The sequence below is a fragment of the Nicotiana tabacum genome, chromosome 10, assembly GCF_000715075.1.
Source record: "Nicotiana tabacum cultivar K326 chromosome 10, ASM71507v2, whole genome shotgun sequence".
NCBI classification, from domain to species: Eukaryota; Viridiplantae; Streptophyta; class Magnoliopsida; order Solanales; family Solanaceae; genus Nicotiana; species Nicotiana tabacum.
The window spans coordinates 61,214,783-61,286,871 of NC_134089.1; the positions used below are offsets into that span (position 1 = coordinate 61,214,783).

Genomic DNA, 72,089 nt, shown 5'->3' on the forward strand with positions numbered 1-72,089 from the left:
TCAAGCATCGAACCACATACTTCACTATATCTTTCTTCATTTCTCTCTACCATTAAAGTTGCCTGATACCTCTTCGCGGCACTAGGATGAATGGAATACCGTGTACTGTGGGCCTCCTCACGAATCAACTTATATAACCAATCCACACTGGGAACACAAATCTGACCCTACATTCGTAACACCCCATCATCTCCTATAGAAAACTCCTTGGCATCATCGTGTTGTACCGTGTCCTTAAGGTCAAGCAAATGGGGGTTATCATACTAACGCTCTATAATGCACTCATATAAGAAAGACCAAGAAACCACGCAAGCTATAACCCGACTAAACTCCAAAATATCTAATCTCACAAACTGATTGGCCAAGGCTCGAAAATCTGATGCTAGCGGTCTCTTACCAACTAGAATATATTCAAGGCTACCCATACTCACCGTCTTTCTACTCAAGGCATCGGCCACCATATTGGCCTTCCTCGGATGATACAAAATGGTGATATCATAGTCTTTTAACAGCTCTAACCATCTCTGATGTCTCAAATTTAGATCCTTCAGCTTAAATAAGTGGTGTAGAATCCGATGATCTGTAAATACCTCGCAAGATACACCGTAAAGGTAATGCCTACAAATCTTCAATGTATGAAAAATGGTTGCCCACTCTAAATCATGAACGGGGTAGTTTTTCTCATGGGGATTCAATTGGCGTGATGCATAAGCAATCACCCTACCCTCAAGCATAAAGACACATCCAATACCAATCTGAGAAGCATCACAATACATTATATATGAATCCGATAATAAAAATAAAACTAGAACTAGAGTTATGGTCAAGGAAGTCTTGAGCTTCTGAAAGCTCTCCTCACACTCATCAAACCACCTGAATGGGGCACCCTTCTTGGTCAATCTAGTCGAAGGTGCAGCAATGGACGAGAATCGCTCCACGAAACGGTAATAATATCCGGCTAAGATAAGAAAATTCCATATCTCATTAACAGAAGACGGTCTGGGCCAACTCTGAACGGCCTTAATCTTCTTTGGATCTACTTTGATACCCTCAATGGACACCACGTGCCCCAAGAACGCCATATAATCGAGCCAAAACTCACACTTGGAGAATTTAGCATAAAGCTTCTTCTCCCTCAATGTCTGTATTACAATCCTCAAATATTGCGCATGCTCCTCTTGGATACTTGAGTACACTAGTATATCATCAATGAATACTATGACAAAAGAATTAAGATATGGCGGAAATACACTATTCATCAGATGCATAAATGTTGTTGGGGCATTGCTCAGCTCAAAATACATCACAAGGAACTCGTAATAGCTATAGCGGGTCCTGAATGTCATCATAAGAATATCAGAATCCTGAATATTCAACTAGTGATACCTAGACCTCAAATCAATCCTAGAGAACACTCTAGCACCCTAAAGTTAGTCAAATAAGTTATCAATGCACGGCAATGGGTACTTTTCCTTAATTGTAACTTTGTTCAACTACTATAGTCAATGCACATCTGTATAGTAACATCCTTCTTCTTCACAAACATAACCTATGCACCCCAAGGCGACACACTAGGCCTAATGTATCCGTTATCAAGTAGCTCTTGAAGTTGTTCTTTCAATTCCTTCAACTTTGTTAGTACCATACAATTATGAGGAATAAAGATGAGCTGAGTGTCTGGTACCAAATCAATACCGAAATAAATGTCCCTATCGGGTGGCATGCCCGGTAGGTCACAAATACACATCCGGAAAATCTCGCACTACTGTAACTGACTCAATGGTAGGAGAATCAGCACCAACATCCCTCACAAAGGCCAAATTTACCAAACATCCCTTCCCAACTATCCGTTGGGCCTTTAAATATGAGATCACTCTACTAGGAACATAGTCCATAGAATCTCTCCACTCAATCCTAGGCAATCTCGGCATTGCCAATGTCACGGTCTTAGCATGACAATCCAGAATAGCATGACATGGTGACAATCAATCCATGCCTAGAATCATGTCAAAATCAACCATACTTAGCAGTAAAGATCAACTCTCATCTCCAATGCCCTAATAGTCACCACACATGACTGAAATACACGGTCCATAATAATAGAAATCGTCCACCGGTGTAAATACATAAACATGTGTAACTAAGGAATCACGAGGCATATCCAAAAACGAGCAAAGTATGATGATACATATGAATAAGTGGAACCAGGATCAAATAATATGGAAGTATCCATGTGGCACATAGAAACAATACATGTGATAACTACATCTGAAGCAACTGCCTCTGGTCTGGCGTGAAAAGCATAACATCGAGCCTGACCACCACTTGTCTAACCTCCGCCTCTAGGGCGACCTCGACCCGTATGGCCTCCACCCCGAGTTGGCTAAGCGGGTGATCTAGTAACTGGTGCAGGGGTCAGAGACTGGCCTCCCTACTACACTGGACCTAAGTAGTGATAGGGACAATACTTCCTCACATGCCCCAACTCTCCACAATTATAACAACCTCGAGCCGAAAATGGCGGTGGGGCTTGCAGTGGACCCAAGAACTAGAATAACTACTGGAAGAACCCGGTACTGACGGTTCTGAACTGATGGAGCACGTGATGAACCCTAAACTATGATCCATGACTAGCTGATGCACTACGATAAACTGAACAAGCCATCTAAGCGGGCCTATAAGAACGACCTCAACTGTGATGTGACTTACCTTCAGATGATGTACCACTAAAACCACCAAAACTATGGGGCCTCTTGCCCTCCCGCTCCTCGCGCTCAAGCTTGCGAACAAACTCCAAGTGCCTAGAAATCTCGACCACCTGGTCAAACCTGTAATGTAGGCCATAGTTGAGGCCATCAATGAACCTCTTGATCTGCTCTCTTTCAATGGGAACCAACCATATATCATGATGGGCCAAAACTGTGAATCTCATCTCATACTGGTTCACAGTGATATCTCTCTGGCATAGCTTCTCAAAATCTCTAAGCAGTTCCTTTGTATGAGTCTTTGGGACAAACTTCTCTAAGAAGAGAATGGAGAAAGCATGCCATGAAAGTGGCGCTGCACCAACTAGCCTGCTCAAATCATAGGCCTACAACCATCAGTAGGCTGCCCCAGTCAACTGGAAAGCACACTAGTCTCCAATATACTTGTTGTGCGAAGAATCCGCTGACACCAGTCTAAGAAATCCTAAGCATTCTCTGACTCCTCCCCATTGAACTCTGGAATCTTAAGCCTCCCAAACCTCTCTACTATTTTCTTCTTCTCATCACTCATAGGTGGGCCAACCTCGGCCCAAGCATTAGTAACCGGCTGGGCTGGTAGTACCCCTGGTGTCTGGAGTCCCTACAACCCCTTTATAGACCCGTCAATTTCATAATTCCAAACATCAAATACCGTAATTAAAAACACAGAAGTGCTAGAAATTCGGTTTACTAATAATTTCCTACATTTGTTTGCATCAAAAGGTTCAAAAATAGATCTGAAAACTAAAGGTATGTAACAACTGTTTTGAAAACTTATAAACTCCGAAAAATCACAAGGCAAAGGTTATATGACTACTCTGGTACCAACTGTTAGAGCAAAATGCAGCAAAAATAAAGATCAAACATACCTCCAGCCATTGTTACGACGGTGTCATTATCGAAGTCGATTTCCAAATTCCGGTGAGTCTTTTACAGCGAGTCTTCTAAGCACTCAAAATCTCACTCTTAGATGGTTTGAAGATTAAAAAAAAAATCTGCTTAGGGACCTTAACCAGATCTGCTCTATTTATAATGTTATTCCATCAAGAACATCTTCTAGTAGCTAGAAATTGGACAACAATTTTCGGGAAATTGAATAACCATGGCAGTTTCACAATTTTCAACTTTGTACAAATTGAATGGACCACCTTCTGTAACGTTTAATACAGAAGAATGTCACCAATAAGTAATATTCTAATTAGATGAATATAGAACATAAGTGATTCAGTTTGAGAATTCCTCTCCTAAACTAACCATAAGACATACTGATTCTTTTTACATAGTTAAAGAACAAATTTAAGCGTAAATAGAAATTTGATTCTATGTTCAACATATATGCAGATTAAGATTGCTGGTTTCATTATGACGACATAGCCTTTAATTAGTTATTTCTACTGAGTTACGTGTTATAAATGATAGCATACTGTCATATTATGCATAAGTTTAAACTTAGAGCTAGACATAAATTAGCAGATATATGCTGGTATAACATTTTAAAACTGAAGCTTATTGAATCGGAAAGAAGTTGACAAACTCTTTTATGAAGAAGATAAAACTCATTTAAAGCATAATCTCAATTGGTTAGAGACTCGTGCTGATAATATGTTATGAAATAAATGTTATAATTATAAACTAATGTCCACAAGAGAAGAAGACAAGAATAGAGAGAAGACTAGAATTATTTTATTTTTTTATATTTCCGATTGTCTCTTTCACAAAAAAATAACATATTATTTATAGGTTACAAATAGGGGCATATGGAGATTTTTTCAAAGCGGTGTTGGTATTTAAAAAGTAAACATGTGAAAAAATTATTTTACCATCATTATATTTTTTATTTCAAAAAATCATATCATATTAATAAAACATAATCCAAAAGAATTTATATTTTTTTCAAATATATTTTAATAGAGTGATTTGGGTAACTTTTTTTTTTCATGAAATGAATAGAGAGCAATACATGCTGAGTGATTTTGTTCGCACTTCCCTTTAAATAGGTATGGATTTTTAGCAGGGTTACTTTTTAAGAAATAACTGAAGTTCGAAAAAATATTAAATATAGGTCATAGTTGAGACTCAAACTCCCGACCTAAGCTAGGGAGAAAATGAGCTGAACCAATGAGGTAAGACGTTTTATCTATTTACGGGATTCATTTAGTTTTATCTTACAATTTCTTATACTATTTATATGTGTATTTAGTAAAAAGTTCGGCTAAAGTAAATCTGCCCTTGGTTAGAAAGAATCTTTTCACATTGCAATAATTAATGAGTTCATTCATTTGGTACATAAATGCTAAATAAATTATAGAAGAGACATTCATATTCATTAAATTTAGGCAGAATACACTGGCATGCTATTATACTTGTCCTCACTTTCCACTATCATACTTAATCTTAAGTCTATTCCATTTGAACCCTATAACAAGGTTATTACCGTGTCACATAGACACAAAAAACACACGGGCCACCTTGTGTGGGAACCGTAGATGTTTAGCATGCGAAGGCTATAAAAAAATCTGACATGAACTATTCCAACGGTAATAAACCAAACCCCACGTTATTTTCCTTACTTTAACCCCTTTCTCCATTGTTATCTTCTCCTAAGCTCTAATTTCTCTCCATTTAAACTGAGCTAAATTCTTCATCAAGAAATGAAAATTGGAGCTTTTTTTTTCAATTTCAAAGAACTCCATCCTCCTTAGTCGGATTTTTGACGTAATCTTTCCTACTACTTCTCTTAATTTCTGTTCGAATAATGTCCCAAAATACCAAAAGTGTTGACTGGTGTCGATGTGGTCGTCCGTGTGAACTGAAAATTTCATGGAGTGCTGCTAACCCAGAAAGAAGGTACTTTATATGCAAAATTGGCAAAGTAAGTGTATTCCACAAAAAATGCTTTATACGATTTTATTTGCCATTGATTTATATCAATTGATTTTTTTATTTTTTGAAGGACAATGGGGGATGTATATATTTTAGATGGTTTGAAAACGAGTTTCTTGAGCAAGAGAATAGAGTTATATGGGGTTTGTTGAAGAGAGTGAAGGCATTTGATCAAGAAAGAGATCGAGCAAAAAATGGAGGAACATAGTAATGTTTGTTGTTGTACTAGTGACCTTTATCATATGGCTTTGTTGTGGTTCTTGGTCTTGTTGATGGACTCAACCAAGTTTCTGGGAAAATCATTATTAATTTAGGCTAGTTAGTGTTGGGAATCGTTCCTCTACTTTTGTTCATTGTTGTTGTACTTGGGATGGTAAGGACCCTATTTTGTGTAATTGATACTGCCTTATCAATGCAATGTATCTTTGTTTTTGTTAAAAAAAATTGCAATTCTTTAGTGTTCACTGCAATTCTTTAGAATTTAGGCTAGTTAATGTAGTTAGTCTTATGAATGGAATGGAACTTACTTCATTGCAAAAGCTACTAAAAGAAGTGCTGCAAATTACAGAAGTGCATATTACAGTAGTGAAAAGGAATGGAACTTAGGTTCCTCCTTTCTTTTCCCTTCCATTTCTTAGACCGATTAGACTAGGGGTGCTTATCGGGGAATAATTACGCTTAACGGTTCGGCTTATCGGTCATCGGATTATAAATGTAATAATCCGCTAGCTATCCAATAAGACAACGGGCAGATTGGTATCGGGTTGAAAATTATCGAGCGATTTATCGGCTAAACCAAATAGAAATTTTTTGAATAATAAATTATCGGTCACTGCATGAACAATCAATATCGCATAATAATATTGCAGAGTAGTTGCTTGAACGATCAATACCTATTCCCTTTTTTTTTTTCCTTGGACTGCGAAAATTTGACTTGCTAATACTTGAAGCTTAATTATTGTTGTGATATTGGAGACTGTGCATTCTCATTTTCATCTAGAGGCTAAAAAATTTTAATATTTTACATACTCAAATATTTACATATTTACAAGAATTTGCTTTTGGGTCGAAAAGATAAATGAAAAAGGTAAGTTATCTGGTAACACCACTTACAGAATAATACTTTATTTTTGTATATATTATCTAACAAATGCTGATGAAAAACATTTAAATCTTTAGAAGATGCGTCCTACCCAGTACAAATATTTGGAAAATATAGACTTTCTTCTACAAAAGATTAGGGTGGTAGGGCAGGGCTTATCTGATTTGTTGGAGTGTACAAAAGAAATAGTAAAATACTAGAACCACGAACAATGGGTTGGACTTTTTTCATTTCCAACTAGACCTTATGAGGAAAATTTAGTTACTTTCTGTCATGTTAATGAAATAATTGACTGCTATACTCTGCCATATTAGGATTTATGATGTTGCAGAGGTCTTCCAGAAAGAATTATTTACCCTAAAATATAAGCTATTGTTGAATTGAAACCAAAGTGAGCAAGCCCCATTCTAATTACCCTAGTAATAAGTTTACATACACAGGGTAAAAGTATAAATATAAAAATTCTTAACGGGTTAACGATTTACCCAATAAAAAAATAAAAATATGTCCCCAAATCGTTAAGCCGTTAATTATAAAATCTCAATCCGTTCACCATCCATTACCCCAATAATCTGATACCAATAAGCCAATAAGCCATCAGTTCGGTTCGGTTAACGGTTTCGGTTCGGTTTTGAACATTCCTAGGTTAGACCATATGTGCCTTGCACACATTCTTTGTTCTGCCATAGGTAATAACTCCTTAACTGATAACAAAAGCCTCTGCAAAACAGTATATACAACATGAGAAATTAAAATGTCACGACCCCGGTTCGCCCTCAGTGAACCATCGTGACGGCACCTAGTCTCTACGACTAGGTAAGCCTAAAATGCGGAAAATAAACCAAATTTACGGAAGAAAACAATTTAAAACAGGAATAAAGTAATAAAATAGCGTTTAAAAGTGCCGCTCGACATACACAATATTAACTCTTAAAAACAAATACATTTTTCCCAAAACCCGGAAACACGTGAATCACAAGCTACGAATATAATAAAAATGATCTAACTCCGGAATGTCTACATCAACAGAAGGAAATAGAAGGGCTATCACTACAAGATAGAATGGAAAGGGACTCGTGGGTCTGCGAACGCGGCAGATATACCTCAAAGTCTCTGGAGCAGTCGTCTCGCCTCAAGGGTGATAGGATTGAGTCAAAGTACCTGAATCTGCACATGAAAAACATGCGCAGAAAGGGCATGAGTACACCACAATGGTACTCAGTAAGTGCCAAGTCTAACCTCAGTCGGGTAGTGACGAGGAAGGTCAGGGCCCTACTGAGGTTAAATAAAATATAAAGTTCGACAGTGTAGAACAGATCAGTATAAATAAGTACAACAGTAAAAGTAACACAAGATATAAAGGGCAACAACAATTATTACAGAGGCAAGGTAACACAGAAAGAAATATGGCTCAACACCTAAATAACAATCGGGGATCTCCCAGGATGTCGTCCTGTATCCCAATTATACATATCCAATGGATCTCCCGAGATCCCATCCCGTAGTCAAACTCATAGTGCGCGGGGAACTACCGGAATCCCGTTCCGTAGTCCCAAATGTAAATACCCAGTACTGGGGGAATCTACCAGGTGCAGTCCCGTAGTTCCATATAATTGTGCATGGGGATCTATCGGAATTCCACATCCGTAGTCCCAAATGTAATTACACAACAACATCAGGAAAATATTCAGAAATGTTAATTTCATATCAAGGCAAACAAGTAATTCTAGCCTAGCATGTTGCACGAAATTCAGGTAAAGAAGTTTGAGCAAATAAGGCAATTAAAACACTTAGACATGCTTTCCTAAGCTAACAACAGTCTTTAAATGCAGGTAATATAAACAGGAAAAGAAACATACTAGCAATTACTTAATGAAAATCGGATTTTTAACAATTAGCACAAGTACGCACTCGCCACCTCACGTACAAGGCGTTTCAATTAGCAGTAATATCAAATCCTAAGGGGAAGGTCCCCCCCCCCCACACAAGGTTAGGCAAGCCACTTACCTCGAACCAGCTCAAATCAATCTGAAATCACGCTCTTGCCACGAGTACTCGACTCCAAATGGCCCAAATCTATTCAATTCAATTGCATAATGTAAATAACACTTCAAGTAATTGATTCTACAAAGAAATTCTAAGCTAATACACGAAATTAGGTAAAATGACCAAAATATCCCTAGGGCCCACATCTGGGAATCGGGAAAAATTTATATTTCCAGAATTCTCACACTCTCGCGAGTTCAGTCATACCAAAAGTACCAAAATCGGACCTTAAATGGTCCCTCAAATCATCACTCAAAGATCTCCAATTAGACAAGCTCTAACCCCCAAATTACCACTGATTTTCCTTAATTTTTCATGCTTATAATGATAAAAATCACTCCAATAACGAGTTTAGGGACCAAAGACCTTACCCCAATGAATTCCTCTGAAAATACCTCTTGAAAAATGCTCCACAAGCTTCTTCCCGTTTTGAAAAGAGGTGAAAAATAACTAAATTTCGCGAAGGCAAGTATTTATATGTTTTTGCCCAATTAATCCACTTCTGCGGACCTGGGACCGCATCTGCGATCCCGCTTCTGCGAGGACATGGTCGCATCTGCGACCTTTCACTTAAAGACCAGCTTCCGCACCTGCGATTACCCATTCGCAGATGCGGTACCGCTTCTGCGGTAAGTCTCCCGCATCTGCAGACCCTGCTAATCCTCCCCAATTCCGCTTCTGCGATTGCTCTGCGGCTCCGCACCTGTGGGACCCAACCGCAGGTGCGGTTATGATAGATATCAGCAGCTTCAGCTCCTTCAAACCACTTCCAACCCTTCCGACAACCATCCGAAATCATTTCGAGGCCGCGGGGACCTCAACCAAAGGCACCAATAAGTCCAATACCCTTGTCCAAACTTATATCAATCCTTAAAACACCTAAAACAACATTGAAACGACGAATCAACCACGAATTCAAGCCTAAGAACTCCAAAACTCTAAAAGTATGCTTTCGATCAAAAAGTCTACCAACCCTCATCCGAATGACCTAAAATTTTGCACACACGTCACATTCAACAATATAGAGCTGCTCCAACTTCCGGAATTCCATTTCGACCCTCGGATCAAAATCTCACTATCGAACCAGAAACTTTAAAATTCGACCTTTCGGTATTTCAAGCCTAAATTAGCTACGGACCTCCAAAACACAATCCGAACATGCTCATAAACCCGAAATTACCCAACGGAGCTAACGAAACCTCTTCACACTGTTCCGACTATGGTCATATTTCCAATACTTAAGCTCTTATGTAGGGACTAAGTGTCCCAAATTTCTCCGAAACTCAAAACCAAGCATCCCGACAAATTAAAATAGCAGAAACAAACACGGAAAAAGTAGTTAATAGGGTATCGGGCATTAATTCTTAAGACGGTCGGCCGAGTCATCACATAAACTAGAAGATAGAATACCAACAACTAACAAGCATAAATAAATTGTTTACCTTTTGCATATCTGACATTACTGTTAAGTCATGACCTTCACCTAGTTGGAAATCTTCTATCAAGTGACCGAGGAACCATCTCCATGAATGTTTAGTTTCATGGTGTACAATAGCCCAAGCAATAGAAAACATTTGTTGGTTCCCATTTCTTCCCACAGCCACCAGTAATTCACCCTTGCAGCTTCCCTTTCTGAAACAACCATCTAAACTAGTGATGTTCCTACATCCTTCTAACCAACCTTTCTTGAGTGCATCAAAACAGACATAGAAGTACTGAAATAGGTTCTTACCAAGCTCAAATTCTCTGTCAATTTTCACAAAACGTCCCAGGATAGGTTTCCTTAATACTATTAGCATAGTCACACAATCTGGCAAACTCCAGCTTCTAATCCCCCATAAACTTTCTCAAAACAATCTGTTTGGATCTATAAGCTATTGTTCTACCAATATACGATCCCAACCTCTCTCTATCTAGTTCTTGAATTTCCCAGATTCTCATATAAGGAGCAGCAGTAAGTTCTTTTTTGAATTTATTGGTAATGTATTTTGAATTACACATCTTGTTGGTGTTCAGCGGTTGACATTTATGAACATGATGGTACTTTTTTATAATAAAGTCACCAGAATCTCTATCAACTGAAGCGTACAACTCCCAGTTGCATTTTTTTATTTACACTTCACATTTACCCTAACCTTCTCATTTGGTTTAAGCTTTAACTGAACTTTATACTCTATTGCATAATCATGCACTGCCTTCCTAAATTCTCCAACATTCTTAATATCATGCCCAACTCAAAAATTGCCATTTTATAGTCAGTGTCATATCTAACCTTTGTGCTCTTTCTTCTACTTAGAAGGTCAACACCAGGCTGAAAATCCACCTCTACCTCTTCTTCAGTATCATCACCGCCAGCATCAGAACTGTCAATGAACTACTCATCACCTCCTAATCTGCCAACATATTTTCCTTTTTTGTTAAATCCTATATCTTCAAAACCTATATCAATTCCAGCTTCTCATACAGGCACGCTAGCAGTTTTATGTTGTTCTTCCTTCTGGTAGCATTCTTTTTGGTTCTCCTCTCATTTCTAAAAGTCCTAGCCACTTCATCAACTTCACTATCATTCTCATCAAGAAGTTCATCAAGATCTGGCTCACTACTAGCTACCTCTTCTTCATCAGCCCCTTCTCCACCATTCAGATTCTCTACACTAGCAACTTCCTCTTTTACATTACCAGAAAAATCTTAGCAGCATCCCCTTCCTCACCAATAACAATCCTAAATTCTTCAAGTGGAAGCTCTTCAACAGGTTGTGGTCCATTTATACTGTCTGGACAATCTTCTATTTTTACCTTGGATGAATTATTAATTGTGTTGTTACTTTCTTCAACAACATTCGGCCCACATAGATATCCAATTGGGACCACATTATCAGGAATTATCTCAACAACATATGAAATGTATAAGTCTGAAATATCCTCTTTATAGTAACAAACAATATTATATAGTTGTTCATCATTTTTTACCAAGACAAATTCTTTGGAATTAGGATTAAAGACATAAAAGAAATCCCAGCAGTTGCATAACCCAACCCCCTTGTGTAATATTGAAGTTCAAACAAGGAGAAAATGATCTTTGTCAATAGAAAACTGATTTATTTCTATATTAGTAACATATTTCGCACCTGCAGATTCGGTAAATATTCCACCATGGTGAAAGCGGACAAGAATGTATTCGTCCACTGACATGATTTTAACCTAAAGTGAACAAAAAAAAAAGGCAACATGAGAGCACAGTAAGCAAGATTTGAAGAAAAGAAATGAAAAAACCTATTTTTGTATCTACAATTCCCAAAAGCACCATTACTAACACAAAAACCCTAATAAATAACTAAAATCTCAATAAAAGAGTAACTCCAGACATACCAATAAAGGAGTAACTTGAGACAACACTCTTGCTAATGGAGCAATCGATTTTGGAAGCGGAAGAAGATAGTCGGAGACGGGAGTGAGGTTAGTTTTTTTTACTGAGGGCTGTAAAGATTAAAGGTAATTATATGGGTTGGGCATTTTAATCTTGAACCCGGTTTGTTTGACTTGGATTTACCCGGTACACAAGGATGTTACGTGGACAATAATTCCACATGGAAGAAACTTATTCGTCGGCTATTACACGTTAGCAGTGCTTATATACACGTGCTTGACTTATAAAACCCCGTGCATTTTTTATGTCCAAGTGACACAGTAATAACCTTGTTATAGGGTTCAAATGGAACGAACTCAAGATTAAATGACATAGTAAAAAGTGAGGACAAGTTTAATGGCCTGCCGATGCATTATGCCTTAAAATATAACAACATGAAAAATGTCTCTATTTTATCTTGATTAAGTTTATAACATAATCATACCAATAATATAAAGCATGTCTGGCCAAACTGCCAAAAGTTATTTATTTTGAAAGTGCTTTTGAAAAAGTACTTTTGCAAAATAGCAATTTGTGTTTGGCTAATTCGTTTGAGTAATGCTTTTAGCTCATTGTATTTGACCAATATTTTAAAAAAACACTTTTAAGTAACAAATTACGAAAAGGACAATAAATGTTCAATTTGCGATTAGAATTATTTAAAAAAGAAAAATAAATTTAAATATTTATTATTAAAAAAATCAATTAAAATATAAAACGTAAGTAAAAATATTAAATTAAAAATTCCAATAATATACATATAAATAAGTCATTTCAAAGCAATAACATTTAGTGTTTGGTATTGCTTATTGTTTACATGATAATTTAAATCATCAAAATACATCATTTAATATAAATTTAAAATATACTCTTAGGAATAGGAGAAAGAGAACAAAAATATGATTGAAATAAAAAAGAGAAGAAATATATAGTAGGAATAAAAAGAAAAATGAGAAAGAAAAGAAAAATATTAAATTAATGAGTGATAATTTGAAATATATTAATTTATTATAAGATTATTTTTGTCTTGAATAAATTAATTTTTTGCTTCTGCTTGTTGGAAGAAACTAGAATTTGTAACTGCTGCTCAAAAGTACTTATTTTATTTTATTTTGGCCAAACACCATAAACTTTTTAAAAAAATATTTTTTTGACAAAAAAAATACTATTATTTTTGAGACTCCAAAGTCTCATTTGTTTGCACTTATTGGAGGTCTGAATCTTAATCATTCATATCTCAGACATTAAGTGCGTTCGTTTAAAGTCTGAATCTTAATTATTCAGATCTTAATCATTAAGTGTTTTTTTTACTTCACAACCACTTAATGGGTTTGAATAGGTCTATATGATTAAGATCTATAACAGAGACTTAATTTCATTAAGATGCTATCACATATTCATTATTAATTGCCGCCACCGCCTACCATTATCAACTACCACCATGCCACCACCACCACCACCACTCAACCACCGCCACCCCCCACCACCACCACCTCCACCACCACCACCACGCCACCATCATTCTCAATCATAGCCGCCACCATTATCGACCATAACCACCTACTATCCCCACCACTCCGACCGCCATCATTCTCACCCACAATCAACACTCATTCACCTCAACTACCACAACTAACCACCCCATCACTATCAACAACCACAGCCGGTACTGCCCATCATTGTAACCTACCAGCACTCACCCATCACCTTTTCCGGTCACAATTACTACCACCACCTGCCATTATTAACTATCACCACCCACCACCATCATCCTCAATCATAATCGCCACCACTACCAATCACTACTAGCTACTTGCATGAACCACCATCATCAACCAAAACTACCACCAACCACCGCCCCTAGTCGACATTCACCCATTAGTCATCACCACCACCAACTATCATATTTTTAAAAAACTATATATTTTATTGATAGAATATTAGATTAGTTAGTATTTTATTTGAATTTTATGTTTATTAATTTTTAAATAAAGATAAATTTTATACGTTCAGATGTTAAAATCAAACAGTCTTAATTATTTAGTATTCAGATTTTAATACACATCTTAATATATTCAGATTCAAATGTCTTAATCTTAATACACATCTTGATATTCAGACGTCTTAATTTAAAAAAAAATAAATGAGGCCTTGTTATAGATATATTATATTATGGATGTTCATTTAGTACTCTATTGTAAATAAACTTCCTGAAGAAGCTTATCCATATGGGACTCCGCCGTAAATATATTTATCTATTTAGTACTCTATTGGAAATAAGCCTCCTGAAGAAGCTTATCACTTCGGTACCCGGTTATGGATAAATATTACCTCGATAGAAGATTATCCATACCAGGTATAATGAGCTTATCCCAGAAGAAGATGATCTATACCTCGTACAATGAGCTTATCCTTTCAATACTCCGTTATGAATAAATATTACCCTCAGTAGAAGATTATCCATATCTAATATAGTAGCAGCTTACACAACAACTTACTTTCTTCAATAAATAGAGGAGATTTCAGTTCATTATCTACGTCAGTTTGTAAAGTTGAATAATATATCAACTACTCTCTCTACTTCTCTTGAGTTTATTTATTTTACAGTAATTATTTTATAACAGGCCTAACTTTACTAGTTTAATTATCAATAAAAAATCCCCCAATTCTTGGAAAATTCCCGCCCAACCCTCGAAAAGTAAAAAATTTGTTGGGCTTAATTTTCTCCATTTCCTTCTTCTTTCTTCCCCGTTACTCCAATAGCTCAACTGCGCCGCCCAGATGAGCTTCTAATCCCTGTATGGCGGAAACCCATTTGATATCAACCCGTACCTGCAGCCGAAATTTCTGCAACATCTTCAGTAACCCTAATTTTCTTCACTTTTCCGATTTGTCTCAATGGCCACCGATGCCTCCCCCAAATTTCAACAACCAGACCTTATATCCATCCCTCAGCCATCCGATTTCCATCCTGATATTATAGTATCGCCGGCACACGATGGGCTTCAGTTTTGGCAATTCATGATTGCGGGCTCTGTAGCTGGTATGGTGGAACACATGGCCATGTTCCCAGTTGATACAATCAAGACCCAAATGCAAGCCATTGGTTCTTGCCCTATCAAGTCCATTAGCATCCGTCAGGCTTTTCGGTCCATTGTTCAAACTGAAGGCATTGCTGGACTTTACCGTGGCATTGGAGCGATGGCTCTTGGTGCTGGTCCAGCTCATGCGGTTTATTTCTCTGTTTATGAGAATTGTAAGAAGAGATTTTCCTGTGGAAATCCAAATAATTCTGCAGCCCATGCCATTTCGGGGGTTTTCGCGACAGTTGCTAGTGATGCTGTGTTTACTCCAATGGATATGGTGAAGCAGAGGTTGCAGTTGAGCAGTAGTCCTTATAAGGGAGTGTTGGATTGTGTGAAGAGGGTTTTGAATGAGGAAGGGTTTAGGGCATTTTATGCGTCCTATGGGACTACGGTTCTAATGAATGCTCCATATACAGCTGTGCACTTTGCTACGTATGAGGCTGTCAAGAAGGGTTTAACGGAGGTATCGCCGGAGAATGCCAGCGATGAACGATTAATAGTTCATGCTACTGCTGGGGCAGCAGCTGGTGCTTCCGCGGCATTGGTTACGACGCCTCTTGATGTTGTGAAGACACAATTGCAGTGTCAGGTATTTAACTCTTCTTTCTGGATCTGCTCAATTTCCCCTGTTGTATTTTTATAAGCTAGAAAAGAAAAAACTAAAATTACCTGTGTGCTCGTGAAAAGGCGGGATTTTTCCTATTTATGGGTAATCACAGATTTATAGCCAAGTTACTCCAAGCTAACTAGCCAGAAAACTGAAAAGTTTAGCATGAGTATGTGCTTATTGTACTTGTTGGCTGTTGCATGTCATTAAAATAATTATGTAGAATACACTTGACAATTATGTCATTGTTTCTTTGTTGATCAGTTAATGAATGTATCATTGTTGTAGTTAAGTGAATAATAAAGAATCATCTTAATTGTCAGGACCTCAAACCCACTATAGGCTGTTATGGCGTCCAACGATGCTGTTATGGCGTCCAACGATGCTGTTATGGCATCCAACGACGCCGTTAGGCAAGCCAACAGTGAACTATCAAATTAATTATTCATTTTATTACTTTTGAATCATAATTTTTTATTTGATGAAGAAACTAAGTATAAAGATCATGGTGATATAACGCATATATATATATATATATATATATATATATATATATATATATATATATATATATATATATATATATATATATATATATATATATATATATATATATATACATATCCAAACAACAACAACAACAACCCAGTATAATGCCACAAGTGGGTCTGGAGAGGGTAGTGTGTACGCAGACTTTACCCCTACCCTGGTAGGAGGCTGTTTCCGAATAGACCCTCGGCACAAGAATATGAAATGCGACAATAGAATAATAACAACAACATCACCAAAAAGATAGTACCAGCGAGCCATGAGTCAGAAAATATACTTGGAAAAGTAATATCAATAATCAATGCATTGACAATGTCCTAGAAAATAGTACGAGCACAACACGAACCTCTGACATACTAAAACATGACACTGACCGACTAGACTTACACTCAAAACAGTGTAGAAAAACGCTCAACTACCTACTAACCTTCAACCCTAATGCTCTCCCTCCATACCTTCCTATCAAGGGTCATGTCCTCGGTGAGCTCAAGTTGCGTCATGTCTGCCTGATCACCTCTCCTCAATACTTCTTAGGCCGCCTTCTACCTCTCCTCATACTCGTCAGAGCCAACCGCTCGCACCTCCTAACCGGGGCATCTAGACTTCTCTTCTACATATGCCCGAACCATCTAAGCCTCACTTCCCGTATTTTGTCGTCCATAGGAGCCACGCCCACCATTGCTCGAATATCTTCATTCCTAAGCTTATCCAACCTTGTGTGCCCGCACATCCATTTCAACATCTTCATTTTTGCTACTTTCATCTTCTGGGTATGGGCAATCATAACTGGCCAACATTCTGACCCATACAACATGGTTAGTCTAACCACTGCTCTGTAGAACCTACCTTTAAGTCCCGGGGGCACCTTCTTGTCAACACAAAACGCCAGATGTTAACCTTCATTTCATCCAACTTGCCTTATACGGTGTGTAACATCCTCATCGATCTCCCTGATCCCCTGGATAATCGACCCAAGGTACTTAAAACTTTCTTTCTTGGAGATGACTTGTGAATCGAGCCTTACGTCACTGTCCACTTCCTCCGTAACATCGTTGAACTTGTACTCCAAGTATTCAGTCTTAGTCCTGCTCAACTTGAAACCTTTTGACTTAAGGGTCTGTCTCCAAACCTCCAGCCTCACGTCAACACCTCCTCGCGTCTCATCAATCAGAACTATATCATCAGTAAATAACATACACCATGGCACCTCCCCTTGAATATGGTACGTCAGTGCGTCCATTGCCAGAGCAAATAAGGGTTGAGTGCAGATCCTTGATGTAACCCCATATATATATATAATGGTAATAATGTTAGGCAAAAACATAAACTTCTACTAGAAATTCCTAAAACCCGGTGTTACAAGTGCACGAGCAATCTAGTAGAATATACAAAATCTCTACACGTACTGTCTGAAATAAAATAGACAAAAATAGTAAATACAAGAAGGAGGAGACTCTGGGTGCTGCGGATCGGAGCATGGAAAGTAGCTCACCACTAGGTCTCCAGATAATGTTGATGCACGCCTGAATGGATACCAGATGTATCTACCTCAGTACCTGCACAATTTGTGCAGAAGTGCAACATGAGTACGTAAATCAACGTGTACTCAGTAAGTATCTAGCCTAACATTAGTGACGAGGGGGCGACATCGACACTTTCTAGTGGTCAATAAATAAAGTACAAGAATTTTAAATAGGCATGAAATACAACAGTGACAATAGAGTAAGAAACAATAAATAACGTGATCCTTTAATCATGATATCGGTTTAAATCCCCAAATATCACATGCCATCTCAACAAATAAGAGCCATCAAGTAATTATCAAATCTCAAGTCATGAAGGAAATATCATGTATATTCTAACTCTTACCAATATTACGCATGAGTTACGCCGTGGTCGTACGATCCGATCCAGAATAATCGTGTACACTGCCGAGGGTCAACCGGCGCAAACCATAGATGCATCTCAAATATGCTGCCGAGGCATCCGGCCCGATCCACAAGAATAGAGAAACTCTACGAACTACAGTCACCGACTACAATACAAGAATGGTACTCAAAGAAGGCATAAATTCCACCTCTATCAAGTATTCCGCCAAAACTCAGGATAATGGAGCTCGGTTTAACAAAATCCCAAATCCAATTTCAATTATAAATTCAAGTTATTAAACTAACAAATTGAGTTCAAATAGTACAAATATTGCATGATAAAGTCCTAAGTCTACCCGAACATGAACATGCTTTTAGCTACGTACGGACTCTCGTCACCTCGTCCGTACGTACAACACCTCCGGCGTACGATCCCCCACGGGCCGTCACGTGCGGCAGAGCTTCGGCGACCTCTCATCGCGCGTGACGCCTTTCCAGGCCTGATATCAAGTTTTTTTCTTCAAACAACCTCTTCGCGAGGCTATTCCGACCCCACCCATCCACCAACTTCCAACTTCCGACCACTTTTACTATTTTCTGGCGACGGGTGAGGCTTTTTTCGGCCAGATTTCACTTCCTCTTCTTCAGTTAGCCTCCTAATGAGGCTTTTGGGGTAGCCGCATTTAGCTACCATGGACTATACAGAGAGAAGTTCCTATTTCTCTCTAGAATCTAGAAAACTGAAAAACATGTCTTTCATCAAAGCAGCCTCTTGGCCAGCCCTATAACTTGAAGGAAGATGCCACAGAAAGCTCGGCGTAGGGCAGGAGCCGCACTTTTCGCTGTCCGAGGAGCACACTCTCAGGCGCAAGGGTTTCTTTGAATCTTGTCTGATTGGATCTTTCTCCAAATGGGTTGGTTCTCCAGAGACTGTTAGGAACTGGGCAGCAGAGGCGTGGAACGTCAAGGACGGGCTGAAAATATCTCAATTGGGGGACACACAATATCTCTTTTGATTTGTTGACGAGTCTCAAGCTTCAAAAATTCTTGTCAGAGGAAACATGTGGTTCGATGGGAACTTCTTAAAGCTAGACAGATGGGTGGAGCACGATGGGTGTCTCGACCCTCGTTTCACCAGCATAACATTGGTGGTCAACATGGTATGTCTCCCGGTGCATCTTTGGTGTCTTGACCTATTTAAGAAGATTGGGAAAATCTGTGGGGGCTTTATTGATGTCACTTGCAGCCTACACTCTCTGTCGAGAGTGAAGATTGTGGTGAGGAAAGGGGGTAGAATCCCTGTCTCCACTGTGGTGGAAGATGACTACTTGAGTTATAGGGTTTGGTTGAACCCTAAATTTTGCCCTATCTTTATGCCTGTGATTGTGGCAGAACAAAAGGGTAGGTCAAATAGAAGAGAAGGAAGGGGAAATCAGTCTTTGAGGGTAGGGGAGGGCTCATCGGATTAGTGGGCTAAGCAGGAATGAGAAGTTAGATCGAGAGGAGACGGGGGGTTTGAATTGGGGAGAAGAAGACAAAATTTTATCAGGAGGAAAAGACGTGAATGCCCCTGGGTTAGTGATGCGGGCTGGAAAGGCAGAATGAGTCGGTCCTCTTTTAATTACATAGGGCCGGGCAAGTTTTCAGCAAGTATAGGCTTGGGCCTCCACACATGGGCCCAACAACTTTTCCCAATCCTATTAGAATTGATCCTAAGGGGCCCAAATTATTTCAAGTTGCGTCTGATAAGGCTCCTGAGCATATGGGAACAATCGCTCATTCTTCTTCTGCCAATGGTGCTTCACACAGTGATATTTCTTCTCCGAGCTCTAGTGTCTTGCGCCCCTCTTTCGATGGCCGTTACTTCAGGGGCAGCACCGGCTAAAGCTGGTGGTGTTATTCCACGGCCTCCCGCCTCTGATGGACCCAACTCCATCGCCCCTTATCTTCTCCTGTGCTTAGCTGTGCTGAGGTTACACTTCAAGCTCCTTCTTCTAGGGAGATTGTTGCGCATGCCCCAATTGATGTTATTACCCAACCAACAATTCCAGTTAATATGCCGCCAAAGGTTCCATGCTCTTTTCCTTTCCGCTACACTGCTGGCGTTTCTGGACATTCCTACAGCAGCGGGGTGTTAATCTCAGAGGTTGGTGCCTCTCAAGGAAATGGTGAGATCCTTCCGGCATCTAAAGTTTCTATTGCTAGCAATGCTATGGTCCTGTATTACTTCGGTAGGAGCAAGGAAAAGGTACAAATAGAAGACGCCTGTCCAATTTCGTCACGGATTGGAGGAGGGAATATGTCCTTCTGGATAGAGGATAAACTATTAAACTTTGGGAAGTTCTTAGGTGTTTCTTTTGAAGGGAAGGAAGATAGGGTGTTAGAACTGTTGAGGGAGATTGAGCAACAGTCTTTTTATGATAGTGCAGGGAGGGAGTTGGGTCAAGGTGTTAAGCAAAATAATTTAGGGGATGTAGTAGTGTACCAGAGAAGGGGCCGGGTGGGGCTGGGTGTGTGACAGGGAGGAAGGGAGCTTGGCTAGGGTGGGTGGGGTGGGGAAAATGGGGATATTGTTACTTATGGAAGTTAAGATTCTTTCATGGAATGTGAGGGGATGAATGGCCTAAACAAAAGGGCCATCATCAAAGTGAGAGTTAGAGAGTGGGTGCCAACCTAGTTTGTTTTCAGGAGTCAAAAATGGAAGTTTTGTCGGATGCGATTGTGAGGAGTGCCTGGGAGGTAGTTGGGTAAAATATGACTGGGTCACAGCATCGGGAGGTGCTGGGGGTATTCTTCTTATGTGGGATGATAGAAGCTTGGAGGTAAAGGAGATTAAGAAGGGAGTTTTTTTTAGCGACTCTTGTCAAAGATAGAGTGAGTGGGTTGGAGTGAGGATTTGGGGGAGTGTACAGATCGGTAGGAGAAGGGTCCAAGGTGTCTTTCTGGGAGGAACATGCCAATGTTATGGGGGAATAGGACATTCCATGGGTTCTAGGGGGAGACTTTAACACTATTAGATTCCCGGAGGACTAGGAGAGATTAGGGTGTAGCCTGAATTCGAGGGCCATGGAGTAGTTTTCTGACTTCATCAATGATTACTTTTTCACTGACCTTCCTCTGTCAGGGGAAAGGTTTACTTGGGCCAGGGCGGAGGAAAGGTTTAGACTTGATAGATTTCTGATATCGCCCCCCTGGGATGAGCTGGTGCCGAATGTGCTGCAAATTCCTTTACGTAGGCTGACTTCAGATCATTTGCCTATCTTGCTAGATGGATGCAGAGGGAGAGGGGTGCGTGCTCCTTTCCGATTAGAGATCATGTGGTTGAAAGTGCCAGGGTTTGGTGACAAAGTGAAAGAATGGCGGACAAGCTACGGGGTATCAAGGACACCTTCATTTCGTCTTTCGAAGAAACTTAAATTGCTCAAGGGAGATATTATTAGGTGGAATAAGAAGGTTTTTGGGAGGGTAGAGGTTAAAATGAGGGAGCTTATACATGAATTGGGGGTTAGAGAGAGGGGAAGGGGCGAGGGAGTTAGATGAATCTGAGAAAGCGAGATTGGGGGAGGTTAAGAGGGAAATAGTCGAGTTAGCAATAACACATGAGACTAGTTGGCGGCAAAAATCGAGGGCGCTCTGGTTAAAGGAGGGGGATTCGAATACCAAGTTTTTCCACAGGGTTGCGGTTGCAAATCGTAGAAACTTCATAGAGTCCTTAGTTGTGGATGGGGTGAGGATTGAGGGAGAGGAGGAGGTAAAAGGGGCGATAGTGGGGTTTTATGAGAACTTATACAAAGAGGAAGTTAGTTAGAGGCCTACTTTGGGGGGAATAGAGTTCAACCACATAGGGGAGGGAGACAGTGAGTGGCTAGGGAGGGCTTTCGAGGAGGAGGAGGTGCACGAGGCTGTGTCGAGTTGTGCTGGTGATAAGGCCCCCGAGCCTGATGGTTTCTCTTTGGCCTTCTTCCAGCTCTGTTGGGACACCATTAAGGGGGAGTTGATGGAAGCCATTGAATACTTCCACGTGAATGGTGTTTTCGAGAGAAGTATCAATGCTTCTTTTATTACCATTGTGCCTAAGAAAGAAGGTGCATCTTGTATCAGAGACTACATGCCTATTAGTCTCGTGGGGAGCATTTACAAGATTATTTCTAAAGTGCTATCCAATAGACTCAAGAAGGTTCTTGACGTGTCTGTTTCGTCCTCCCAGAATGCGTTTGTGAAAGGTAGGCAGATCCTGGATGCTGCTTTGGTGGCAAACAGTGTTGTCAAAAACGAAAAGCGCAAAAAAGCGCTAAAGCCCTGTTGGAGTCAAAAGCGAAAAGCCTCCAACAGGGCTTTAGCGTGGCCTTCACTGAAAAAAAGCGCACTATGAAGAATTTTTTAAATATATATATCTAATATTTAGAGAACATAATAGACACATAAATAATAAATATATATTGCTTATAATGAAGTAAAACTTCATCAAATCATCAATTGAAGTCTTAATAAGGAAATATAAACTCATTCTAGATTCCACTTCTAATCACTAAAATAATGTTCCTCCGTATAATCCTCCTCAATAGGGTGATTCTCATTGGTGTCACTAGCCACCAATCTCCCCTTCCCCTGACTCATTAGAATCAATCTCATCTTCTATGTCAACAGACTCAATATGTGGAGCTCGGGAGCTTGAGGCATTGGTTGCAATAACTCCTGACTGTCTCTTTTGTTGCCTTGTGTATGCCAACATGTCCTCACTACCCGACGCTCTTGCAACATCACCCCAAGTCAAGCTATCATCACCAAACACCAACTCATCTTCTGCTTCCGCATTAACACCCATCTTCCCGACCAGCCACTCATTACTATGATCAATGTTATCTAATGAGGTTGGATCAATAACACTCCGCAAGTCATAACGGGCTTTTAAAGCACGATTATACTTGACATACACTAGGTCATTCAATCTTTGATGCTCCAATCTGTTTCTTTTTTTGGTATGGATCTGTTGCATGGAATATTTTAATATTAGTGATATAGTCTAATTGATTAACTAAGCAAAGAAAATAAATAAAAAGTATACATTATGAGTACTTACATGCTCAAATACGCTCCAGTTACGCTCACACCTAGCAGCACTAGCCGTTAAACCCAATATTCTAATGGCCAATTTTTGGAGATGAGGAGCTGAATTACCATATAAATTCCACCATTCAACTGTAAAAAGTGTTATGTTGACCATCGTTATTTCTAAGTTAATGTAACTATGTAAGTATTAAGTAAAATTTTAAACATAAACTAATAATTGTGAATTTAAAGGTTAATATTTTCAGTTACCAGGAGATCTTGTCGTTCTAGATCTTTTTGCAATCGGAAGGCCAAATTGTTGTTCAGCTTTAGTGTACAGTGGTATCTCAGATATAATCTTGTCTTGTACTTCAGTGCTTGGAACCAATTTTTCAATACAAGCATACAACCCATCTGTTACTTCTCTACAATTTTCAATTGCTGAATTTTGATAGAAGTACTCTGGATTTAGATAATGTCCAGCTGCATGTAATGGATGATGCAATTGGCATTGCCATCTTTCATCAATAATCTTAAAGATATCTTTATACTTTGCAATATTCCCGTCAAATGCCTTTGCAATAGCCTCCTTAGCTCTATCCATGGCTTTATAAATATACCCTATTGCAGGTTTTTTCTCATTATCAGCTAATCGCAACACTTTAACAAGAGGCCCCATTATTTTTAAAATATACACAACCTGGTACCAGAATGTTGTCATCAAGACGGTATGAGCTACACTTTTGCCCTTTGGTAACTTGGACCATCTACTAATCCCCCATTTGTCAGATGTAAACATTGCTCGCAAATTAGTTTTTTGACCATGCAACCGTTGCAAAGTCAGAAAACTTGTTGCAAATCGAGTAATCCCACATTTCACCAACTCTTTATTTTTTGTGAAATCTCTCATCATATTTAAGACTCATGAGTGCCCATAAATGAAACCGACAAGGGCAATTGCTCTTTGAAGGGTCTTCTTAATGTTTGGAATCTTCCCTATGTCTTCCAACATAAGATCTATACATTGGGCTGCACATGGCGTCCAGTATATGTGTCTTCTTTTTTTTTTTCTGTAAGAGTTGACCTATAGAAAAAAAGTAAATAGATATGCTAAAATTTAGAAATCAGCTATAGAAAAAAAGTTGATAGATATGTTAAAATTTAGGGATCAGAACTTTGAATCGATATTAGAAAGTAAAACATAAAACTTAAAACATTTAAAGCAATAAATTATTACCAGCCAACACAAAGTTGCTACCATTATCACTTATAACTTGAACCACATTATACTCTCCAACACGCTCCACGTATCTATCAAGCAATTCACATAGTTTCTCTCCGGTCTTAACAAATGAGGAAGCATCTATCGACTCCATAAACACTGTTCCATGCGGAGAATTCACCAAAAGATTAATCAAAGTTCTTTCTTTTCTATCTGACCATCCATCCGCCATAATGGAACATCCATACTTCAACCATTCTTCTTTATGTTTGTTTATAATCTCATTGGTTAACTCAACCTCCTTCCTAAGTAACAGAACCCTTAATTCGTGGTAGCTTGGAGGCTTCAAGTTTGGACCACACCTTCCTATAGCCTCAACTGCTTCCTTAAAACTTTTTGAGCGAGCAACATTGAATGGGATCCCATTATCGTAAAAGAAGCGAGCAACTTTTTGAATTGTCATGGCTTTTGCTTCTTTATCACATGAATCTTTGATATTTGTTTGCCTAAGTGTTCCTTGTTTTTGTAGAAACACATCCATGGGTCCCTTTCCTTTGGCCAATTTCTTACTAGAGCCACTAGGAAAGCTTCCTCCACCTCTTTTCTTATGAATTATCTCGTGGACTTCATCTTCTCCACCAACATCGTCTTGATAATCAAACTCATCAAGTCCAGAAAATTCGTTAGTATAGACTTCCTTTCTTATCTTTTTCTCCTCCATGTAATTTTTCAATTCCTCTCTAACCTCCTGTGGGCATACTGCACACTTTCCTGCATTCCTAAAGTTCCCAATCAAATGTTGTTTTGCCCGATTAATTCCACCCGTGGTGGTTTTTCCACAAAAATTGCATGTGACTCTTGTAGTGTCATTAGGATCCTTCAAATGATTATATTTCTAGCCAGGATCCCTTTGATTGACTTTGGACAAATCCTCTGCCATTTCTAATTCTGGAAAAAATAAAAAAAAATATATAATGCATCTTGCGAGAAATTATAATTTGTAAATAGTACTCCCTCTGTTTCATATTAAATGGAGTAATTTCCTTTTTAGTCTGTTCCAAAACAAATGACACATTTCTAAATTTGGAAATAATTTAACTTTAAACTCTTTCATTTTACCCGTTTACCCTTAATGAGAAGCTTTTATAGCCACACAAATGTCATGGCCCCACAAACTTTTTACCTCTTAAGCTTTTAAGACCACAAGTTTCAAAAGTCTTCTTTTTTTTTTCTTAAACTCCGTGCCGAGTCAAACTACCTCATATAATATGAAACGGAGGGAGTCATACATAACAAGAACATAAAGCTGGACAGTCCTCTGTCATTTATAATTCTGAAAACTTATTAAAAAGTAATATGTAATGCATTTTGCATGCAATTATAATTTTTAAATAATAATATACAATAAAATATATAAGGTAGACAGAACCTCTACCGTTTAATTCTGAAATAAAATAAATTAATATTATGACATTTTGCATGCAATTATAATTGTTAAATAATGATATACAACAAGAATATAAAGGTGAACACTACTGGGGTCCACCACTATGCCATGACTTCTAAGAAAGTGTGGAGTCCACTATTTATGTCTTTATCCTCTCTTAGTCTCTTTACAGGTGTTGCATATATAGCGATAGTTATATAAGTTAGACAACATGAATCATCAAACAAGGATAAGTGTCCCATTTAATTCTACAAAATTTTCTAACTATAAACTTTCAGCACCAAACCCATTTATTTTCTAACTTTACTAGTTTATTCACTTTACCCAAAAGGAAAAATAGCAAAATACTTAATCACAAGAAAAAGTCAACTCAGTCAAATACTCATCTTTTAATGGAGAATTCTTTTGTCTGTATCTCTTATTACAAAGAAAGAATAAAAGAAGAAAAAAATGAGTAGAAGAGAGAGGCATACAAAAAGTATTAGGAGATAAAGAAACAGAGAAGAGAAGAAGACCTGTTATAGAGGCTTGTTCCGCTGCAGTTGTTCGATTTTGTCTTTTTCTGTTGAATTCCTTCGACTCCTTTGGTCTTCTTATAATTCCATCATCTTCTCTTTTTTTAATTTTTTGGGAAATCTGATTTGCTCCCTTAAATAGTTTTTCCATATTTCCCTGGCTATTTACCATAAGTATGGTCTAGGGAACTGTGACAGACTAACTTACTATGATATTAAAAAAGGAAGTAAAACTCCTCTAACACACGCGCCTCGCTTGAGGTCACGCAGAGCGGCAAAGTGTTTGTGCGCCTCGCTTTTGCGCTTAGGCGCGCTTTTAATTTCACTGGTGGCAAGTGAACTTGTAGACTCCAGAAGGAAAAAGAGAGAACTCGGCTTACTATGCAAGTTGGATCTTAAGAAGGCTTTCGACCATGTCAATTGGGAATTCCTGGATTTCATTATGTTGCGGATGAGGTTTGGGGTAAGATGGAGGGAATGGATCAAGTTCTGCATTTCCTCAGTCAGATTCTCTATCCTGGTTAATGGTAGCCCGTGTGGTTTCTTTGGTAGCTCCAAGGGTCTCCGGCAAGGTGACCCCCTATCCCCATGCTATCATTCTAGTGGTGGATGCTCTGAGTAAAATGATGGATCGTGCGGCTGGCGGAGGCTTTTTGAGATGATTCTCAGCTCCGATCGGGGCGCCCATTGCTCGAAGAGTCTCATTTACTTTTTGCGGATGATGCCCTGGTTTTCTATGATGCCGACATAGATCAGTTGACCTGCCTGAAGCAGGTCCTGCAGTGGTTTTAGATAGTATCGGGACTCAAAAACAACCTCGGCAAGTGTGAGATTTTCCCGGTGGTTGAGGTTGCTAACATCGATGCTTTGTCTTATGTTCTCAGATGTAAGGTGAACTCTCTTCCCACTACTTTCCTAGGTCTCCCATTGGGCGCTTCGCATAAGGATACTACGCTTTGGAATCCAGTGATTGAAAGGGTTGAAAAAATATTAGTAGGCTGACAGAAATGGTACTTGTCAAAAGGTGGTAAGGAAGTGCTTATTAAAAGCACCTTATCGAGTATGCCCACCTATTACTTGTCCTTGTTGCAAGCTCCTGTGAGCATCACAGAAAAACTGGAGTGGATTCAAAGGAATTTTCTTTGGGATGCGGCGGATGGAATTAGAAAGCTTCATCTAGTGAATTGGCAGACAGTCACTCCACAAAGAAGTGGGGTGGACTTGGAGTAAAAGATCTTAGGGTATTCAACAGAGCTTTGTTGGGGAAGTGGCTGTAGAGATTCGGGGTAGAAGAGCATGTTCTATGGAGGGAGGTCATAGTAGAAAAGTACGATTCCACGGGAGGGGGTTGGAGGACCAAGGCGATCACAACACCTTTCGGGTGTGGCATGTGGAGGAGCACCACGAAGAATTGGGAAGCCTTCAATGGCAACATACCCTACAGGGTGAGAGATGGATGGAGAATCAGCTTTTGGAATCATAGGTGATATGGAGAGGATACTCTGAGGGTCTCTTTCCCCCACGTTTTCAGAGTTTCAAACCAGAAGGAATTGATGGTTCAACAGATTTGCAAGGTGCATGAAAGGAGGGGGGGGGGTAGTATGGGACCTCTCATTTAGAAGGAACATGCAAGATTGGGAGATTGCAGAGCTCCAAGATTTGTTGACACTCTATATGGGCAAGACAGGCCCCAAAGATCTTGTGATTCTTGGAGATGAGGATTGTGTGGCGGTGGTTTGTTCACTGTAAAGTCCTTTTATTAGAGTATGTTAGTGAGAGATGAGGTCACTTTTCCATACTCCTCGATCTGGATTCCTAAGGCGCCCACGAAGGTGTGTTCTTTTGCATGGCTAGTGGCGAGGGGAGTGATCTTGACTGCGAAAAATCTGTGAAAGAGAGGAATTACACTTGTTAGTTGGTGCTACATGTGTTAGTTGGTGTTACTCTGGTAAAGTCCTTTTACCAGAGTATGTTAGTGAGAGAGGAGGCCACTTTTCCATACTCCTCGATCTGGATTCCTAAGGCGCCCACGAAGGTGTGCTTTTTTGCATGGCTAGTGGCGAGGGGAGTGATCTTGACTGCGGAAAATCTGCGAAAGAGAGGAATTACACTTGTTAGTTGGTGCTACATGTGTAAAAGTTTAGGGGAAGAAGTTGATCATCTTTTGTTGCATTGCCCTGTGTCCTCGGGTTTGTGGAGGACAATCCTGAATCTTTTTGGTGTTCAATGGGTGATGCCAAGCACTGTAAAGGAAATGTTATATAGTTGGGCCGGTTTCCGTAGAAGAAGAAAGCAAAAGGCGTGGAAGTTCGCACTGTTAGCTCTCATGTGAATAGTGGGGGAGAAATAAGAGAGTTTTTGAGGGATTGAGTCTCCTTTTTCACATCTTAAGAATAGTCTTTTATCTTTGATTGCTTTTTGATGCACTCATATAGCCCCTACTTGTATAGAAGATGGGGCGTCATTTGTAGAGAATCATGTTCTGATGTAAGTTCTCTACTTTTTGGTATACTTCTTGTATACGGGAGTTTTCTCCCTTTTAATTACTACAATTTACCTTATCCAAAAAAAACACCCGCAATTAGTAGCACATAACAATGTAAGCACCTACGGGGATAAATTCCCTCTTACACGATTAGGCAAGAGACTTACCTCGCTTCCAAGTTCATTACTCGGCTCTTCAACCACACTAATTGCCTCAAATCGATGCCGAGCAATCCAAAACTAGCCAAACGTCAGATAAACTAATCAATATATGCTCAAAAGTTCATAATTTATCTATTAGAGTAATTACCCAACCCAAATAGGAAAGTTCCTAAAAGTCACCCAGGACCCACGTGTTCGGATTCCGGAAATTTTCGTATAATAATGTTACCCATGACCCCATGAGCTCAAATATATAATTTCTATTCAATTCCATAATCATTTTCGTGGTCTAATCCCATTTTTAGCAAACCCTAGAATTTTCACCAAAATCCCTTAATTTCTACAAATTTCTATGTTAAAATCTACCCATAATCTATGTATTAAACTCACATTATGTAGAATTACTTACCTTGAGATGCTAGGTGAAAATCCCTCCCCAAGGAGCTCTAAAATCGGCCAAGAGTTGAGGGAAATGGAGAAAATGAGCCTAAGTCACATGTTTTAAAATGCTTTTGCCTGGTGATCCTTTTTCGCGATCGCGATAATGCACTCGCGATCGAGAAGGCAAAACTGCCAAGGCCCTGAAAAACCTCTTCGCGAATGCGACAAGGTCCACGCGACCGCGAAGTCCAGCCCCGCCAACCATCACGAACGCGACCCGCCCTTTGCGAACGTGAAGGGCATCGACTTGTTGAGCCCCCAAACCCAGGCCCTTCTACGCGAACGCGACCCAGCGATCGCGAACGCGGAGACCAGTGACCCAAAGATTCGCGATTGCGACCCCGTTTTCGCGAACGCGCTTAACAAAAGTCCCCAACCCTAATTCCTTTATCGCGAACGCGAGGCTTTCTCCTCGTTCGCGAAGAAGAAAACCAGCAGTAGAATTTTTGCAATTTTTGACTTAATTTCAGGTGGTCCGAAACACAACCGAGCCACCCGGGACCCCGTTTAAATGCACCAACAAGTCCATAAACATAATACGGACCTACTTGAAGTCTTGGAACATGTAAAACAACATCGAAACTAAGAATTACACCCTAAAACCAAATTAATCAACTTATGAACTTCAAACTTCTTCAACTAGCTCCGAACTTGACGAATCATACATAGACAACTCGGAATGACGCCAAATTTTACGCACAAGTCACAAATCACCATACGAACCCATTCTCAGGCTCGGAATCCGAAACGGACATCGATAACACCAAAGTCTACTTCAAACCAATTTAAGAAACTCTTAAAACCTTTAAGGCGCCAACTTTCAACAATAAGCACCGAAAACACTCCCGGTTTACCCGAAACTCGATCCGAACACATGTACAAGTCCAAAATCATCACACGAACCTATTGGAACTATCAAATCCCTGTTCCGAAGTCGTTTACTCAAAATGTTGACACAAGTCAAATTTGGTCAACTCAGGCGACTATTATGGAACTAAGTGTTCCGAATTCAACCCGAACCCTTCCAAAACCAAACCAATCATCCTCGCAAGTCATAAAACAGTAAAAGCACATACGAGAAGTCTTAAATAGGGGAACAGGGATCTAGAAGGCAAAACGACCGGTCGGGTCGTTACATTAATCATTATGCTGTAATATTTAGGAATCCAAAAAGATAAGATACTTTTCTATCGCTCAAAACTCTTATGTGAGGAGCCCTCTTGTATGTTAGTAGTTACTCAGTTCAAAAAGAATTCGTTCTTCATAGCTCTTTTTCATGATGTCAAAGCCTTTATGATCTAATAGAGACCTAACTAGCTTCCATTTACTAGAGGGCATGTTACACCTCCCACCAAGCCGAAGCCTTTTTTTTTTCTTCGTCTTTTTAATAGCTTTGCTAGTCTTGCCAATTTGGTGGTTGTTTTAGTGGTATTGCATCTTTTGTTGTGTTTGTCTTTTGTGTTGTCCTTAGTCCACCCGATTTTGTAACTTCAAGAGGCTTTTGTTTGAAAAGTACTTCAAGAGTTTTGTCTCATTAAAATGAACACAACAGCGAAATCGTTGTCCTACAGCTTTGGATTTTTGTCAAAATGGTATTGACTAAAGACATTTGTCCCAAACAATTGAACATTGTTGAAGCCTGGCACATGAGCCTTGTGGAACAGACTCGTCATTGCTGAGACTTCAGGCTACATGATCCACAAGCCGTGTCATTGGAGCTGAGACTTCTAACTCCATGTGATCATGGGGATTGAGGTCTCAAGTCCAATGACACGCCTGTTCACGAGCCTCAGGTGCCAGGTTTCAGCAGTGTACATTGGTTTTTGGCAAATGTCATTAGTAAGTGCTAGTTGGCAGAATCCAGAGCTGTCCAATGCTGATTCATGAATCCATATAACCTGATCTGCCAAATGATCAGTTTATCTTAACTAACTTACCAAGTTAACAGTCCATCGTTGATTTTTCAAGTCAACAAACAATATTTGCCCGGTCAGCGCCGTGTAATCGTCAAGTTATTGTCTAGTTAGCAGGATTTTGCTATCAGAGTACTAGGATTCCTCTCTAGATATGCTTCAATATTCTCATCACTGTCTTTCTCTTCAACCTATTGTTCTTGTTTAATTTGTGCTGGCTCTTCTTCTACTATTCTTTCTTGTGTTTACACCTCCCACCAAGCCGAAACTTTTTTTTTCTTCGTCTTTTTAATAGCTTTGCTAGTCTTGCCAATTTGGTGGTTGTTTTAGTGGTATTGCATCTTTTGTTGTGTTTATCTTTTGTGTTGTCCTTAGTCCACCCGATTTTGTAACTTCAAGAGGCTTTTGTTTGAAAAGTACTTCAAGAGTTTTGTCTCATTAAAATGAACACAACAGCGAAATCGTTGTCCTACAACTTTGGATTTTTGTCAAAATGGTATTGACTAAAGACATTTGTCGCAAACAATTGAACATTGTTGAAGCCTGGCATATGAGCCTTGTGGAATAGACTCGTCATTGCTGAGACTTCAGGCTACATGATCCACAAGCCGTGTCATTGGAGCTGAGACTTCTAATTCCTTGTGGTCATGGGGATTGAGGTCTCAAGTCCAATGACACGCCTGTTCCACGAGCCTCAAGTGCCAGGTTTCAGCAGTGTACATTGGTTTTTGGCAAATGTCATTAGTAAGTGCTAGTTGGCAGAATCCAGAGCTGTCCAATGCTGATTCATGAATCCATATAACCTGATTTGCCAAGTGATCAGTTTATCTTAACTAACCAAGTTAACAGTCCATCGTTGATTTGTCAAGTCAACAAACAATTTTTGCCCAGTCAGCGCTGTGTAATCGTCAAGTTATTGCCTAGTTAGCAGGATTTTGCTATCAGAGTACTAGGATTCCTCTCTAGATATGCTTCAATATTCTCATCACTGTCTTTCTCTTCAACCTATTGTTCTTGTTTAATTTGTGCTGACTCTGCTTCTACTATTCTTTCTTCTGTTGATTTGTTTTTTGCCTATAGTTTTTCCTCAATATGACTCATTCTTCTTCTATTTCGAGGCTTCTGCTGCCAACTGTTCTTTTTCTCCTTCTCGTGTTTCTTCTCTATTTCATTTCGATTTTCCTGTGCTTGATTTATAGTCTGAATTGTAGTACAATTAAAAGGCTCGTTGCAGCTAAAGCTAGTTGTCATTTTTGTGTATTGGATATTGAAATCAGAAGCGCTAATTACCATTTTGATGTTATGATTACTGTATTCCCGTACGTTAGGTAATTTTTGTTTTTTCCCAAAAAGTGTGTGTGCTTTACTTCGAAGAAGCGTGCATGACATGTTTGTCTTTGTCAGCAAACTAGTCAAGCTGACAGCTACGGGTTTTCAAGTTCAGTCATGTCTCATGAATTCATAATAGCACCAAATATTCAACATAAATGTACCTGCTTTCATTTGCTATCTTTAGCTTGTGCTGGAAAAAGTGTAAACAATCTGCCAAAAGGATCTGACTGTAAGATTGACTGGATGGTCATTAGATCAATGATTGCTTTTGCTTTCTGTAATTTTGGTCTGAAGAGAAACATGGTATTCTCGTTTGAAAGAAGAGAAAATGATACTTCTTTAGGCCGGTAAGTTGCAAATTTGTTATCTTGGATGCTAATAGCATCTTGAATCTGTAAACAATCTGCCAAAAGGATCTGACTGTAAACAATCTGCCAAAAGGATCTGACTGTAAGATTGACTGGATGGTCATTAGATCAATGGTTGCTTTTGCTTTCTGTAATTTTGGTCTGAAGAGAAACATGGTATTGTCGTTTGAAATAAGAGAAAAAATGATACTTCTTTGGGCCGGTAAGTTGCAAATTTATTTATCTTGGATGCTAATAGCATCTAGAATCTGGAAGTAACATTTTTATCTTATATCACAACTGTTACCAAAGAAAAAGCCTAGAAGTTTGGAAATTTTAACTATGTGTGGGGGTTATGAGGGTAAGAATAAATTACTTATCAGTGATTGATGTAAAGAAGAGAAGTATCAAAACTTAGGCATTTTGCTCATTTTGTTGAACTGTGCCAGCTATCTGAGGTTGGTTGGTTCATGAGCTAGTCAGGCTTGGTTCAATTTTGGTTTAACCACTACTCGGCTCAAGTGCTGGAACTCTTTGCTATGTTGAAGTTGAGATCCATGGTTGTAAGCTCTTTGAAAGCATGTCTCATGCAACATTGATTTCCTAGTATGCGTTTCCATAAAAGTCATTTTTCCTTTTGGCGCTTATTCAATTAAGTGCTACTTCTGTGCTGATTTACTACATTTAACATGAACTTTGTCACACTCATCCAGTTAGATTGTTTGTGTTAATGTTTAGCTATTTCCCAGATACTTCGACGCATCAATGACTGATTGTTGCATTGCATATGCTTATTTGAGATTGGCTTTCTGGATGATCTGATGATCTTTAGTAGGATCTCAAGAAGCTGTGACATATTCGAATGGTATTGACTTACACATAAGTTTAACATTTGCAAGGTTTGCTCCTCTGACAAGCCTTGGTTATGTCTCACCATAGCTCACTTGACCTTTAACCAAGCCAACAGCGAGTGAGGTCTTGACTCTGTTCTTCCTGCGGGCCTAATAAGGTAGTGCTTCCATATGCATTGGTTATAATAATAGAGGCCAAGTATTTTGACCTATCCTATACATATTTATGGCGTTGCCCAAATTAAGTGAAGTTGAAAGCTGCTTAAGTACCAGTTCATAAAAAAAGAATAGTTGGGTTCATTGGTTGAAGGGCATACGAAACGATATAAATAGATGGTGGTACAAGATTGATTCGTGTCTAAAACCATCTTTTTGGACGTTATGTAAGGAAAGGACCCAGAGATCCTTTGAGGGGTGTTTCACTTGACATTCCTTCCATTACTGTTTAAATTGTTTTGTTGGAGCAGTCCTTGTGATGTAAATGATGCAAATCAACTTTTTTTTTGACTTTGTTTGCTCGTTAAGCTTTTTGTAGGAGTCTACCAGAGTTTTTAATATATTGCATCCACTGGATGCATCAGATCGATAGAATTCGTGTTACTTGATTTTAAAAAAAAATCTGGTCATAACAATTAAGAATTTGGTTTGGCTGGCTCAAAATTGTGCTTAATGAATTCTTAAAAAATGTACAGCTGGGTTTCTTATTGTAGTGGCACATGTAATAATGTTTTTTTACCTTTTTTCTGAAAATGCTTGTAGCCGACCCCAGCTAGCTTGGGATTGAGCCTTGAGGTATAGTTCTGAAAATTCTTGCAAAGGCTTTTACAATGCATTGTTTTTGTTTTTATGAACAGTGCAGTCAGTAGAACCGTAAACAGCAGTCAGTAGAACCGACATCAGTTTACCTATTAAAAAAGTAATGACATCTGTTAGGATAAGGGATTATGTTATTGTTTTGTGCTTACTAGCAATGAACCTTTTGGGAAATAGTACGTCTGTTTCCTTTCCTATCACATACAGATTCTGGGAGGAGGTTTTAGCTGAATGGGGTTAAGAGACTTAAAATACATAATGAGAGCCTGCTTACAAAATGGCTACAGAGATATTCCTCAGAGGAAAATAGATTATGGAAAAGGGTAATTCAGAAGTACAGAGAAAAGGACTGATGGAGTACAGCAGTTGCGAGTAGACCTCATGGTGTAGGAGTCCCAAAATTTGTTGGAGTTCAGTGGCAGATGTTATTAAAGTTTGAGATGGGAGGATAGTGAGTTTTGGCATGATTCCTGGATAGGTCATTCTCCACTCTAAGTTAGATATCCTGATTTACTCAGTATGTCAAATAAAAGTGAAACCATAAAAACTCAAGTCATAACAGAAATGGTTGGTTTGAGAATAAGAAGAGACTGTTTTGATTGGAAACAGATAGGCTGTATGACCTGCTAAAGGATGTGCATCAGGGATTTAAGTTAACAGAGGAGGACAGGCTGTAAATAGATCAATGAAAATCAGATTTACTGGGCGATCTCATTACAAAATTTTCAGTAGAGAAAAAGCATGTTTTTGATTTTTTTCCTAAAGGTCTTGGAATTTAATCTGGAGATCAAACACTCTTTTTAAAGTCTTGCTTTTGCTGGGTATTAGCTCATGATTCTTGTCTTACTCATGCGTATCATACCTGCAGCAGGTGGCTATTTTCTGAAGGAGAAATAGTTGTTCAGAAGGCAATTGTGGAAGTTGTTTTGTTACATTTTCTATGTTAAATTGGTATGGCAAAGTCGGTCAAAGAAGCCTTTGGAAGCTGGTTGGGTCAAAGTAACAACAAAGAGCTCAGAGAGATGTGGTAGCTCATGATTCTTGTCTTACTCATGCGTATCATACCTGCAGCAGGTGGCTATTTTCTGAAGGAGAAATAGTTGTTCAGAAGGCAATTGTGGAAGTTGTTTTGTTACATTTTCTATGTTAAATTGGTATGGCAAAGTCGGTCAAAGAAGCCTTTGGAAGCTGGTTGGGTCAAAGTAACAACAAAGAGCTCAGAGAGATGTGGTAGGCTATCCCTCCATGTGTGCGGTGGACCATTTGGAAGAAAGAAATCAAAGGTACTTTGAAGGAAAACCTGCCAATGGACATAAGTTGAAATCTAGATGTATGTTTGTGTTGGCTTTATGGTCTAGATTACAGAATGTACACACAGAGAAGGACATGTTAGAGTTTATTAGATCTTTAACTGACTAATTAGAACTCCCTTCGTTTCAATTTATGTGACGGAGCTTGACTCAACGCGGAAGTTAAGAAAGAAAGAGAGTTTTGAAGCTTGTGGTCCTAAACCTTCCATGACATTTTGTGGCTCAAAAGCATGCAACTAACCATAAAATGAGAAATTTAAAATTAAATTGTTCTCAAATATAAAATGGTGTAATGAGCGTTAGCCAGTTTTGGTGTGCCTGTCAAGGACGTTAGTTGGATACCTTCGGGTGATCATCACCACCTGCACCTCTCATAAGGCACAGTGGACGGTGACCCGCGTGTTGTTCCATTCAACTATATTTGTTCCTTTAATCCATAGCTTAACAGAAAACATTAATGAGGGATAATCCGCCCATACAACCAGCGGGAGGGCGACACTACTGGCAAAGACTGTCTAGTGAAAACGCCGCAGGCACGAATTCTTCTTAGAACGAACTAATATGGAAATAGTATCACATAAAATTGAACAAGTAACTTTTTGCACGGGCAGCAACTTGTAATCTTAGTACTGTTTTTTCATCAATGAATGAATTACATGCCTTTACCAAAAGGAAAAAGAAAAATCTAAGAGGATTTGGGGGAAAAAAATTGAGAGGGTTTGAGGGGCTTCTTCCTACCTCCCACCCCCACCACGATCCACCACCTCCAAGGGGCAGATATAGGACCCACAAGTTGTGATCTAAATCAAGAAGTTTTGTAAATACTTAGTAGGGCCAGGGTCAATATTGTACCTGAAGTATGCGAAATGGAACATATTTGTTCTCCGTTAATAGTTGGGGTCAAATGTGCACTTGCCATTACCAAAATGGGTCATATTTGCCCTTATTTTCAGATGGCGGAAGCTTAGCACCAAGTGATGCCAATGTGTCTCGCAATTAAGGGTTTATTTTTTGACCCTCCTCCCTAATTTTTTAAATACTTTTTGTTTCCTGATTTCCACTTCTTTCTCCCCGCCACTACCTCTACCACCAATCATCCTTCCGTCTTTTAAAATTTTTTATTTCTTATTTAAACACCCCCCCCCCCCCACACGACCTCTACCACCAATCACCCTTCCTCCTCTGTCCCCACCACCCTACCACAACCTCCACCACAAGAGGGAGTGCCGTAAACGACTTGAACATGAAACATAGTATACTAATTTAATGCATGTGCATAGGCGTATAGAGGTCAAAAGATTGTTGAAAATCTAGCCCCTTGTTTCAAATAAAAGAATTCCAGTACCTTCTGCAGATAAATTCAAAACAAATAGTATGAGCATAAGAGCTGCAAATTGACTGTTACTTAAGAGCGGTAGAAAAGCTGAGGGCCTCTCGGAAACAGCCTCTCTATCCCTCCGGGTTAGGATAAGGTCTGCGTATATTTTACCTCCCCAGACCCCACTTGTGGGATTTTACTGGGTTGTTGTTGTTGTACTTAAGAGCGGTAGAAACAACACATACAAGTAAACAAAGTTGAAATGTTTGTGGTGCCTCTATAATATTTCGTGAACTATTGCGATATCGACAAAGAAGTGTGAGTGACAAAGAGATATATAGAGAGAGAAATTGTGGCAGTGAAAAAAAGGCGAGAAATGATGGATCTGGCAGTGAAGGGGTGGAGTGGTGATGGGAGCGGGGAGGGAGAAATGGAAGAGGGTGGTGGAGATAGTGATGGCAGGAATAGAGAATGAGGAAGGAAGGATGATAGGTGGTGGAATAGTAGTTGGGAGAGACAAGGAGGAATCATAAAAAAAGAATTAAAATACACTTGGGAGAAGGGTCAAATTTGCCCCTGAACTATGTGAAAGGTTCAGATTTGCCCTATGTACACAAAAGTTAACCTTAGTTATAGGACACATGGCATTACGGGATGCTAAGCTTTTGCCATTTGAAAATAAGGGCAAATTTTACCCATTTTGGTAACGGAAAAGGATACATTTGACCATAACTATTAACGGACGGCATTCCCATTTCGCCTAGTCATAGTGTGGCCAGGATGAGAGCCAGTTGATGATTGTTTGAATCTGTTTCTAAATTTTGTGCACATTGTTCGCTCTTGAATGATTAGGAGTTCAAGCTAATTATCAATCTTTGTTATTCTTGTTTATCTGGAACAGAAACAACAGAATAGATAATTGATATATTCTGCTTTAAGGTTCCAAAGATCATGAAACACACTGGTTCGTTATTTTTTCTAAAATTTTTCTTTTGCGGAAATATTTGTGTAAGATTTCATTTATTTTTTTTGTAAATTTTTCTCTTGCGGAAATATTTGTTCTGAAGCAGTACCGCTAAAGTCAAAGAAACAGTTTTATTGTAAATCTGGTAGTTCTCTATATCAAAAGACCTTTACGACTAATGAGGATATTCAATTTTTTCCTTTCCTAAATTCTCTTTTCATCAAATCAAAGATGTTGCCCATGATAGTGACTTTGAAAGTCCAATTAGGGTGCACGAGAAGAAAGTTCAGGATTGGTAAAAGAAATGTATTTGGTTTTATTAAAGTACACCAGAAAATGTATACATTGTGCTCTTTAGTTGCTTCTCTCAAGACCTCTGTTCATATTTTTCGATTCTTTAATTTTAGTAGTTGTGTGACTGACTATCCAGTAGGCCATATTTGAAGCTATGCTGATATTGAATTTCTGTGCTATCAGTTGGAAACATGGTGCTTTTACTCTACCCGTCTGGCTGGTTATCACAATTTGAGTTGACCATAAGTGGGCCTGGGGCCATGGATACAATATTTTGTTTCAGTCTGCTATGAGCTTATAGTACTTCTTATATTTAGCTGAAGCCACCTTGTCTGGCTAGTCATCTTGAAGGACAATTATAATCCCATGTTAAGTGCATGTCTTGTGCAGTTCTGTTGTCCAATTTAAATATTAGTTCAAGTTTGTATAGAGTAGGTTATGCTCAATCTCTAGTGATGCATTCATGGTGATAGACTGCTAAATTTTGATATGTGCTGCAGGGCGTTTGTGGGTGTGACAGATTTACAAGTGGGTCAATTAGGGATGTTTTTCGAGTAATAGTGAAGAAAGATGGATACAGAAGTCTCATGAGAGGGTGGATGCCAAGGATGCTCTTCCATGCTCCTGCTGCTGCCATTTGCTGGTCGACATATGAGGCTGGCAAATCCTTCTTTCAAGAGCTGCATACTACCAGCAGTGGTGTGACCTGAGTACTGAATACGCCAGCAGTAGTGTAACCTTTAGAAGAGGTATCATTTCTCAACTGTTGTATTCTGCATACATCTTCTGTGATTGAAGACGACTTTCTACTGTGATGGAAGACGACTTCTACTTGCTGGGAGAGTTGAGACACGAAAATAGAGGAGAGCAAACTCCGTGTAGCAGTATGTATACGGGCGCAGTCGTATGCCATTTATTTAGTCTTGTAACTTATTCAATTCTAATAAATTGGTATAATTGAGTATCCCCTTTAGCATCGTTAACTGCATTAGTTGCGCGGAAATCCATTGTACCTGCTTTGGAGATTCTCATGGAAAAGTAGGGTCCACTGTGGAAAACTGAAGAAAATCTTGATTATTCATTGATCACCACTGATGTTTGGTGCTCTGAAAGAGAACTGTACCATTTTCATTCCTGTGGCATTATTTTGCTTCACCCTTATTCCGCCTTGTTCAATGTTTATTAACTATTAGCCTAAGTTCGTGCTACTAATTTGCCTCTTCTTAGGTGAGTGAAGGCATGAGAATTAGTTGTTTCTTCATGGTAGTTTTTTGAATAATTACAGAAGAAAATTTTAGCACTCCAATGAAAGGGATCCAACATTCAAAATGCAGCAAAGTTGTTCACGATAAAGATACCAGGAATCGTATACACGACAGAATTGGCAGACAGCTCCTGCCCCATCCCTCTTTTTGGCTCTTAAAACTGGGATTTTTCCCTCAGTGAAATGGAGCTCGACATTGGCATCCTCCACCTGACCAAAGACTGAAATGAGCATCATCATTCGTGCTAAGATTTATTTGGAACGAGCTTTTCACCTGCGCAACAACTGTAATTTCATCAAGCGTTTCACCTGTTGTAAAAAGCACCATTGTCAACCAGATGTCTCGTGGTCAAAAATATTATCAGAGAGCCCATCTGTGCCCATTCTGATTGTGTCTCCATCTCTCAACTGTTGGGAATAAACCCCTACAAAAATAATATTCACTGTAATAAAAGCGGAATAATAACGTAGCACCGAGATACGGTAATTAACAAGAATAAAAGAGTAACAACAACACCAAGATTTTTACGTGGAAAACCCTTTTGAATAAGGGAAAAAACCACGGCCCTGAGAAGAGAAACTGATATCACTATAGCAAGGAATTTTACACTTTGTAGGTCTGAGTAAAATACTCAAAAGAAGTAACCCTCTTTTGATATTCCCACCTCACTACAATATCACTCACTCTCTATTTTTCTCACAGACTATTTTCTTATACCCTGTCTGTGAAATCTCACTCTTTCTTTCTAACTCTTAGATATATTTTTCCTCTGAGATTGGTGTGTCAAAAATGAGAGCCGAAGCTCTCCTTTTATAGGCAGAACCTCGCCTACTACACTTGACATTTTCTTTCTGCACGCCTACCACATTTGACACAGCCTACAATGTTGACCATGCAAAAGGAAAAATGGCTGCCAATTTAGAAAAAGAAGACAAAGGAAGAAAATTGTCTTCTTTAATTTATGGGCTGGACCCCACAAATCTCCCCCTCCAGTCCCATTCACCTGAAGGAGGTAACACCGGAGGTTCTAGTTTGAGTGTATGCCAACAAGTTCTTTGCATACCTCAAACTTGTCTCTTGGTACCACTTTGGTCAGCATATCCGAAGAATTCTCACTTGTATGAATCTTCTTTACCTGCATAGACCCATCCTCTATCCTTTCTCGAATCCAATGATATCTCATGTCGATATGTTTTGTCCTTACATGATACATGGTATTTTTGCTCAGGTCTATTGCACTTTGACTATCACAATAGACGACATACTCCTTCTGATGCAATCCAAGCTCTTGAAGGAACCGTTTGAGCCATACCATCTCTTTGCCAGCTTCAGTAGTGGCAATATACTCCGCTTCGGTTGTAGAGAGTGCGACACACTTCTGCAACCTCGACTGCCATGATATAGCTCCCCCTAAAAATGTAAACAAATATCCAGTAGTGGATTTTCTGTTATCAATGTCACCTGCCATATCAACATCTGTATAGCTCTTCAAGATTAGATCCGATACTCCAAAGCACAAACAATCTCCTGTGGTACCTCTTAGGTACTTGAGTATCCACTTGACTGCTTCCCAATGTTCTTTTCTAGGATTTTCAAGAAACCTGCTGACAACACCAACTGCGTGAGTAATATCAGGTCTAGTGCATACCATTGCATACATCAAGCTTCCGACTGCTGAAGAATAAGGAACTCTAGCCATATTCCCTTTCTCCTCCTCTATTGTAGGACACATCTTTTTGCTCAACTTTAGATGACTAGCAAGAGGTTCAATGTACTTCTCCTGAGATAGCCACATCTTTCTACTTGTTCTCTCTCGAACTATCTTCATCCCTAGAATTTGTTGTACTGGGCCCAAGTCCTTCATATCAAATGACTTGGACAAATCTCTCTTCAACTTTGCGATCAGCCCCTTGTCTTTTCCTACAATTAACATGTCATCCACATACAACAACAATATAATAAAGTTATTCTCAGGAAATCTTTTGAAGTATACACATGGATCAGAATAGGTCTTTAGGTATGTTTGACTTTTCATGAATGAGTCAAACTTCATGTACCACTGCCTTGGTGCCTGCTTCAATCCATAAAGACTCTTATTCAATTTGCACACCATCTGTTTCTTTCCAGCTACTTCAAATCCTTCTGGCTGCTCCATATAAATCTTCTCTTCCAAATCTCCATGAAGAAATGCAGTTTTCACATCCAGCTGCTCCACTTCAAGATCTAGGCTAGCTGATTGTTTGAATAGAAGTCATTTTGACAACATGTGAGAAAATTTCGTCAAAATCAATACCTTTCTTATGTTTGAAGCCTTTAACCACCAATCGTGCTTTGTATCTGACCAGTTTACCATTTCCATCTTTCTTGAGTTTAAATACCCATTTGCATTTGAGTGGTCTTTTACCCTTTGGAAGTTTAACCAGCTTGTACGTGCCATTTTTCCGTAGAGATTCCATCTCTTCTTGTATGGCTTTCATCCACTGGTTCTTTTCTGGATGGAACAACACTTCCTTAATACTTTCTAGCTTCCCCTCATCACTGATGAGGGCATACTCTGTGGAAGGGTATCTGCATGACTCTACCCTTGGCCTCTCTGATCTCCTCAGAGGTTGAAGTTGTTCTTCTTTCTGAGTGGGGTGCTCCACTTCCTCGATACCTTCATCAAGTTGCTTCCCCTGCTCAATAACCACACCAGGTTGCTCCCCCTTCTCGGCAACCTCGTCGGTCGTACTTTATGCATTTGTGGGATTGTTAGAAGTAGAAGGAATAGTAACAAGGTTAGGAATTATACCATTCTTCGCCTTTTCTGACATATCAACAGCAGTTCCAACTTCACTTTCTCGGAAGACTACATCTCTGCTTCTGATGACCTTCTTCTTTACAGGATCCCACAATCTGTACCCGAACTCTCATCTCCATATCTGATAAATATGCAGGAAACAGATTTATCATCCAGCTTTGTTCTCTGCTCTTTTGGTACATTTGCAAAAACTCTGCAACCGAACACCTTCAGATACGAGTAGGGCACCTCCTTATTGGTCCAAACTCTCTCTGGGAAATCAAATGCCAACAGAACTGATGGACTCCTATTGATCATGTAACAGGCTGTCTGAACTGCTTCACCCCAGAATGAGTTAGGCAGTTTAGCCATTCTGAGCATGCTTCTCACCTTCTCCACAATGGTGCAGTTCATCCTCTCGGCTACGCCATTTTGCTGTGGGGTTCCAGGTTCTGTCTTTTCATGTCTGATCCCATTACTTGAACAATACTCTTCAAATTCCCTTGAAGTGTACTCACCTCCATTGTCACTTCGGAGACGCTTTAGCTTTAGACCCGTCTCCCTTTCTACTAGAGCATGAAACTTCTGAAAAACTTGAAACACCTGATCTTTGGTTTTCAAAATATAAACTCATAATTTTCGTGAAGCATCATCAATAAAAGTAACAAAATATTTGTTACCGCCCCTTGATTCAATTTCCATTGGGCCACAAACATCAGAATATACTAAATCAAGTATATTTAATTTTCTTTCAGACGATGTCTGAAATGAGACTCTATGCTGCTTACCAAATAAATAGTAGTTACAAGGTTTTACCATTGTACCTTTGGCATAAGAAATGAGTGATTTCTTGGCAAGAATCTGCAATCCCTTCTCGCTCATATGACCCATTCTTTTGTGCCACAAATCTACAGAAATCTTATCTTGTGCCGCGTTCAATTCACCTTGACATATTTCTGCATTTGTCCTATACAACGTGCCACGAGCAACTCCCTTTGCAATCACCAATGATCCCTTAGTAAGTCTCCACTTTTGATTTGCAAAATAGTTATCGTATCCATCTCGGTCTAAAGCAATTCCCGAGATCAAGTTCATCCACAAATCAGGTACATGCCGCACATCTTTTAGAACCAATGTGCATCCGACATTTGTCTTGATACTAATGTCACCAATCCCCGCAATCTTTGAGTAACTTGTGTTACCCATTCTCACTGTGCCGAAATCACCTGCTACATATCTGCAAAAAAAAATCTCTTACCAGTGTGGCATGGTAAGATGCCGCTGTGTCAACCACCCATTTCGACTCTGGACCTGACAGGTGCATGCATTCCTCTTTCTCATTTATAAAGAGGATAACATTATCATTGTTTTGCACCATGACGGCTGTGTTGTCGTAATTCTTCTGGCCACTGGTTTCACCTTTGCCCTTCCTTGGTTGATCACAGTTGTAGCAATTTCTGGCTCTTGATTTGGATCGGCTCTTTGACTTCCCACGAGCTCCGGATCTACCATAGTTGCTCGAACTCCTTTGATAACTCTTGCCTCTACCTTCTGTGATGAGAGTCTGTCCTTGATTTTCAGGCTTCTTTCTCATCTTCTCATTGAGTAGAAGAGCCGATGTGACATCTTTCAACTCAATAATAGTCTTACCATGCAGGGTGGTTGTTGCCAAATTATCGTACGGAGATGGCAACGAGTTTAATAGCAAGATGGCTTTATCTTCTTCCTCGATTTTCACTCTGAGGTTGGCAAGCTGTATGATTAGTCCGTTAAACACATTTAAATGTGACAAAAAATTCGTACCTTCACCCATGTGTAGGGCGTATAAATGCTTCTTCAGATACAATTTATTTGTCAACGTTTTGGACATGTATAGGCTTTCCAACCTTGTCCAAATTCTACGTGCAGTGTCTTCATCAATGATGTTATTTACCACATCATCTGATAAGTGCAACCTGATTGCACTTGCAGCTCTTTCATCTAAGTCAGCCCAATGCTCAGCTTTCATGGTATCAGGCTTTTTGGCATCAACATCTAGTACCTTGTGTAATCCTTGTTGGATGAGCAGATCCCTCATCCTTCTTTGCTATATTAAGAAACCGTTATCTCCGTTGAATTTTGCTACCTCGTACTTTATTCCGGACATTTTTATTTTTCACCGAGTATAGTTACCGGCAGTGAATAGTATTTCAGTGAACGAGCAGAACCTATACTCTGATACCAGTTGTTGGGAATAAACCCCCTACAAAAATAATATTCACGGTAATAAAAGCGGAATAATAACGTAGCATCGATATACGGTAATTAACAAGAATAAAAGAGTAACAACGACACCAAGATTTTTACGTGAAAAACCCTTTTGAATAAGGGAAAAAAACCACGGCCCTGAGAAGAAGCAACTGATATCACTATAGCAAGGAATTTTACACTTTGTAGGTCCGAGTAAAATACTCAAAAGATCAGTAAAACACTCAAAAGAAATAACCCTCTTTTGATATTCCCACTTCACTATAATATCACTCAATCTCTATTTTTCTCACAGACTATTTTCTTATACCATGTCTGTGAAACCTCACTCTTTCTTTCTAACTCTCAAATATATTTTTCCTCTGAGATTGATGTGTCAAAAATGAGAGCCGAAGCTCTCCTTTTATAGGCAGAACCTCGCCTACAACTGACATTTTCTTTCTGCACGCCTACTACATTTGACACAACCTACAATGTTGACTATGCAAAAGGAAAATTGGCTGCCAATTTAGAAAAAGAAGACAAAAGAAGAAAATTATCTTCCTTAATTTATGAGCTGAACCCCACTCAACTCTGCTCTATTGATCCTACTATATGCACACAAACACAAGCACATAAAGGAGAAGACAAGTTCTATAATAAGTACATGTAACTAGTCATGATTCTTATAAACCTATACTGCAACTTTTGAATTTTGAAATGTTCCACAATATTTGATGAATTTCCTTAATAAACTAGATCTTTGAATATATCTATTATATATTGGATTTTTTTCCAGATAAACATCAGTGATCTAGTGGTAGAATAGTAGTATCCCGCCAATATATAGACTTGGGTTCGTTCCTGGCTGGTGCATTTTTAAAATTTTTATAATCCTTTTGGGACTTTCCTTGTTTACCGGGACACGTGTTTATAAGTAGTCAAAAAGTGAATATAAGCATTTCCAATTTTCAATTTTAGAAAATTCGCCTAAAAAATTTGTAAATCTTTCGAAAGGAAATGAAAGCCCATTGAATTCCCTCCTTCGCCTTTTACGGTTTCGTATCTCAATCAAATAGTTTCCCCGATGTGCTTTTATTTTGTAGAAAACGGTGCTGGAAGTGATTCCGACACGAACGCTGACGATTTGCCGGAATATTACCAGCCAATCTCTTCCACTGTTGATGACGACGATGCACAGATCTCCGATCAGCTTCCAAATCATGTTCAGAGTTATGATGATGATGAGTCCTACGAATCTAATCATTTTCATCGACTCCCTAACGCTTATGCACATTGTATAGAGAATGAATATCATCAACGGACCTGAGTCCTGAGTGAAGGGAAAGAAGATAAATGTAAAAGTGAGTTTGAAGAAGAGGAGGAGGAGGAGGAGGAGGAGGAAGGAATAAGCGCGGTGTCTGATAATGCTGTGCACAGATCATTCAGAGAGGACAAGAGCTGCATCAAGCGCTCCATTGACAGCGGAGAATGAAACTAGAGTGATGGAAACCATGCGTAGGGTTTCTTTTGGTTAAATGGCTCCTGATTGGACGGCTAAGTACCGGAGGATCAGTGAATCTAACATCTGTAAAGTTTGAGAGGACCACAAGCTATTGCCTCCATGAGCTTTTTTGTGTTGTAAGAAAACTTAGCATGTGGTCAAACTAACTTTCACTTTTTAAGTTTTGACTTTCTACTAAATCTTCTCCATCTTTTTATGGCTCGATAAGTCATTTATAGTTTTATTCTTCATTTATGTGTTTCAAGACCTCGAATAACTTCGTTTAGCCTTCCTCGATTTGCCTGCGCAGTCTGTGTCTTTTTCCGGAAAATTCATATGTGAAAAAATTGATAAAAAGGTAAAAATTTGCCTTAAAACTCATTTGAGTAGACTACAGTCAAGGTTTTGTGTAAACGGACCTTGATCAGTATTTTAACGGTTTCTGGTGGGTCTGTATCGCGATTTGGGACTTGGGCGTATGCTCGGAGTCAAATTCGAAAGTCCTTAGCTTGAATTAACGTAATTTGTTGAAAACTAGTAATTAAAAGGTTTAAAGAATTTCTAAGTTTGACTGAAGGTTGACTTTGTTGCTACCGGGTTTGGATTTCGGTTCTAGAACTTGGTATAGATTCATTTAAGCAATTATGATTTATCTAAAAAATTTGGTGCAACGGAGTTGATTTGACGTGATTCGGACGTCCGGTTGTAAAATTTCAGGTTCTTGGGTTTCTTTGAAAATTTCAATTATTTTGGTGTCTGATTCGTTGTTCTAGGTGTTATTTTGATGTTTTGGTCACACGAGCAAGTTCGTATAATGTTATTACACTTGTGTGCATGTTTGGTTTGGAGCCCGAGTGACTCAGGTGAGTTTCGAATAGGCTACGAACCATTTGAATTTAGAAGAATTTTTGGGCTACTGCTGATATTCGGGTTGGGGAGGTTTTCTTCTATGCGAACGCGAGGCTGTGTACGCGAACACGAAGCTATGGTGGGATCACCCTTCGCAAACGTGACCAGCACTACGCGAATGCAAAGAGTAAGGGGCCTGAGAGAGGGATCTTGGGGTTGTTCTACACGAACGCGATGGACATGGGGGGCAGACCATCGCGAACACATGCATCCCCTCATGAATGCGTAGGCCTTTGGCTGCTTCTGCTTTGCGATCGCATCAGGTGTCTCGCGAACGGGATGAACGCCTGACGCCAGACTTTAAAATATCCCAAACACGGGATTTCACCAATTTTTCACCATTTTCTTATTAGAGCTCGGCCTAGAGGCGATATTTAAAAGAAATTTCATCATCATTTCATACGTTAGTGTACTTTAACTTGTTTTCTTCCATTTCCACCAACACTCATTAATTTATAACCTTAATTTATGCTCTTTCATAGTAGAAAATTAGGGATTTGAAAAAAATTGGAGGTTTTTGTAAAATTGAGATTTAGACCTCAAATTGAGGTCGGATTTCAAAACTAATCACATAATCGAGCTCGGCAGTAAATGGGTAATTTTTGGTCCGAATCTCGGGTTTTGACCAAGCGGGTCCGGGGTTGACTTTTTGAAAAAAGTGTAAAGATCTTAACTTTATATATTGTAATTGATTTCCCTAGCATTGTTTGATGTTATTGAGTCGATTTTGATTAGATTTGATTGGCTTGGAGGCGGATTTTAGAGGAAAGGCCCTGGTTGAGCTTTGATTTGCTTGCGGATGAGGTAAGTATCGGGTCTAACCTTGATTTGAGGGAATTAGGAAACCTTGAACTATATGTTATATTTACATGTGTAACGGCTTATATGCGAGGTGACGAGTGTATATACGCCGTCAAAATAGTTATTTTCATGCTTTCTCATATTTCATTAATTATTTTATTCCATGTCTTAACTGTTACATACTTTAATTTCTTCGTATACCTTAACTTGTTACTTGCCATTTATTGCTCTTGTATTGAAATGCTCGTTTCTTCCATAATTCCATGATTAATTGCTACTTGCCTTACTTGTCTTACTTGTACACTTTAATTGTCATATATTTGGCTTGTCTTGTTGTTTTGTATTAATTGTAGCATTCCTTGATTTGGTACGAGGTTCCTTTATGGCTTTGCTTTCATATTCTTTAATCGTAGAGAATCTTGTCAATTGAGTGATTGAATTGATTACATTTGTTGATTTTGTTTATGGATCGGTTTGCACACCGGCGCCGCAACAGGCGGAATAAGGGATGATTGATATTGATATGGTGGGATCGGGTTGCACGCCGCAACGGATTTTATATGTGATTTTCATATGGTGAAATAAGGGAAGATTCTGATATCAATTCTGATTATATGGTGGGATCGGGTTGCACGCCGCAACGAATTTTACATGTTATTCTTGATATTGATGTGGTAAAAAAAGGGAGGATTGTATTTGTACGGTGGGATTGGGTTGCGCGCTGCAATGGATTGTGTGTTTTGTATTCATTATTCTATTGTTAGCTTTTAATGTTTTCATACGAGATTCTTAGGACTGATGTTTCTGGATTTACTGATTTCAAGGATTGAGTTATTTTCATAAGTTAATTACCTTACTTTTCCTGTGTTTCATTTCCTGTTATTATTATTATATTGTGTACATGTTATTTTAAGTGAACCACCTTAGCCTCGTCACTACTTCGTCGAGATTAGGCTCGGCACTTACGGAGTACATGGGGTTGGTTGTACTCATACTACACTCTGCACTTCTTGTGCACATTTTGGAGTCGGTACTAGCGACGCTCAGTAGATTGCCTGACAGGGACTTGAGGTACAACTCTCAACGTTGTAGCCCTGAAGTCCCCTTATACCTTATTCTAGTTGTTTATTTCATTTCAGACAATTATACTTTCACTAGACCATTATTTGTATTATTCTAGTCGCTCGTGCACTTGTGACACCGGTTCGATTGTGTCTACATATTGCTATTATTATGGTTTTCTCATTCTATTTCAGTTTTAGTTTAGTTTATTCAGTTTACTCGGTATCAGTTAATTTGAATTGTTAAGAATGACTAAAAACTATTCTAATGTTGGCTTGCCTAGCAAAAAAATGGGGACCCAATGCTCACCAGGTTTTAAGTTACATTTTGCTAGTTTATCATAGAGCTTCTTCACGTTATAAGCAAATTTGGCATATGGTCGAACTAAATCCCACTTTCTATGTTTCAACTTTCTACCAAGTCTTCTCCATGTAATATTTCTATATGGACTCTCAAACTTCAACTTATGATATGAAGTTATTGGTATAGACTTAACTAACTCTATGTCTAGCTTTGAGTTAAGCATGGAGATCAACGCTCTTCTTGGGAATGCATCAATTGCATCGCTTATACACCAACAGACACTTTGATGATAGCCATATATACTTATGACGTTATTGAGATGGTAATATTTGTGTGTATTAATATATAACTGTATATAGGTTGTACTGAAACCATATTTATAAGAGAACAAAAGAAAAGACTAACTGATCTACAATTCTAACAGTATTCTAAAACTTCTAGGATTGCTAGTAACCAAGTAAAAAAAAACAATTCAGTTTGATCTTCTACATTGAATTGCTAATGTCTTCAAAATATTTAGAGTTCCTCTCCTTCTAGATTGTCTACCATATACATGTAGGGACAATCCTCCATCAATCTCTATTTCCAGATCCAGTTCCAGCTTCATCCTAACTAATAAGCACTTCAGTAATCTTAGAGGGCATTGTCCATGAGATACCTCTGAGATTAATAAGTATCTTCCACATTAGATCTGTAATCCTACAGTGTAAAAATAGTTGGCTAACTGTCTCAGCAGTTTCCCCACATAGAAATCACCTAGAGCACAGTGGGATCCCTCTCTTTATGAGATTATCCTGGGTCAGAATCGCCTCCTTTGCTAGTAACCAAGTAAAAATAGATGGCTAACTGTCTCATTTGTTTCCCCATATAGAAATCACTTAGAGCACATTGGGATCCCTCTCTTAACGTCATATATATATATTTGTGACATTAAGACATTTTGTTTCTCCAATAGATGGACTCAAACTCTCCATTATCCACTCCTTTATAGGTAATCCTTTCTCTTGTTCATGCATATTTTTATGGAATTTAAGATTAATGCAATTTGCTGACTTGTTTGGGATGATAGAGTCAACAATCAAGTCAACATTATGTTGAGCATCTCTGAAAGGCGAAAAGTCAACGACACACATGGCTGGATAATCCAATGGATCGTCATAAAATTGTAGTGGTAATTCCTCAAGTTTTGGATCCAATGCATGTTTGTCATCTCTTTGATAATGGTCTTCATCAATTTCGTCCTCTTTACTCCATGGATTACCATAACATTTATCATATTTGGCATGGTGCGTGGGTACTCTGATGCCTTGTTCAACTTCAATCTTTTTAGGTTGCTCAATATATCGTGCTCTATGCGCGATTGAATTAGTAGATATTGAAGTGGTTGACGTGGAGGTAGCACTGGTATGTTATGTGGTGGTAATGGTAGTGGAGGTTGTAGGCGTTGTCACACCTCCTTTTTACACCCCGAGAGGTATACAAGGGAGTTTTTTCAATTTTAGTGACATTATTCGAAATGGGATTAATTATTCAATTCAAAGTCGCCACTTGGGATGGTTTGTTTTCTGGTGTCCCAAGTCACTGGTTTATTTTAAAATCCCAAATCGAATTCGACTTTCCTTTTGAAGTCTGCGAACCAGAAATTCTGAATAAGAAATTCTGTTAACCCGAGGAAAGGTGTTAGGCACCCCCGGATTCCGTGGTTCTAGCACGGTCACTTAAACTATCATAATTGGATTATCTTATTTTAATACATGTTTTAACCTATGGTATAATTTTAAATTATTAACCGCTTTTAATTAATTTTAGGAAGATTCAACGTTATCTAAAACACGTCTTTGAACCACGTCACATGAAATACACCTGCGGTCCACAACATATTTTATTTAACGTTATTGAGATTTGGATTTGGGTCACATGAAATGCACACTCGAGTTTTACGAAAATTAATTTAAATTAAACGCCTAAAGCAACTGCGCACTTTCACATTTGCGAGGGCCATGGAAAATTCAACTAAATGGCACGCCTCAAATTCTAAGGATTAAAATTAATTAAATGAGGGCCATGCGTTTTGAGATTTTATTTGGCACGACACACCTCGATTCCAATTTTTTAAAGGGAACTCAAACTAAGCTTTTGAGGGCCATAACTATATCTTACTTAATATGGCACGCCTCAAATCTACTTTTAAGAGCCCAATTAATTAATTAAAGAAGGCTTAATAAAATTCTAATTATTTTAACTAAAGGTTCGACCCTACTTATCATTTAACAAGCATCGTGTTAAAATACCAATCATCTAAAAGAAAGTTGCTTCAACGATAGCAACTAAACAAGCCCGTTTGTATATGCCTTCAGGCTTGGGCCCAAAATGAGCCCAATTCTTAGTGAAAAAATGGACGTCCAAGGACATAGAACATGCCATCAAATCTGAGATTGAATGTTCATTAACTGGTCCAATATTAGGCCCAACTTTCAGAACCAACAATTGTACAAAATCAACTAAATGCAAATCAACCAGGACTATATGAAACATGAGATTGAATTAATATACTACTTCTGAATATTTTTTTTAACTATTTGAGCATAAATCAACTAGCTGAATTTATGAATTTTAACATTCATGCACTGTGGGCCAGATCTTCCTGAAACCCAACTGGTCACATTATTCGAAAATAAACGTTGGGCCCAAAAAGAGCCCAAATCTGATGCAAGGCCAATTACTGAAGATCTGGGACTCAAGATCGAGTCCCTTCAGTGGAAAATAATGTGTTTAAACTTAGAAAAATCAGACAAGCATAGTCTTTCAACTCATTCATCTTTAAAGGAACAAACAGGCTAGATCATTTATGAAGAATATCCTTGAATCTAATACTACTAAGGGTATAACATTTTACTCAAAAGAAGACCTCAAAATAGTAGTAACTATTTCATATTGATCTCATGGCAATACAACTATCCATATTCATGATAAATGATTCAAAACAAGGCTGAAATTACCAAGTACAAATAAGAGTTCAATTACAATTCTCAACATAAGTCTCAAATGTTCATGGCATAACATCACTTTTAAATATGCTAGAACAAGAGAAATGAATTAACAAGTCGAGTAAGAAAGAGAACAAAGGAAAAAACATCTAGTAAGTATGGAGATCTTCATTTCTTCAAACCACATGAACCATTCTTACAAGTTCAGAATCAGGAATGTGTACCTGAATATAGCAAGCAAACAACACAAGAGCTTGAAGTTATGAAGCATCAGCAGTAGTAATTCGACAAAGAAGAAACAACAGCAGGATCAACTCAAAAATCAACAATGGAACAGTAATCAGGCAGCCTTTAAATCATCTTTGAATTCTCAGAATAAGCTAAAATCCTTTGAAGGTTTCAGAATTGAAAAATCAATTGCAAAATTAGACCAATTTTCTACCAAAATGCAAGAGTTTTGAATTTCTTTTTTAGCTCAGCCGTTTGCAATCTTTTCCAGAATTTTTCTCTCTACTTTTTTTCTGACTTGTGAGTGAAGAAAGAGTGCCTTTATAGGCAAGCTTTTAGGGCAACAAGAATGAGTTCAGTTTTTGCATATCGATCTTTTAGAATTTTCATTTTTGCTAATGTACCCTTAGTCTAAAAATCAGTATTTCAGATAAGTCCCAATCCCCACCTTCTAGGCAGCTTCCTATTTAGTTATTAAAGATTCTCTTACGTAGAATTCCTAGACTACCTCTTGAAACCCCCGTTTTTACCCCTAAAACCTCAGGGGTCAATTTGACCCAATGGATCAGCCCAAAGCCTGGGCTTGCAAGACTGGTTTAATTCCTTTTTCCTGGGCCTCTGATTAATAGAGCCCAGATTCAAATCAGAAAAACATGAACTTAACGGGCCAAGCAGAATTTTTAGAATTACTTTCTTTTGTAAACCAGAAAAAAATGAAACAACAACAAAGAATAAATAAATTAAAACAAACATGAACTATCGAACTTTAATTTTGGAGCATGTGAGCAGAAATGATTCAAAGCGACAAACAATAAAGAAAAAACAGAAGAGTTGAAACATGAGGAGATGCAGACTGGAATTCAAATGCAATAGAAGAAGAAAAATGAAAGAAGGAAAAAGAAACTGAAAATACCTAAAACCAGGCGGATAAAATCTTGGAACTATTCCCCGAGCCTTTGATTTTGACCGATGGGCCTTAATCGTATGTTCTCAAATGAAAACACACGAATAAGATCATTTTCGGCCTCAAACCTTCATTAAACTCACTGATTTGGGGTTTTGGGATTTTATGGTTTAGAACATCGATTTAAGATTCAAAGAGTTCTGGACAGATTTGAGGAAAAAGAGTTACAGATTAGGAAAGGGAGGGTGTGAGGTTTTTAGGGTGTTGATTTGGGGGTGATTAGAGGCGGTGGCGCCGGCTACAATGGCGGAAATTCAGGGCGGCGCTCTAGGGTTAGGTTGGTCTCTAATAGTAGAGGAGATGAAGTGAGAGACGAGTTAGAGGGGGGGGGGAGTAGGGGGCTTTAGGACAGTTATATAGGGAATTTTGGTTAGTTCACAGCCGTTCGATTGAAGAAGATCAAGGGTCCTGATCAAAGGCCAACGAAACGGGGTCATTTTGTTAACAAAAGAGACAAACCGGGTAGGGGAACGGGTTTGAGCTTGGATTTGGTCAGGTTTCAGGTGTATTTGATTTGGGCTTGGGGAATTCAACGGATTTGGCCCAAAATCAGGCTCTTTTCCATTCTCTTCCTTTTTCTTTTTATTTCAAAATTCCTTTTCTTTTCAAAATTAAAAAATAAAACCTAAATTAATCCCTAAAATAAATTATCCTACCAGATTAAATTAATTAACTCTAAATAATAATTACCACAACTAATTAAATACCAAATTAAAAGAAAACTACCAAAATTCGAAGCTAAAAATTAAAAATGCAAAAATAAGTTATTTTTTGTGATTTTCCATTTTTGTAAAATACTAATTTACTAATTAATCTAAAAATATAAAATTAAATCCTAAATGCAAATGCAATATATTTTTGTATATTTTTTTATGAATTAAAACCAGATCAAACATGCACACAAAAATGCAAGCAGTCAGAAAAATTCTACAATAACTCCTAAAATAACAAATAATTCAAAGAAAAAAAATCTAATTTTTGGGATTCTGTAGGAGTAATTTATGTGAGGCAAAAATCACGTGCTCACAGCTGTCCCTCTTTGCTCGAAGACACGAAGGGTTTTCGGGCAAAGATAAAATGAGAAATTATGAGGGATTTTTGACCGTTTGACACTCCGTGAAAAGCATTTTTGAAAAGAGTCTGACCGAACCTTACTTCAAAGGTTGCCTACATATCCTTGGCTATAAAGGAATCAGGTCAGTGTAGTTCTGGAAATTTTGCTAGCTGGGACTACCGGAAGCTGTGATTTCACTGTTGCTACTTCTGCTACTGCTTGCTGAACTCCTTATTACACCAAAATGAAAAGTAAAAAGCTAAACTAGCTAAACCTATCAGCTATGAGTTACAAGATTCCTATCTATAAATCTCTTGAAGCTTGATCTTGAGTCTTGGCTGGTTCTTGCTGCAAACTCCGATCTGAATCTTGATGCTCGTCAGCTGTACATCGCTGGTTCATTCTTCAGCTTTGGACCAAGGTGGGACATGCCGGGTTTGTAACTTCAATCATATCTTGAGCAGTCCGCATCCTTTTGAGTTCACTTCTTTTTGCGATATCTCTCTTTCTTTATTCTGGATTGAGACTCATTCTTTTGGTCATCTCGAATCCTGTGCCTCGAGGTCAAACCTGCTCGGACACCAAAACAATCAAACGAATGAAATTTTTCTGCCCTAGTTTTTACTAGGAAAATTTCGTGAGTTATTTGCAACAAAATCTAAACTATTTCATTGCTGAAATCAGGATTGTGTATCCTTGGGAGCACGAGAGTAGGGAATGAAGCCCTAAATTGGAAGGATTGCCAGGTTATGTTGGAAAAGGTCCTCGGGTTATGCCGGGGAGGCCCACGGATTATGCCGGAAAAGTCATCGGGTTATGCCGGAAAAGATAAAAAGGTCCTCGGGTTATGCCGGGGAGGTCCACGGGTTATGCCGGGAAAGTCATCGGGTTATGCTGGAAAAAAGAAAAAGGTCCTCGGTTTATGCCGGGGAGGTCCACGGGTTATGCCGGGAAAGTCATCTGGTTATGCCAGAAAAGAGAAAAAGGTTCTCGGGTTATACCGAAAAAGTCACGGGTTATGCCGAAAAAATAAAAGGTCTCCGGGTTATGTCGGGGAGGTCCACGGGTTATGCCGGGAAAGTTCATCGGGTTATGCCGGAAAAGAAAAAGGTCCTCGGATTATGCCGGAAAAAAAGAAAAATGTCCTCGGGTTATGCCGGGGAGGTCCACGGGTTATGCCGGGAAAGTCATCGTGTTATGCCGGAAAAGAGAAAAAGGTCCTCGGGTTATGCCGGGAAAGTCATCGGGTTATGCCGGAAAAGAAAAAGGTCCCTGGGTTATGCCGGGGAGGTCCACGAGTTATGTCGGGAAAGTTCATCGGGTTATGCCAGAAAAGAAAAAGGTCCTTGGGTTATGCCGGGTAGGTCTACGGGTTATGCCGAAAAAGAGAAAAAGGTCCTCGGGTTATGCCGGGGAGGTCCACGGGTTATGCCGGGAAAGTCATCGAGTTATGTCGGAAAAGAAAAAAGTCCCCGGGTTATGCCGGGAGGTCCACGGGTTTTGCCGGAAAAGTTCATCGGGTTATGCCGGAAAAGAAAAAGGTCCCTGGATTATGCCGGGGAGGTCCACGGGTTAAGCCGGGAAAGTTCATTGGGTTATGCCGAAAAAGAGAAAAAAGATCCTCGGGTTATGCTGGGGAAGTCCATGGGTTATGCCGAGAAAGTCATCGGGTTATGCCGGAAAAGAAAAAGGTCCCCGAATTATGCCGGGGAGGTCCATGGGTTATGCCGGGGATAACTAGGGAGTGGGGCCCTATGCTATCGCGATTTTGAATTTTTTTTTTTTTTAGGAGAATGAGTAAAATGTAGGAAAGTATTTGGAAGAGACTTCCCTTTCGGATTGATTATTGCTGCAAAGCTATTTCTAGCACTTGTGCATTTCTTTTTCCTTTTTAGTTGCACCTGCTTTTTGCACGGTTGCTTTGGACTGCGCCTGTTTCAATTTTTCAAACAAAGAACAATTGTTAGTTTGAAACGGTGGTTGTTTTGTGGCCTTGATTGTTTTTGATCACTTGATCTCGGCCCAACTCTTTTGGTGATAACCCCTGCTGTTCGCTGGCTTTTCTGAAAATTGATCTCTCTCCTAAAACCGAGGAACTCAACTTTCAAAATTTCTCATAACGGCTCAACCATTTGGGGCTTTGGCCCTTTCACTTTATTCTGCCTCTAAGGGCTTTTGACTTTGGATTTCTTTTCATTTTCAATAACTCTGATTTCAGAGCATCATCCATCATGGCCAGTCGGGATCGACTTGATGCACCCGATGAGGCTGGGTACTTTTCTTTGGACTTGACTTTTATTAAGCAGAACCCTGTAAAACCAATCTTGCCACCTTTTCTTTGTATTAGTCTCGGAAACAGAGTTAGACCGAAAGGGATTCAAGGAAAAGTAAACAAATGACAAGAAAATGAATTTAAGGAGAAGTGTCCCTTTCGGGGAGGAAAAGACTTATCTGGGGTGCATGCAGACTTTAATAGACATGACATGCTTCTTGGACTGGATTCCCGATCGCACAACTATCCAACTTCTCATAAACCCATTGCGACCCATGTTTAAAAACCAAGAAACCTTGCCAGGACTCTTTCAATACCAATGGTGGTGAGAGGTTTCTTCTTTTCGATCAACGGTGCCCTTTGCAAGTTTTCGCCAATCGACCTCTCTCATTTCTCTTCTCACCATCGCCTTGTAGTGCTCTTTTACTAGTTTTCACTAACAAGACTCTCTCATTTTTAATTTCTCTACTAACTATCGCCTTACTGTGCCCGTAGGTTTTCACCAATAAGACTCTCTCATTTTATTTCTCTCATCTTGATTACATCGGATCCAAACAACTGCGTTCTTTGATTTTGAAAATCTCTCACCGATTGATCGGAATGACTTGAACAAGGTTTGGGTAAAAAGAACTTGGATGGAATTACAACTTTGGAACCATCAGGTGGGGTCATTGCCGAACCATTATAACATCTGCCCCACTTTTACTTTTAGGGGAATTTGGATTTTTATTTTGGTGTGATTGAACCCCAGAGAGAGGCTGCCTACGTATCCTTTCGGAATGAAGTCAAACGTAGTTCAGGGAAACATTTTGTTTTTGTTGTTTTTGTTTTTCTTTTTCATTTTCTTGTTTTTTCATCATTTCATTTTTTTTCATTTTTCATTTTTTTCATTTTTTTCCGAATATCTTTTAAGTTCCAAAGAGGGTGATGGAAAGCAGGTAACCAGCTCAAAGGGTTAGCAAAAAATTGGAGTGTTTGGGGTAGCGAGAATGAAAGCCTTCATCATCCCAATCGGATAAATGCTGTTGCTGCAGAAGGATTAGACATAGTATCTTTTGACTGCATCTGCATTTACAACTGTTTCAGGGTCATTTCCTTCAATGTCTCCCAGATATAATACCCCTTTTGGCAACAATTTTCTGATAATGTATGGACCTTTCAAGTTGGGAGCAAATTTTCCTTTTGCTTCCTGATGATGGGGGAGAATATGCCTTAAAACAAGTTGCCCCACTTCAAAGTTTCTAGATCACACTTTCTTGTTGTAGGCACGGGCCATTCTTTGTTGATACAACTGCCCGTGGCAGACTGCGGCCATTTGCTTTTTATCGATCAGGGTTAACTGTTCCAGACGGGTTTTGACCCACTCACTGTCTTCAATCTCAGCTTCAACAATAATCTGGAGAGAAAGGATTTCAACTTCTGCGGGTATTACATCTTCAGTGCCATAAACCAAAAGGTACGGGGTTGCTCCAACCGATGTGCGCATAGTGGTGTGATACCCCAACAATGCAAAAGGCAACTTTTCATGCCACTGCCTGGAACTTTGAATCATCTTTCTCAAAATCTTTTTGATGTTCTTGTTTGCTGCTTCGACGACACCATTGGCTTTGGGACGATAAGGAGTAGAGTTCCGATGCGTTATCTTGAATTGTTCACATATTTCCCTCATCAAATGACTAGTCAAATTTGCAGCATTATCCATAATGATAGTTGCAGGAATACCAAAACGGCAGATGAGGTTGGAATGCACGAAGTCTACTACAACTTTATTGGTGATAGACTTGAGAGTAATTGCTTCAACCCATTTTGTAAAGTAGTCGATAGCGACCAATATGAATCTATGTCCATTTAAAGCTTTCGGCTCAATCGGCCCAATGACGTCCATGCCCCAGGAAACAAATGGCCAAGGCGCTGACATAGGATGCAGTTCTATAGGCGGTGCATGAATCAAATCACCGTGCACCTGACATTGATGACATTTTTGGACGAAACTGAAACAGTCTTTTTCCATAGTCATCCAGTAATAGCCCGCTCGAAGGATTTTCTTTGCTAAAACATACCCATTCATGTGGGATCCATACAATCCTGCATGCACTTTATATATGCTCCTTTCGGCCTCCTCGGCGTCAACACATCTTAACAGGCTAAGGTCCGGAGTCCTTTTGTACAAGACATCACCGCTTATGAAGAAACCACTTGCATGCCGTCTAATGGTTCTCTTTTGGTCCCCGCTGGCTTGCTCGGGGTACTCTTTAGTTTTCAAAAAATCTTTTGATATCATGATACCATGGCTAAATACTTGGTTCTGCCTCAACCGTATTACAGTAACCGTGCCTTTCCCGGATTTGGATTTCCAAGGGATCAATGTGGGCATTTCCTGGGTATGGAAGCATCGAGGCCAAAGTAGCAAGTGCATCAACTAGTTCATTGTGACAGCGAGGGATGTACCTGAACTCTATTGACTTGAATTGTCTGCTAAGCTCTTCCACATGTTGCCTGTAGGGAATAAGTTTGACATCTCGAGTCTCCCATTCTCCTTGGGCTTGTCGGATAATCAGATCCGAGTCTCCCATGATTAACAATTCTTCAACATCTTGGTCAATTGCCATGTTCATACCTATAATGCAGGCTTCATACTCAGTAGTGTTGTTTGTGCAGAAAAACCGAAGCCGGACTATGGCTGGATAATGCTGACCAGTGGGTGAGATCAAGATTGCCCCAATTCCAATACCTTTTGCGTTTATCGCTCCATCAAAGAACATTTTCCAAGCATTAGTATCTTCGGATATTGCCTAAACTTAGTTTACCTCTTCATCCGGGAAGTAGGTGCTCAAAGGTTGGTATTCATCATCAACCGGGTTTTCCGCCAGGTGATCTGCTAATGCCTGGGCTTTCAATGCCGTGCGAGTGATGCAGGCTATGTCAAATTCAGTGAGTAGGATCTGCCACTTTGCTAACCTCCCTGTGGGCATTGGCTTCTGGAATATGTACTTTAAAGGGTCCAACCTGGTAATGAGGTAAGTGATGTAGGCCAACAAGTAATGCCTCAGCTTCTGAGCAACCCAAGTCAGAGCGCAACAAGTCCTTTCCAACAAGGTATATTTGGCTTCGTAACTTGTGAACTTTTTGCTTAAATAGTAGATTGCTTGTTCTTTCCTCCCGGTCACGTCATGTTGCCCGAGGATACATCCAAAATAATTCTCCAAGACTGTCAAATACAAGAATAGAGGCCTTCCCGGTTCATGTGGGATCAAGACTGACGGGTTCGACAAGTATTCTTTGACTTTGTCAAAAGCTTCTTGGCACTCGTCTGTCCATTTAATTGCTGCATCTTTCTTTAGCAGCTTGAAGATGGGTTCACATGTAGACGTCAACTAGGCAATGAATCGGCTGATGTAGTTCAATCTTCCTAGCAAGCTCATAATATCTTTCTTGGTTCTTGGAGGAGGCAGATCTCGAATGGACTTTATCTTTGTTGGGTCTAACTCGATGCCCCTCCGACTGACTATGAATCCCAAGAGTTTGCCAGACGGTACCCCAAATGCACATTTGGCTGGGTTTAACTTCAAATCATATTTACGCAGCCGCTCAAAGAATTTTCTCAAATCCCGAACATGATCATCCTGGGTCCTGGACTTGATGATCAACAACAACAACATCCCAGTATAATCCCACCAGTATGGTCTGGGGAGGGTAGTATGTACGCAGACCTTACCCCTACCCCGAAGGGCAGAGAGGCTGTTTCCAGGAGACCCTTGGCTCAAGAGAGCAACAAAGAGACAATATATTAGTACTATCAATAGAGTCATAATAAATAACATAAAATACATAATATAAATTAACAGAATAACAACAATATAAGAAATATAGGAAATACGAAAAAGGATGGAGAAAAGGATGTAAGGTATACTAATATCCAACCGGCACAAGCCCTGCATCCATAGCCGATCAGTAGCCTCCTAAGACTAACTCCTAAATGGCTAGTGTTACTCTAGTGCGCTGTAGTAATACTCACAGACTTCCCCCTAACCTACAACCTTAATGCTCGACCTCCACAATTCCCTGTCAAGGGTCATGTCCTCAGAAATCCTAAGTCGTGCTAGGTCCTGCATAATCACCTCCCCCCAATACTTCTTAGGTCTCCCTCTACCTCTCCTTATGCCCACCACAGCCAGTCGCTCACACCTCCTCACTGGCGCATCAGTGCTCCTCCTCTGAATGTGTCCGAACCATCTGAGTCTTGCTTCCCGCATCTTGTCCTCCATGGGGGCCACGCCCACCTTATCCCGAATAACTTCATTCCTAATCTTGTCCATCCTTGTATGCCCGTACATCCACCTCAGCATCCTCATCTCTGCTACTTTCATCTTCTGGATGTGTGAATTTTTAACCGGCCAACACTGAACTTGATGATCACGTCGTCCATATACACCTCTATCTCTTGGTGCATCATATCATGAAAAATGGCAGTCATGACCCTCATGTAAGTTGCCCCCGCTTTCTTCAAACCAAAAGGCATGACCCTATAACAGTATGTGCCCCAGATTGGTGATATCCTGCGTAACAATCCACGAAGGACTGTATCTCATGTTTGGCGCAGTTATCAACAAGGATGTGGATGTTCGGCAAAGGGAAATTATCCTTAGGACTTGCTTTGTTCAGATCTCTATAATCCACACACACTCGAGTTTTCCCATCCTTCTTTGGCACTGGAACTACATTGGCTAACCATGTGGTGTATCGAACCACTCGGATCACCCCCGCTTTCAACTGTTTTGTGACCTCTTCTTTAATCTTGTCACTGATATCAGTTTTAAACTTTCTTTGCTTTTGCTGGACAGGGGGATAATCGGGGTGGCAACTTGTGAACCACCAAATCAACACTCAGTCCTGGCATGTCGTCGTATGACCAAACAAACACATCTTTGAATTCAAACAAGAGTTGGATCAATGTATCGCGGGTTTTTTCATCTGTGTGAATGCTTATCTTAGTTTTCCTGACTTCTTCAGAACTACCCAAATTAACCGGTTCAGTATCATTTAAGTTTGGCTTAGGTTTATTCTCAAATTGTTCCAATTCTAGATTTATTTCCCTAAAAGCTTCTTGTTCATCATATTCCGGTTCTTGGTTCATTATTTCACAGTTAGACAGTGTGTTTGAATCTGGGCATGAAGTCCGCAAGCATGTCATGTTATTTAAAGCCGTATTATTAAAACTGAAAGAAGAAATAAAAGAGAAAAATAACAAAAATCTGAAAGAATAAAGAAATATGAACGATGAAATATTGATTTCATTTCTTTGAATTTGAAGATAACACAGTTTACATTGGGAATTAAAGATATGAAACTAAAGAAAACATCCGAGTTACACCCTGAAATAACTCGTGATGCATAAAAAGTGGCAGGACTGGACTACCGGGATTCCCGCCTGATTGGGAATGTTGCAGTTTGGCACTGGGTCCCATGTATAGCACCTCATCGGTGCTTGAGCCTTCCCCTGGTTGGACCATGTGGGTTTCATACAACATCTGCCTCATAGCCCCACAGAATTCTTCAATTTCCTCGGCCATAAAGGCCTTATCTTCCTCTTCCTCACTGTACTTAGGCTTGACAAATGTCCTCTAAATATGCGGAATCGGTTGAGGCAAGACCCAACCATTGTTATTTCTTTCATCCACCCATTTTCCATCAGCTGATGTGGGTTGCGAACCTACCCCAGAGAACTTCTCACTAGCAGTCAGGGTGATAGGTTTAGCAATTCCTTGTAATGAAGTATTGAGCCCCTTCCCGGGTTTGTAACCATGTCTGATCATTTCTTTGGAAACCATAATTGATGCATTTGAGAGAAAGGGTTGAGGGCACGAGTTTCCTTCTTCGCATTGGTCCGCGACCACAACCTCAAAAGCCTGATATACTATATGTTCACTTCCTTCTCTATCGTCAAGACAAGGGACTAACGGGTCTCGGTAGATCGATTGCTCATCTTCCCCGTGAACTACAATCTCCTGATCTTCATGTTCGAATTTCACCATCTGGTGGAGAGTAGAAGGCACAACCCCCGCTGTGTGAATCCATGGTCTTCCCAAGAGGAAATTATAGGAAGTATCCATGTCCAAGACCTGAAAAGTCACTTCGAAATCCACCGGGCCAATAGTCAGAATCAGATCAATCTCGCCTATTGTATCTCTCTTTATGCCGTCAAAGGCACGCACACAGACGTTGTTGGGTCTGATTCTCTGAGTACCGATTTCCATTCGTTGTAGAGTTGAGAGAGGGAAAATATCTACCCCAGAACCACCATCTAGCATGACCCTTTTCACATAATACCCCTCGCATTTAACTGTCAGGTGAAGGGCTTTGTTGCATGCGACCCCTTCCGGAGGCAAATCGTTCTTGCTAAAAGAGATTTGATGGGTACATATGCTTTATTAAGAGTTTTGATCAACACTTTTTGATGTTCAGTTGAGTTCATTAGCAAAGACAACGGAGAGACTTAAGCAGGAGACTTTCGAAGCCGGTCGATTATCTCGTAGTCTACCATTTTCATTTTTTGGAAGAATGCTTCTGCTTCTTCAACACTCACTGGCTTCTTAGGCAGGAAACGCTTCTTTGTGGCATTATTCACTTCCTCCAGATTGAGGTACTTCTCAGCTGGGTTATTTTCCTTAACTTCTCCCGAGATCTCTTTGCCTCTGTAAGTTACTACCGCCTTGTTGTAGTTCCATGGAATGGCGATGCGATCTGTCATGGGCCTTTGCGGTGCGCGGCCAATAACCACGGGATTATTCAGTCTTGGTGGAATTATTGGCCCCCGCACCACGTAGGTCCCCTTGGGCACATACATTTTAGCTCCATTATTTAGCTCAAACCTTTTAGGAGGACTCTGTCACACCTCCTTTTTGCGCGCCAGGCCCCGAAGGGTAAGAAATGCGCGGGTGGAGTTTTTCCAATTTAAGTGACAATATTCGAAATGAGATTATTTAGTTAATTCAGAGTCTCCACTTGGGAAAGGTTTGGCTTTTGGTGTCCCAAGTCACCGGTTTATCTTGAATCCCAAATCGAGGAAATTTTCGACTTTTCCGAATGAAGTCTGCGAACCAGAAATTCTAAGTAAGGAATTCTGTTGACCCGAGGGAAGGTGTTAGGCACCCTCGAATCCCGTGGTTCTAGCACGGTCGCTTAAATTGTTATAATGGCTAGATATCTGATTTAAATATATGTTATGACTTACGTGCTTTTATTAAGTTTAAACCGCTTTTATTATTATCATTTATTTTTATAGAATTGCAACGTCGTGAAAATGCATCTCGAACCACGTCACAATCAATGCACCCGTGGTCGTCGACACATTCTGACTCCGTTGAGATTTGGATTTGGGTCACATCAATGCGCACCCGAATTTAAGAATATAATTTACTTAAACCGTGCCTAAAGAGTCTAACGCATTTTTATTTGGTGGAAGGCCATGAGATTCACTAAACGGCCTAGCCTGAATTCTAAATATTATGGTTAGTTGTTGAGGGCCCCGCAATTTACATTTTTATTTGGCGAGGCTCGTCTCATTATTTTTTAAAAGGATAAACCTATAATGACTACATTTCTTATTATTTTTTGTTTCCAGAAATAGAAGAAAGAAAGATGTATGCTAATTGAAGTATATGTTTTGGCCTAAACCGGATTCCTATCAATTTCTAATTACTTATAAAGTGAAAAGACGCCATACCTTACGAAATATTTTGGTTGAACAAAGAAGCTATATGGAGATGGATGGAATGCAATACTTAATCCGAACATTTCTCGAATCGAACTTAACTAGACTTATTTAAGCTAGGTTAAGGAAATTGAATGCTAGGCATTGTTACTAATGGGGATTCGAACGTGTTCCTATATATTGCCTAACGGTCCTGATAAAAGAAAAAAAAATAACACAGAACATTATTGTGTAGGTGGAAATATTCTATCCCATGCATGTCATTAGTTAACGGGAATCCAGTCGAAAATTCTATACCAATTATCCATACCTTCTATATATTGTACCATTACATCTTGTACTAGCAAACAACTATAAACTAAGATGCAAGAAGCTAAACTTGATTAAGTATTGTCTAACTAATCTTTCACTACTGAATCACACACTAATCAATTTATACAAAAGGCGTCAATATACCATGAGCATTACAAAACAGACATCTAAATTTTCTTCAAACTCCTTTCATTTCATGCTTTCGAACTGTTACAGTTAACACCAAAATGGGACTTGAAATGTGTACCTGGAAATACTGAAAATGCAAAGGAGAAGAAGAAGAAGATGGGGAAATCAGCAGCAGCAAGAAACAGGACTAGCAGTAGCAGCAGGACAGGATAGCAGCAGCAACAGGAAACAAAATAGCAGCAACAACAACTCACAAAACAATTGGAGTGGGATCAACACCCCAACTAGACCAAATTCTCGAGTAGAACAAATAACAACCAAGCAGACTCAGTTGGGAGAAATCAGTGTTGCACAAACAGGTCCAGATTTAGTGAAATCAAAACAACAGGAAAGAATGCAATTTCTAGTTTTGTCTGTCTGAGTTATCAAACAAAATTCTTTTCCAGTTTTCTGTTTCCAGAACTTCACTCTCCTGAAAGTGTCTCCTCTCAAATTACTCTGTTCTTGTCAATGTTTGTCTCTATGTGTGTGTGTGTATATCTCTCAGTGTGTATCACCCTCTCTCTCTTTCCAATTTCTCCCCCTCTCTCTCTCTATGCCTTCTCTTTTTTCTCTTCTTCCCTGTCTCTCCCCCTCTATCTTTCAGCTCCCTCCCCTTTATAAGCCTAAACCTCAGCCCTTTAACAGCCTGTTAGACCCAAAAGAACACCCCTCCCATGTGCCCTCTTCTTTTCAGTTCCACTTAGTTATTTAAGTATTAACCCCCATCAACATTCCCTGGCAGACTTATTCTTTAAAAAGGTTTAATACTTCTTAAACTAAAGCAAAGTATGGGCAGCAGAATATATCTGACAGCATATGCTGTCAAACTATTTTAAAATCAAAAGCCCCTTTATGCAGGAACCAGGCTGTGCACAATGCACATGCTGTGCACAAGTGCACATGCCATCAATTCGGATTGCAGCTAACAATCTACCCTTTTATTTTCAGATTCAAATATAGCAACTATAAGTGACCCTACTTGATTCTTACTTTGATTCAAACAAAGTTGCAGCAAGCAACAGGTTCAATCGTTAACATTTGAACTACTGAAATTAATTGACGACATTCGTCGACTCGACTATATTAGTTATAACACATACAGTCGTAACCAAAATCAGACATTCAAAAGTATAGGACACATGATTTGAAATACACTGACTAAGCAAAGTGGTACTCGAGGAATCAATTGATCAGTATAAATTTGGAATTCAACTAATTGCACAACAAATACATACATACACATTATCAGAACAAGTAGAAGAAGAAACTTAATCAAACAACAAAGGTTCAGGCAAAGTGGACAGGGCATAGTCGACAAAATTCGGGTACACAAACAAAAATAACAGCCTTTCAAACAAACATGGACTAATAGAACAAAGAAAAGAGAACAGAACTCACCTCAAATCCCGAAAAATCAAAACCTTAACTCGGACTCGGTCAGGCCTTTCTTAAGGCTGAACGGACTTTAATCGAAGTGTTTCTCAGATGAGAAACACTTCGATTAAGGTCCATTAGACCTTAATCCTTTGGTTTGAACAAGACACGGCCCATCGACGAGGAACCTTATGTTTCCAAAAATCAGATCTGGGATTCGTGCTTCCCTGGTCAGATTCGGACCAAACCAAGCATGGTTTGGTCACGAGGGGGGTCAGGGGAGTGTCTGGTGTGAAGCTGGGGTTAAACGGTGTAGATCGAATTTTGACTCGAATCTTCAAATGAAGATTCGAGAAGGTGGGATGGGATTCAAACTACGTGGTTAGCAGATCCGTGTTCTGGATGGCAAGGGGGTTCTGTGGTGTTAAGGGTAGGGTCACCGGCGTCCATGCCGCCGGCTTTCATGGTGAAGGATACAGGGGCGGCTAGGGTTTGAAGGGGACGGGTTTGGTGAAGACGAAGGCTGGGGTGTTGGATAGGGGGGCAGGGTATGGTAAAGGGTTTATATAGTTAGTGGGTGGGTGGATCCTGGCCGTTGGATGAGATGCGATGAAGGGCCAGGATCCTTCAGCTTGAAGGAAACGGTGTCGTTTCATCTTTTAGAGGGTTTGGGTCGATCCGGGTGGAAACGGGTCGGGTTCCTTAGTGGGTTATGGGGAATCGATCTTGACCGTTGATCAATTTGGAGATCAACGGCCCAGATCAACCTGTATTAATACGACGTCGTTTGGACTCTCTGGGTGTTTAGCTGGTGTGGACCGGGCAGGCCTGGTTTTGGGCTGTTTGTTTGGGCCAATTTTAATAAATTGGCCCAATCCGATTTTTTTTATTTATTATTATTATTTCTTTTTCTTCTTTATTTTAAAAACAAAACTAAGCAAAAAAAATCAAATTAAAATTAAATACACACTCAATACAATTATTTGCACACACACTAAAATATTTCAAAACAGGTAAAATCAAACAAAACAAAATCACGGACGAAGATGCCTATTTATGATTTTCTATTTAACAACCGGATTATGGTTCGAATTATGCATGATTCACACATTTTTTGTATTTTGTTTTAAATAATAAAAAAATAAAAATGGGCAAAAGTCACAAATAAATCAACAAAGTGCCGTACAGAAATCCAAAAATTGTACAGCAGGACCAAAAAACTTTTTTTTTTATTCTTTTGGAGCGATTGTCGCACAAAACAAAAATCACGTGCTCACAGCTGCCCCTCTTTGTTCGGAAATACGAAGAGTTTTCGTGCAAAGATAAAGTGAGCGTGTATGAGCGATTTTTGCCTATGAACTACTCCGTATGAAGCATGTTTTTTGAAAGATCTGACCGAATCTTGCTTCAAAGATTTCCTACATATCCTGGGCTAAACAGGAATCAGGTCAATGTAGTTCGGGAAGTTTTGTTAGCTGGGACTACCATGGGATTGCAATGCTTGTTGCTACTGCTGTTGCTGTTGTCACTGCTGCGTCACTGACCGCCTTATTACAACCAAACGAAAATTGGAAACTGAACTAACTACTTATATGCATGTCAACTGCTAGTTACAAGATTCCTATCTATGATTCTTTTATGACTTGATCTTGGGTCTTAGCTGATTCTGCTTGTAGACTCCGATCTGAATCTTGATGCTTGCGAGTTGCGGCGACTTGTTTAATCTCTGGGATACTGAGTGAGACGCGATCGGCAGGGTTCAGGACCTTAATCAAATGTTGGAGTCAATCTGCCTTCCATTTACTCTGATATCTCGGGACATCTTCTCTCTATTTTTTTTCTCTTTTATCAGGACCGTTAGGCAATATATAGGAACACGTTCGAATCCCCATTAGTAACAATTCCTAGCATTCAATTTCCTTAACCTAGCTTAAATAAGTCTAGTTAAGTTCGATTCGAGAAATGTTCGGATTAAGTATTGCATTCCATCCATCTCCATATAGCTTCTTTTGTTCAACCAAAATATTTCGTAAGGTATGGCGTCTTTTCACTTTATAAGTAATTAGAAATTGATAGGAATCCGGTTTAGGCCAAAACATATACTTCAATTAGCATACATCTTTCTTTCTTCTATTTCTGGAAACAAAAAATAATAAGAAATGTAGTCATTATAGGTTTATCCTTTTAAAAAATAATGAGACGAGCCTTGCCAAATAAAAATGTAAATTGCGGGGCCCTCAACAACTAATCATAATATTTAGAATTCAGGCTAGGCCGTTTAGTGAATCTCATGGCCTTCCACCAAATAATAATGCGTTAGACTCTTTAGACATGGTTTAAGTAAATTATATTCTTAAATTCGGGTGCGCATTGATGTGACCCAAATCCAAATCTCAACGGAGTCAGAATGTGTCGACGACCACGGGTGCATTGATTGTGACGTGGTTCGAGATGCATTTTCACGACGTTGCAATTCTATAAAAATAAATGATAATAATAAAAGCGGTTTAAACTTAATAAAAGCACATAAGTCATAACATATATTTAAATCAGATATCTAGCCATTATAACAATTTAAGCGACCGTGCTAGAACCACGGGATTCGAGGGTGCCTAACACCTTCCCTCGGGTCAACAAAATTCCTTACTTAGAATTTCTGGTTCGCAGACTTCATTCGGAAAAGTCGAAAATTTCCTCGATTTGGGATTCAAGATAAACCGGTGACTTGGGACACCAAAAGCCAAACCTTTCTCAAGTGGCGACTCTGAATTAACTAAATAATCCCATTTCGAATATTGTCACTTAAATTGGAAAAACTCCACCCGCGCATTTCTTACCCTTCGGGGCCGGGCGCGCAAAAAGGAGGTGTGACAGACTCAATGACATCTGTTCTTTCTTTCGGCCTCGGGGGACATAGAGAACGACATCTTTCGAGGGCACTGTCCCAGCTTTGGTTTCCTCTTTCTTTTCTGTACTCTAAGGGGTAGGTATACTCTTCCCCTCCCCTCCCCATTGTCTTGTTTTGTGATAGCTTTTGGTTTCTTTTCCACATCGGCTATGGAAATGATGGCTTTTAGAGCTTGGTCAAACTCTCTATCTTCGCAAATCATTCCAATAACTGGCCCATTGTTGTGAGCTGGTAATGGATTGTTGGTTACATTAGGAACATCTTCGTCCCTTAGCACTATTATCTTTTGTTCTATCAGGTATTCCACAGCCCTCTTCAAGGTCCAACAATTATATGTACTATGCCCTTCTGCCCCTGAATGATAGGCACACCGGGTGCCAGGTTGGTAAGAAGGTGACTCTGGGTTTTGCCTATTCGGGGGTACGGGTTACAACAAACCCATTTGGACCAATTTGGGAAGAGGCTAGAATATGACTCACCAATGGGGTGAAGTTTGTTTTCCTTGGCGGCTCCCGTGCACGAGCATTGTAAGGGAAATTATTTTTTGGAGGTTGGGGATTATACTAGGCTTGATGAGGAGGTTGATTTCTGGGAAATGAAGCTCGGTTTTGATTGAATCGTTGTTGTGGCCTAATGTATGGTTGTGCATTCATCACTGCATATGGCTGAGGAACCATAACATAGGCTGCATCTTGATGGGGATAGTAGTGTTGTTGGGTTCTTTCAGAGAAATAAGGTCTGGGTGGACGGGGTTTTCTTGCACTTGAAGTTGCCATTGCTGCTTCTTCCTTCTTCTTTGGTTTGCTACTCCTCCAGACCCGCCTTGGATTGCTTGGGAGGTAGCCCTTATAGCAGACTGACTCAAGATTCGCCCTGTTTTCAAACCATTTTCAACATTTCACCGATTTTGATGGCTTCGGCAAATGGCTTACCCATCGCATGCATCATGTTTTGATAATAATCAGCCTCTTGGGCTTGAAGAAAGACACTAACCATCTCTGTCTCGTCCATTGGAGGCTATACTCTGGCCGCTTGTTCGCGCCATTTGATAGCATACTCTCGGAAGCTCTCCGAGGACTTCTTCTTTAGATTTGACAATGAATTCCTATCAGGAGCAATGTCGATGTTATATTGAAACTGCCTGACAAAGTGTCGAGCCAGGTCATCCCAGATATGCCAACGAGATATATCGTGATCTATATACCATTCTGAAGCGATGCCGACCAAGATCTCTCCAAAGTAGGCCATGAGAAGTTCTTCTTTTCCGCCCGCTCTCTGCAGTTGGTTGTAGTATCTTTTGAGGTGGCAATGGGATCCCCATGCCCGTCATATTTTTCAAACTTCGGGGTTTTGAAACCCAAGGGTAGATGTACGTGCGGGAACATGCACAGGTCGGCGTAAGATACGCTCTTTTGTCCACTCAGACCCTATATATTTTTGAGACTTTGCTCCATGCTTCTTATATTTCTAGTAATCTCCTCTTGTTCAGGGGTTTTTGCAGTTTTCTCCTGCCATGCAGTAAACTCGTACCGAGGTGGCTGAGGGTAAGCATTGGTAGTAAACTGGGTTGGTTCTATTAGGAAAGATGGTGCTTGAAAGGTGAAAGAGGATGGATCAAAGCTAGGCCTGGGTAGAGTAGGTTGTGCCATAGCTGAACAAGGTGGCGCAGTGAATAGGTTTGAAGCCGCACCTGAAGTTAACACCTGGGGGCGAGCCTTAGAAGGTGTTCCCGCAAAGTGGGCAGAAATGGTAGGATATCCCAGTGGGGTATTTGGATAACTTATGGGGATGTTGGAGGTCCCACTTGCCCTAGGAAACAACTCAGGGAATCCGGGTATCGCACTTGGTGGTTCTTTTCCGTTTGCCTAGGCGTCCCACATTTCCATCATGTGGAGACGCAGAAATCTATTTTCCTCAGCAGTTGCTGACTCAGAAGTTGGGATGGCCGAGATTGGGCTATCCTCCGGAATAGGAACTATTGGAAGAGGAATCTCTGAAGACATTTCAATGCTCCTTTTGACCTCGTGAAGTATGGATGTGAAGCCAGACTACCACAAAACCAACCACCTTACTATAGAACCTGAACATAACAGTAGACAACAAACCGGTCAGTTTGAAGCAAATAACACATAGGTAATCGCACGTTGGGGTGTGATGCACCTATACAGTTAAATGTGTTTCTACGTGTTTCGCAATGGTTGCATGTTTCATCCCGGCTTTGCTTACTTTTCCCAATTTTTTTTTCTTTCCACTTTGGCTTTTTGTTCTTCTATTCCCATTTTCCGCTCTTTTCTTTCCTCTCTCTCCTTTTTCATTTTTCTTTTGTTTTTTTCTTTGACTCTCTTTTTTTGGGTTTTTCTTTCGGTTCTTTCTTTTCACATCCCTCTCTTATTTGAGTTATTTTACAAAATCATAACCGGATTCGATGAGGATTGCCTACATATCACGACGTCGCGTGAATCAAATCATTACGTAGTTCAAGAAAAATAAATGCAAAAATAAAGAAA

At 39.5% G+C, this 72,089-nt stretch overlaps 3 protein-coding genes across 5 annotated transcripts; 2 read left to right on the plus strand and 1 right to left on the minus strand.

Annotated features, from left to right (window-relative positions):
• The first annotated feature begins 14,847 nt into the window (after positions 1 to 14,847).
• LOC107823760 (uncharacterized) lies at positions 14,848 to 39,880 on the plus strand. 3 transcript variants are annotated; one of them, XM_075222907.1, is made up of 3 exons: positions 14,848 to 15,855; positions 34,102 to 34,211; positions 39,253 to 39,387. In XM_075222907.1, exons 1-2 carry the CDS (start codon positions 15,079 to 15,081, stop codon positions 34,174 to 34,176), a joined length of 852 nt encoding a protein of 283 aa, XP_075079008.1. In that variant the 5' UTR covers positions 14,848 to 15,078; the 3' UTR covers positions 34,177 to 34,211; positions 39,253 to 39,387. The 3 variants fall into 3 exon arrangements, 2 of the variants coding, with proteins under 2 accessions (XP_075079008.1, XP_075079007.1); XR_012695519.1 differs by lacking the exon at positions 34,102 to 34,211 and adding an exon at positions 35,735 to 36,149 and having other exon boundaries at positions 14,849 to 15,855; positions 39,253 to 39,389; XM_075222906.1 differs by lacking the exon at positions 34,102 to 34,211 and having other exon boundaries at positions 14,853 to 15,855; positions 39,253 to 39,880.
• LOC107832094 (uncharacterized) lies at positions 23,602 to 24,252 on the minus strand. The gene has a single exon (XM_016659907.2). It carries the CDS (start codon positions 24,250 to 24,252, stop codon positions 23,602 to 23,604), a length of 651 nt encoding a protein of 216 aa, XP_016515393.2.
• Positions 39,881 to 46,109: 6,229 nt separating the features above from the next.
• On the plus strand, positions 46,110 to 46,517 carry LOC107792889 (uncharacterized). The gene is made up of 2 exons (XM_016615145.1): positions 46,110 to 46,320; positions 46,366 to 46,517. The coding sequence occupies exons 1-2, from the start codon at positions 46,110 to 46,112 to the stop codon at positions 46,515 to 46,517; spliced, it is 363 nt and encodes a 120-aa protein (XP_016470631.1).
• The last annotated feature ends 25,572 nt before the right edge of the window (positions 46,518 to 72,089 follow it).

Bases quoted from the DNA above. Each gene is read 5' to 3' on its own strand.
- LOC107823760 (XM_075222906.1), top strand. From the start codon at position 15,079: ATGGCCACCGATGCCTCCCCCAAATTTCAACAACCAGACCTTATATCC. The intron at 15,856-39,252 runs GTATTTAACTCT...TATGTGCTGCAG, and splicing joins AGACACAATTGCAGTGTCAG to GGCGTTTGTGGGTGTGACAG.
- LOC107832094 (XM_016659907.2), bottom strand. From the start codon at position 24,252: ATGATGAGAGATTTCACAAAAAATAAAGAGTTGGTGAAATGTGGGATT.
- LOC107792889 (XM_016615145.1), top strand. From the start codon at position 46,110: ATGTGCTTTTATTTTGTAGAAAACGGTGCTGGAAGTGATTCCGACACG. The intron at 46,321-46,365 runs GTATAGAGAATG...TCCTGAGTGAAG, and splicing joins CCCTAACGCTTATGCACATT to GGAAAGAAGATAAATGTAAA.